This window comes from Watersipora subatra, chromosome 1 (assembly GCF_963576615.1).
Source record: "Watersipora subatra chromosome 1, tzWatSuba1.1, whole genome shotgun sequence".
Taxonomy (NCBI): Eukaryota; Metazoa; Bryozoa; class Gymnolaemata; order Cheilostomatida; family Watersiporidae; genus Watersipora; species Watersipora subatra.
In genome coordinates this window covers 23,534,245-23,602,738 of record NC_088708.1, presented here as the reverse complement: position 1 = coordinate 23,602,738, position 68,494 = coordinate 23,534,245, and the positions used below count along the sequence as shown (strand labels likewise).

At 36.8% G+C, this 68,494-nt stretch overlaps 3 protein-coding genes across 3 annotated transcripts; 1 reads left to right on the top strand and 2 right to left on the bottom strand.

Moving 5' to 3' along the window:
* Positions 1-7,906: 7,906 nt before the first annotated feature.
* On the top strand, positions 7,907-13,989 carry LOC137396586 (homeobox protein dve-1-like). Its single transcript, XM_068082901.1, has 6 exons — positions 7,907-8,046; positions 9,528-9,583; positions 9,820-10,008; positions 11,220-11,346; positions 11,608-11,704; positions 12,082-13,989. Exons 2-6 carry the CDS (start codon positions 9,559-9,561, stop codon positions 13,381-13,383), a joined length of 1,740 nt encoding a protein of 579 aa, XP_067939002.1. The 5' UTR covers positions 7,907-8,046; positions 9,528-9,558; the 3' UTR covers positions 13,384-13,989.
* Positions 13,990-14,345: 356 nt separating this feature from the next.
* LOC137404488 (activator of basal transcription 1-like) lies at positions 14,346-23,413 on the bottom strand. The gene is made up of 4 exons (XM_068090713.1): positions 23,317-23,413; positions 21,751-21,975; positions 17,882-17,995; positions 14,346-15,178 (listed from the first exon to the last, which is right to left on the bottom strand). The coding sequence occupies exons 1-4, from the start codon at positions 23,342-23,344 to the stop codon at positions 14,802-14,804; spliced, it is 744 nt and encodes a 247-aa protein (XP_067946814.1). The 5' UTR covers positions 23,345-23,413; the 3' UTR covers positions 14,346-14,801.
* Positions 23,414-23,625: 212 nt separating this feature from the next.
* LOC137397988 (DNA repair endonuclease XPF-like) lies at positions 23,626-40,321 on the bottom strand. The gene is made up of 17 exons (XM_068084090.1): positions 40,244-40,321; positions 39,965-40,144; positions 39,363-39,485; positions 38,678-38,735; positions 38,420-38,572; positions 37,070-37,183; positions 35,677-35,825; positions 35,387-35,440; positions 34,143-34,212; positions 33,991-34,057; positions 33,273-33,505; positions 31,954-32,100; positions 31,648-31,857; positions 29,838-29,975; positions 29,609-29,737; positions 28,735-28,995; positions 23,626-24,270 (listed from the first exon to the last, which is right to left on the bottom strand). The coding sequence occupies exons 1-17, from the start codon at positions 40,312-40,314 to the stop codon at positions 23,794-23,796; spliced, it is 2,634 nt and encodes an 877-aa protein (XP_067940191.1). The 5' UTR covers positions 40,315-40,321; the 3' UTR covers positions 23,626-23,793.
* Positions 40,322-68,494: the final 28,173 nt, after the last annotated feature.

Here is a 68,494-nt window from a genome sequence, read left to right as displayed (position 1 = left end):
CTGATATCTTATAACTTACCATAAAAATTCATTTAATTTTTTAACCTTACCTTGAAGGAGTACATATCATTGTCTGATAATCACGACAAGCCTGTTGGTCACCTGCGATAATCGAAAAGTGCTGCAAAAATTGTTTGCGAAGTATTGGGTCACATGATCAGATTACGACTTGACGATTAGATCAAGCCGAAACAAAACTGTAAAGTAGTGAGCATCTATATTTGATACGGGGTCTTCGGTAAAACCCGAAGTGTTTGTCATAAACTAGTGCTACGATAAGTTTTATATTGAGCTTTTTATTGGCCTTTCAATTCATGTGAGAACATCACGTGACAAGACAATAACCTAACTGTAATGACTATGTCACAGAAATAAACGGATTCCAATCTACGGCGGCTTTTCGTTTTTGAGCTTTTAAGAGCTTGTAATCACATTTTCACATATTTGGCACCTACAACACAACAGTGTAAGACATGGTGAATCTTTTGATACCAAATGACTGTAATGTGAATTTTGTTGCAAGTCAACCTTTAAAGCCAAAGGGCTTAAGTTTGATTTTCAACAAGTTGTTTCGACAAATTATTATTTAATGTGCCACTATAAATGTAAAGAAATTGGTAAAAGCCATTAGTATGCGCATGACCCAAATTGGCATTTTTCAGTTGTAGGGCCTATCTACTGTTTTCTCTCTATGAAAGATAACCAAACAGTTATGGAACTTCGAAAGATTCACAAGCTTGCTTCACATCTTGTCTTTAACATTTAGAGCTAGTCAAGACCTTGACACATATGTACCCTTTGGTTCCTATGCTAGTTTATTCCAAGTGCATGAAAATCAAGAGCTTGTTTTTTTTTGAAAAGCTATTCTACATGTATGTAATTTGTGTACAAACTAGAAGAATAATGTTTGCAATGTTTTGTATTAAAAGCACGGGTTAGTTTAGTATGCAATAAATTCCATGTACATGTATGACGAGTAGCAATACTAGTGTGACAGATTGATAGGAATTCTTCCTTGTTCTAACTTGTCAGGAGCTGCCAAAAAATCGGTATGTGAATTTCACAAAGTATGCCAATGGTTTTTATCAAGATTTCAGTTGTTGGCTCGTTTTCTTTGCCATACTAATTTTTATGGCAGTTTGATGTAATATTTTGTTTAACAGCCTAAATTTTATGTTGATTCGTCAAGCCTCGTGCACGGAATTATTCTCAAATGTCCAGTTATTAGCATTTATCTATAGATAGTCATCAAACTATATTATTATTGATACTCGCCATAGCCACTCTACACTTGCATAAACATTTCACTGTTATTAGTCTTCAACTACATGTTTTCAATCAGTCTCGGGCATTTGCTCATCTTAATGAATAGTTGTCTGACTGTATACTAGAGCTGATTCATGTGCTAGTTCTCTTTTTTCCATACAGTGCGCCCTCGGGTCACGGTGACCCTGTTATACGATTCTTTCGACCTGCAACGTAAAACACGCTGATTTTTTGCCCTCCATTCGAATTTAAATTTGGCAGTCGGTGTGCTGATAACGTCGGAATAACAAATATGCCGATATGCTATTTGCCGAAATACCTCTAACAACGAATGAAAAAGATACGATGCTCGATCCGGCTCAGTTCGGCGTTATTCATTATTAGTTATTGTGGAAATGAAACCGGAAACAGATCAGTGATTAAATTTTAGTGATGTAAAAGTTGAAATTGAGTAAAATAGTTCAAAATACATAATAAAACTTAGCTTTAAGTATATGTATAAGTATAAGTATATAAAATCTTAGTTACAAGTTTGAAGTTTACTAAAATAAATATTAAAACTTGCTTTAAGTATGTGTTTAGTAAGCTAAATTCATTTAAGTTAGATTCAACGTTTATGTTATACATCTGTCTCGAAGGTGAGAACTCTCTATGGTACGTACTGCACCTATTACATTGTAATGTTACATTTTATTTCAGATCATAACCTTTAAATACACTAAAGTTATTGTAGATAATTATAGATACTAAGGTTAACATATTATTTTGTTACTAATTTTAAATATGTACAGTGCATAGGTATAACAAATTTTGGTGATTTTTACTAGGGGGTATTTGCATTAGATATTTACTATAGGTTTTTATACCACTCTACAAAATTTTTGCCTTACGATGCCAATGTAATGCTGTACTTAACATTTAGATTGAGCGTCAGTCTCATTGATAGCATGGAGTCCCGAAATCCCTTTCAAGGCTTTTTCTCATGAAATCATGAAATCACCCAATTAACTTAGGTTTCGTGCTCTAGCATAACAAGATAATGATTCATCGTTATTATTATTGTTTTTATTTGTGCTGCTATTAATACAAACATAATTTTTTACTAATAAATATATTTTATTAACAATAAGTTTACAAAATTTGTCAAGATGTTTATCAAGCATCTATTGGCCATTAGAGATTGGACAAAATGTAGTTGTGTATACTATTCGTTCTTGTATCAAAGATGTACTTTATACAAAGTGGTTGAGAATGTGAATTACAAGCTCAATGTCATTTGCAAAAACAATTTATGATTGCTCATTTGATTAGCAGAGGTATATTGTATAATAATTATTTTTCCTTTTTTGTTGCACTTGGTCTCATTTGTCCTTGCAGGCATTGATCAGTGAAAGTAAAGTTAATTTCTATCTATATTAGAGTACGCCTAAATAATGTTTATGCATAATAAGAGACAGCTTTAAGATACCCTATTGCATTTTTAAAACCAATTAATAATTTGGCTCCATGCATTATAGTGGAATTACGAGGCATATGATTTTTGCGCTTTTGATCTCTTAATTAAAATATCCGATCATCAAACTGTCGAAGTAATTCGGAAATGCAATTTTTCCCGTTTTAGGCTTTTACAAGCTTCGCTATGTGAGAACTATAATGAACAAGAAATGGAAATTAAATGTTAGACAGACAATAGACTTCTAGCTTCAGTATCGTATTCATTTTGCCATGAGCTAGACTGATGATTCTAAAATTGTTTATATATTTCCATAGTGAGACTAAATCTATTGTCTTGGACAGCACTTGATAAGTTATTAAGCGTCAATATATCTCATTTAAATATTGCTCATCAACAAGCTCGTTGGTCCTACAATTATACTCGAGTGTTTGAGTTGACTTGTTTTTATATCTGATGCTTTATCAAATCACTAGCCTTAAATCAGGTAAATATTTTATTTTATATTCGATATCTTGTAGGATGTATAGCCCAGACAGGTTGACATCAAAGCTTATTGGATGGGAAAGTTTCATTTTTGTAAATACTATATTATCAAATATTATTATTTGATAATAATATTAATAATATAATATTTTATAGAAAACGTATTTTTAATGTATTTTCTTATTGTGAATATCTATTATTGTTGGCAGTCAGATGTCAAAAGTGTGAGAGTATTGATACATAGTGTTGCTATCGCAAGTCAAGGGAAGTTAGGAAAGATGAGATTCTTGGTATTATGAATGTAGAAGTCAAGTGAAAAATTACTTCATGTTGAAGTGCTAGTTTTGAGAAGTACTGTACCTGCTTCAATATAGAGTGTCGACTTTAATTTTTCTTTTTACCAGTTTTTAGGAAATTGAGCTATGAGAGGATCAGAGCTGTTTCTGCATGACCAAGCAAAAGTATTCAATCCATCGTTTTTTTTTGACGTCATCACCCTGTTTGCACATGCGCTCGCCCACAAAAAAGCCGCCACCTTTGTAGAAAAAGATCGTCATTCTTTTGATTAATAGTATTTTTCGGTGTTGTTTTGATACTAAAATAAAACATTTGCAAACGAAAGCATTGTTTGCAATAATTAATTGCAGAAGCTTCGTGCTTTTAACGATAAAAGTTGTCCATAGAGATGACAGACAACGATAGAATGATGTCACAAAAAACGAAGGGTGAACTCTGCATGGGATCTAAAATACTAATACGGTTCAGGGTGAATAAATACGTTATTAGCGTAACGACGCAATCGCTATTTCTCTGATTGTGTACACAAACTATAAACATGCAGAATACCTTTTTAAAATAAAACAACCCCTTGATTTTCTTGTACCTGGCATAAACCATCATAAAAACCTAAGGGTAGGCCTACATATGTGTCAAGGTCTTGACTAGCCCTTACTGTTAAAAACAAGATGTGAAGCTAGCTTGTGAATGTTTTGGAGTTACATAACCTTTTGATAATCTTTCATAGAGAAAAATTTGATGGACAACTGAAAAAAAGCCAATTTGGTCTATGTGCATACAAAGGTTTTTACTGTTATGGCTCTTATGCATATTTTACTATAGTATCCAATGTCTTTAGGGCCAGTAGGGATGTGCTGGAAGTGTCACTTAACTTTAGCTTCCTAAAGGATAGTTAAACACCCGTGGGGTCATTGGGATTATCTGTTTATGTCACATCCTAGTGAATTATTGGAATTTTATTTACGCATATTTAGGTGTACAGTAGATCTATAAGCGGACCTGGAAGGAGGTGCAACCAATAGTTGGTGACTAATTATTTATACATTGCTACACAAACTTAGCATATATTATCAGCAAAAACAATAATGTGATAAATTGAGGCTATAACTGAGCTCTCTCTTGAGCATCATGTCTCTAGTTTGACTAGATCCTTCTGTACAGTCAACATTCAAATCATCACAAGACACATTAGACTAATACCATGTGTTCCATCCATAGCTTGTCTTCTCAAACATAACACGATCTATCTTAAGTCTTGTACTCAAATTATTTGTATAGCTTTCAGTCAATGCCGCAATGTAAGTGTCTAGTGAAACTGTATTATTGAGTATTAACTTTGATCCACCATATGTCCTATAAGGGAGTAAATATTGTTAAAGTATTATGCCACGACTGTGGTTGATGGTTACATCCTTCTGTCATGAGAGATTTTCTCTTGTCACTGACCCCTTCTCACAGCCGCTGCCACAGTCATAAAGAGCCAACGGATCAACTAATCAATCATCCCAGGCAGACTCTAACCTGAGCTAATAATAGTCCCATAATCCTGTACATGAGTCAAGATATGTGATGAGATTGTTCATTCGTATCCTCGCAGGATGCAATTACTGTTTAGGGTCAGCTCCTTTTTCCTGCCATCCAGTCAGCAGCCAAATTGGTGCAGTTCAGTGCTTTACTGCCGTATCACTGGATGCTGCAGTTGCCAAAGCAAATACTCCAGTGAGGATTTAAAACACTCATTCCCCATTATTACAGTTTATTGCTTCAATCAAGTCACATTAAATCTATATGTCTGGTCTGCCATTAAATCTTGCCCTGTCTATAGAAGTAGTATGGTTGCTCAGGAGAAGCGTGCCACATACCATCAGCTTGTAGGAAAACTGCTCAACTTAGCTGTAATTGAGTTAATCCCAGATTAATGAAGCTTTTCAATCCATTAATGCCTCGAGATGCTATTTTTATAGTGTGGTTCTTGAGGAATTTTTATGTGTTTCCTACAGCTATGCACTTATAGATAGTAGAAACACATGGAGCGGAGCGTGAGCCATAACTACAGTTGTCATTAACATTTTCCAATATTCATCAAAGACTGCTCTGTGTCCAGCGATAGATAATAACATAGGTACGCACATGGTAACATTCTTCTGAAGTATAAAACTGAAGGAGATTCTTTTGGTGAACTAGTTATTCATACTTCATCTCTCTTAGCTACCTTTAATTTGCAATGTAACATTCCTGTTTCCCTCAAAGAGCCCCTTGTGACCTTCTCATATCAGCCATGGTAATGCCTGCCATCCTTATCGTGACAGTATAACACCTTGGGCCAGATGCCAACCTTGTGACAGTTGTCTGCTTGTCATAAGTGGTTGTGCTCATCTGTCTTTTTTGTGCCAGTCTGAGTGCGTATTTGCGAAAAAAAAACTTTGGAAACCTATTGTACATCGGCTCATCTTCAGCTGATTGGTGTTTGAGTAAAAAGTACTTTTATTTTATGGTGCAAAACAAATGGTACACAAAAAAATTATGGTAGTTGATTCTGTCGTCATGTCTTACGATGATGCTCTGTTGTTCTCTAGCCAGTTAGTGGTAGTCATGCCAATGCTGCTAGGTGCTGGTATAAAAACAGAGAGGTCACGTCTACGCGTATCTAAATTAGGCTTTTGCTATATTGCCATTTATTTTATTCCCTGCGGATTAACATTGGCGAAACCGCTTAGATTCTGGAAGCTGCAGCCATGCTAACATTTAGCCGGACAAAAGGCGTTGACTCGCAAATGAGTGACTCCAATTTAGAATAGATGTAGAATGGAAGCCTTTATCTCTGCAATATACCTCAAATAATAATCAATAGTGATTAAGGTTTTATACCCAGCTGGATTATTAGTGAAGAGGTCTTACAAGTGAATGCAAAATGATTAGATTTTGTGTAATACCCTACATGTATATATGCCAAGAAAAAAAACTGCAAAAAATGGCTATGAGCTGTTATGCAAATATAAAGCTAGTGCCATGACTTGGGTTTTTTATACTGTATGATGTACAACCATAGAATGTACACATTAGCTGCGTACGTATATGCATGGTCACGCTCATTGTTTTTAAATGCATAGCAAATGTTGATTAATCTGTAGGAAACAATCTATTGGGTGTATGTGATTATCAGACAGGCATGCCTTGCCTTCGACACATAAGTGATATGCGGAAAATCTTTCTGTGATTTATGGCTTTTCACTGCCGATATGCCAACACCTTTTGACTCCAAGCGTAACCTTAGTGACAAATTGCAACGGTTTGATAGATGCCATACCCCAGTGGATTATGTCTCAAAAACGATATCGGATAGAGTGTGTAGCCACTCTCTACTAAGGCATATTTACACTTGATAGTGGCGCATCTCATGCTGGTTGCAAAAATTGGCTGGAGCTATCCATTTGTCATTATGTTGTTGCCACTCGCCTTCTATAGCTCTCCACGTCAATAATTTGGATTATCCTGTTTTTAACAGAAAGCTGTCAAGCAGGCTGTGATTAATCTGTTGGTTTCAATTTGACACTCTATCATTGTCTGACCGAATCATGGAGATAAGCCTGCTGGACTTGGAACAGTTGATATAACCTGATTATACGGAAGGAGCCGGCCAGGCTGCTTTCATTTAGTCAGCAGAATGGCTGTGGTGAAAGTGGCTAGTGATTCTACTATACTCTTACCACCATTAGGCCATTTTCATTAGTCCTACAGCTCCCTCCGTTGTTGGCTTGACTCGGACTAGCTAGTTATTAGTGGAAGATTATCATCATTACAAACTGATGCTGCGAAAACAATTACTATAATCAATATAGCACTGATTAGTTATAAACCTGTGTTAGGTATTAGCATGCCAGCTTGCAACACTAGTAGCAGCGAATGACTTGAGGCTTTTTTATTGTGTTTAGCCAATTCGCTAGCCAAATTGCTGCCCAAATGTTTTATGTATGCCTTCATTACTCATGAAGAAAAAGCCTGTATAGAATAGGGGTCACGGACATCATCAGGTTTGAAGGCACTGGCCTAGCTAGCCAGTCCCGCAGACAATTGGCTTGAATCTAACAGAACTTGGATTCTGTTGTTTTAAGAGCTGCATTTCAATGAATGGTTGCCAATAGTTGCCAAGGTGCATCCAAAATTAGCAAAGCAAACTCTTGGCCTTTGCCAACGTTTTATCACCTTGGCTACATTATCACATTCATCATTCAGCCCTGTAATCCAATAGGACAAATGTTTGTTGCTACAGCATTGTAAAAAGTGGTAAAAGGCCTGCATTAACAACTATCATTTTAATATAAGAGTAATATTTAAGATATTATTTATTTTCCTGCATGCTGTCCAACTACAAGTGTTTTGCAAGACATGTAGGCACGAATTCAACTACATGCAGATGACATTTGGAAGAACCCAAAGGTCTAGTGGGCAGAAGATTTCTCAACGCGCAGATTGATCTCGTACCAGAATGAAGTACTCCTCTACCTTCACTTCTGTCTGACACTGTTTATTTACTGTCACTCGAGGTAACTACTTACATTTCAAACCAATCAGTACTTTACTTTGAACGCTATCGCCACAGATGATATATGTTCACGCACCAATGCCGTAATGGATTACACGTGTATTTATAGATTTAAATGCTTAAATATCAAGAAAACATTTATTTTTTCTTGCGAGGGACGCTAATTACAACCAGAAATGTTAATCCTTCATACGTAAAACTGGCAGCGCGTCGGTTGGCAACTTCTCGCAGAAATGCAAGCGCTTGATCGAAGCATGTGCCCTGGAGCTTTAAACTTTTCTCTTGTAATAAACGTTTTGTATAATAGATTAGTTTAACTTCCTTCGTACGATCTTATTCCCAAAGGATTACTAAATGAATAGCCCGCGCTATCATATCTGCTTCATTTGCCTTTCTATCCATTTTATCTCCTTATAAACTGACTATTCATTATATATGACTGCCGCTGTGTATCAGCCCATGCGCTGCTATTCAAATGCCTTGAAGCTTGTCAGACTCGGTCACAAGCAGCAGACAAATTGTTTAAGCGATTATAATCTAAATCTATTGCCGGTCTTCCCCGTCATATTCCTTCTGGAAACTCTATAGAGATCTATATGGTAATCTCCAGATTAATCATCCCATAAACAGAGACTGATTAACTGAGTGTTGCACTGTTTCCAATTCACACGCAGGATTATGCTTAGCCTCAATACTTGCGCGATTCTCTTAAAACAAGTGTATTGCTTTACTCTCCTATTGCATCTTTATTTGAATGATTAGTCATGGATAACAAAAAATCATATTTTAAAATGTGACATGCGGAATGCAGTATTGTTTGCCTGTGTTTGCATTCATTACCAAACCGACTAACTGGTTTTTATTGCTGGTAGAAAGGAGTGCCTTACATTAACTGCGTGCAGTCGTGTCAAACCTTGTTCGGGCTAATCTAGCATGTATTATCTTTCAATACATGTAGATCATAGCCGTATTTTAAAGTATTGTTTGAATAGTGATAAGGCTGCCTATCAAGCCCGTCTGTGAAGGGCCTTAAAAGCTGTTGTACGAGCGCACCTTAAGATTATACTCGCTGCCTTGACGCGCTCTCGATTATTTTCTTTAAAAGAGAAGATAAAGGGATTAGATGTTGGCTAATCTATTCATATTTTATTCAAAGGCAAACAAGCTTGTGTGGGTTTCAAATGTCTTATCCTTTGTTTAACGAAAGGCTCAATTGGAGCGAGCTCAATGCTAAGTAATAATAAGAGGCGGAATTATCCCTTAGCCACAATGGCTGCGTATGCTATTAATGTATGGGATTAGCATTATGCCTCTCAAGCTTGCTATTATTAAACACGCATTGCTCGCATTTCATTGGTCAGTATGTTTATGGCGATTGAACTGGCAAGTTGTGTTTGTGAGCTAAGCTGACAAAGCGCATAGATTAGTGTTAGTAGGTGGTGAGGCACTCGGCTGGATCATCTGTATCTGCTTTATGCCTAGGTTAATGTACTGATCAATCCACGGCAGTAGGATGACCGCTTCCTTGAACGGTGATGGTGAGTTACGTTGTCATTACTCATACCTGTAGGGTTTAGGGCTGCTTCATTTGATGCTCTCATAGCGAAGTATATCATTGTCTTTTTGTGTATTTTATGTTCGACATTTCTTATATCAGTGATGAAGGAAGCATCTTTCTGCAGTGAGCGCTTCATGAAATTTTGTTGTTGTTTCTACACATATTTTAGTGAATTCAGGTGGATATAATACGTTATGATTGTTTGGCTTCTTACAGTGAAGTCAATACCGATTCGATGCATGATAGAGGTGAGAAGTGGTGGTACATCGTGCGCTGACGGCGGGTTAGACCAACCCGATACAGAGACATTTGCTATCGTTCCAACAAATAGCCTTTTTAAAGATGTTGTCAAGACAGTTTTACAGAAGCTTGGATATTCTCCTCATGAAGCCGCGGCTGCCAAAGGTGACATTAAATGGGATTTGTTGACCTTGAGAAGGAAATAGTGTTAGTGATTGCAGAATTATCCTCTTGGCACATGCATCTGCTAAATACAGCTATTAGTCATAGCCAATGGGGGGGGGGTTTGCAGTACCGCCCGATCCTCATCTTTTGAATTATATAGAAATAGGTTTATGGATGTAGTAGTGGTGAGGAGCAGATGCATGGAGTACGTACATAGATTAGACTTCCTTTGTTAAATCTTTTCTCAAGATTGCTTTTGGTACGCAGTCGGCTGCAATGGAAGCCATGCGTAAGAGGATAATCATGGTTTTGTATTGTAAAGGCAGTACAATAAGCGCAAAGCATTGCGTTCACCAATATAGCCTATAGAACAATGTAAACAAGAGATAAGAACAAGTTAATCTGTAAGGCCCTCTGGCATTCATTGATGCAGAATTTAAGCTTTCATGTAAGCTTCTTACAAGAGTTTCAGAGAGCATTTGTGCACTCGTGGATTTATTCATTGTTTAGTGGAAGAGGAGTGAAAGGGGTAGACTACTGCGTGCTAGAGAGCTGGACAAGATTATCCATTGTTAGCCACTGCGGTTGTATTTGGATTGTTGATCTCAAATTAATACCAGAGTTCAGCATCGGTGGCGTGGTTTTAGGTTAACCTTTCCTTTGACCTTGCTATTGAAAACCTTTAGATATTTATCACGCCTGAAACCGGTGTGCATCTTGGAGATACACCCAATGGACAGTGTGTGCACTGTGGAACTGGAAGTGCGGAGGGCAGGCGATAGGCAACTAGCTAGTGCATTACTATCATTGATATTTGATAATATAACGAGCTCACAGCTAGCTGAGATTACTAAGAAAATTGAATTTCATCAAATGAGCTTGGTTACAGCTGATTATCTTGCGATGATGCGATTGCCTGGCTTAATAAAGAACAAAAATCTATAGCCTTAGCTTAGCTAATCAATTGCAGACTGACCCGCCAACCTTATCCTCCTCTCATGGTCTCTCACCTATTCTCCATTATCACAAATATTTGTCTGGGAAAATCTCGTTTGATGAATATTGGGAAAGTAGCATTATGAAAACCTATTCATCATTTCATAATCTCCGCTCGGATTAACGATGTGGCATTATGATACGTGGGACGACTCGTGCTCTGTGACAAACCTTTTCATTTATATTACATCTAAGACCTTGTCTCATTGATTTAGGTGCAGTTCAAATAAAGAATTGGAGAGCTCTAGACTTGGAACAGATCACTGATGATGAACTTGTCAGCGTTGAGGACATGCTCGGTGACTTGGCTAATGTTGCAACTCTCCGTATTCGGATCACAAAGTAATTTTACTCTTCTTATTAACCTTATGCATCGAGAGCATTGACTTCGGCTTTTGATCCCGCATTTTTTGTTTAACTGTTATGTCATATAGCAAGACAGCTGTTACAGCGAGTTCTACCCTGGTAATGGCCTGTGACATTGATGTCTTGTGCATATGCAACATGACCTGTTTCAAATGTTCGGTGGCCGAACCCTGCCAGCCGCGTCTGTATAAATCCATTGTGTGATGAGCCTACTAATTACCGAGTGTCTATTTATAGGAGGTCTAGGTCAGACGATGTGAAAGACAAGCTGCTCTTGTTGCTCGTACAACAATCATATGAGTTTCTGCAAAGCAAAGGCTGTCCTATCCTAAAGGTATTTCATCTCGGCTTGCTGTAAAAATGCATCTCTCTTGGGCGTGCGTTTAATATGAAGGATTTGCCTGAATCTATAAACTGGCCGAGGCTGAAGTAGGATGTATTTGGAACTGGAGTGTCAATCCGATTTGCGGATGACCTTTGTTTGATTAGGCTAGCATTAGTGGTTGTCTTTGTTGCCTTGTTGACTACTGCCTGCTTTTTGTTTTAATCTCTTGTCATTAAACCGTGTGGAGCGACTAAATGGATTTGCTGTAATTACATACTGTTGCTGATCAATAGATGCTCCTTGCCAGAATCACTAGTGTTGGTATAACTTTTTGCAAACAATAGATTTGCTGCTGACCGAATTAAATGTTGTTTTCTGTATTTTAGGATGATTTAGAGAAAGTTGCTGAAGGACGAGGTGAATTTTCCATCACCAACCAGTCGGAATTTGATGTATGGTATAATAGACTTTCTACCAAATCACTCGAGGACAAGATTTTCCATTCACCTGACCGCCATACAGTTAGCAGTGCTCTTCCACAGCCACCTTCACTAGCTAATAAAACAAAACTTCGCATCTCATTCTCACCACAGGAAGTTGCAAGATTACAGCAGTGGTTCGAAATAGACCCTCACCCACCGAAACTCGCGATGTCTAGGTACCTTGCTGAGCTAAATGAGCTGCAGACAAGAAATGGTGTGAAGCCGCTTGACCTTACAAACATTATGTATTGGTTTAAAAATGCAAGGGCCGCCGCTCGAAAGAGTGGTCGTTCCGTAACAGCGGATGACCTTTCGGAAGATGAGGGACATAATGAGAAAGAAGGCAGCTACATTTCGGTACCATCTTTACCAAACAGCAATGCCGTTTATTCTATAAAAGACCCAATTCTTTCCGCAAAGTGTGAAGTGAAGAGCAACAACGGTGAAACTGAGCAAGATATGGAGCATGCGGCGGAAGAGAGTGACTTGGATGAAGACTTGAGTATAACAGATAATGAAAGTGATAGCAATGATGTGGACATGACCCATTCTCTCGACAAAAATGTTTTTAGTGATACTATGAAAGAGGATAGTGAATGCACAAAACCAGATAGGCAAATTGGACTCACTACCACCTGTTCCAGCCCAAAAGCGAACACCAATGTTGCCAACAATATAACGCATCGTCTTCCAGGATACCCTTTTCCATATGGAGCTTTTCCAATGGCCTATTTGCAGTCACAAATTAATCCATTTTACAAGGAGTGGAGTGAGAAAGTACACTCAGCGGTGGTACAAGCGAACACAACAAATACTGCGCAACAGAATATGGCTCTCTTGAAGACTGAATCAATAAAATCGGAGTGTGAACTCAGCAAAGCTGAACGACAGAAACGACATCGGGCATTCATTGATCCTGTGAGTGAAATTCCCAAGTTGGAGCAGTGGTTCACAAAGGACACGCATCCATCGCACTATATCATTGAACAAATATGTGATGATCTGAACAGGGGTGAGTTCAGATCAAGATATCCTAAACTCAGCCCTAAAAATATACAATTGTGGTTCAAAAATCATAGAGCAAAGGTAAAACGAATGCGAGTTGGTGGTGGGAGCCTCAACTTCAACGGTGTGGAGTCGCCGCAGATGAAGTCATCTTCTAGTCCACGTAGTGGCCTCTCAATGGCCATGCTTGAAGGGGTGTGATAGATGGTGGTCGTCGGGTTAAATAGCACAATCATCTTTCTAGAAAGAGAAATTAGAATTTACAAATACTAATAAATTGTTAAATTTTGGACAAAATCGCTGAAATAGACAGGTAATCATCAGTCAAATTTGGAACCTGGACATTTCTGCTTCCTTCTCTAGTTTAAGCCCGAAACTCTGAAGAGGTCGAAGGCTGTTATTAGCATCAAATGTCTTTAATGTAAGTTATAGTGATTCATTTGTCACTCCGCTAGATCAGGTTACATATTTCATCTAAAATTTCCTGGTTGTGATTACTTTCAGGATAGCCATTATTGGTTGAGCGACTTCTTTTACAACGCTATGAACTGTAGTTTCAAAAGCTGTTTCTGTCCAAACTTTTTCAATCTATGTTAAACTAAGTATTGTTCAATCAGTCCATTCCCTGTTCAATCAGAATAGTTGTAGATTATATTTTTCTAGCCATGAGACAATTAGTTTTATCTATGATAGTCCGCTACAGATGTTATTTTTGGAGTTCCTATACTACCTGTTGATGTTCACCTTGTAATGATACTATCTGTACATATGTATACGATGCAATAACACTTTGTTGGGTCGTTTGTATTCACTTCTTATTCTGTTTAACACATTCTCACATTTTTTATCCATGTTGTCTTTCAACGGGGAAGCACTAGCCAAAAAGAAGCCATTAGCAAGATATCCCAAAAGTTATTTGTAGAGTTTAACACTTTGAAGCTGAACGGTAGCCGAGTAGTCTTAGTTTAGGAAGTGTTCCATCAATCAAAAGCTGTTGCCATGTCATCCTTGTCTCAATACTTCAACACAATTTTTTTGATAAGCAATGATGGTTTAATTGTTCAGAACCTATTGTGACTCGTTTAACGATATGTATTTTGAGAGAGTGGCTGTGCAGGCACATGCGGTAACGACCAATGTGAAGTAGTTTTCGGATGTGAGACAATTCTGATTGATTAGTAGACATACTCTTCGCATCTGAGCAAATATTTTCAGTGTCAGCAGTTTTATCTCACTTTTGTTCTTAGGCAACACTTTTAATACAGAGGCCTTAGAATGCTGTCCACATTTGCAACTTTAGAAGTCAAAGGTAATCATGATTAATAGCCACCTTTTAACCGGACATGACACAAACATCAGCACAGTAAAAACTACTTAAAGACTACTGAAGCAATCTTTAGAACTTATAATTTCATATTCTAGGCGCACCTTGATGTAAAGATACAGATACAGCGTAACTTAATGGTAAATGAGTAAGCAACACTGAAGAAAATAACATGAATATGAGTTGTCTGTCCAAGTGAAGCAAGACAGCACAACTCTTGTAAATTTTTGTACAATTTCTATTTAGCATTCTGGTGGCAGTTAGTGTCTTCAAGTGCAACTGCATATAGTAAATGCTACTTGTCTGCTGAGGTAGACTGTCCAAACAGATTGCTGAGAATATTAGACCGAGCTTTTGCTTGCTTCTTGCCTCTTTCGGTACCAGCTTTACGCTTATGTATTTCTTCATCTGTTGACTGTTGTATATAGTCATAAGGACGTTTGTTAGACTTCCAGTCGCCATGTTTGCTCGCCATTTTCACCTCCTTTTGTTTCCATTCAATTTGCTCAGCAAAATGGTTAGCCTCTTGTCGTGCCTGACCAATTTCTGTTTTTAGTCTTTGCTTGGCTGAGGCTTGTTCATAAGCTAGCCTCTCCGTTAAGTGACTCCACTGAAACTTAGGCAGGTACCTCATGTGCCAAATATTGTCATACCACTTGCTTTTCTTTTTGCCTGTAATAGAAACAATATTCCTTGAAAGACAAAAAATGAAGGTAGGGAATTTACCACAGACAAAATATTAGCTAAGCAAAATTATAAATGACATATATGATAGGAATGCCTTCAATGAGGTACCTTCATCACGAACAGACTGTTTCAGTCATGCATGAAATAGTCATGGGCAAGTTAATGATCTACATGAATAACACGTATAGCAAAACCACAGTGATTTTATATCATTCTAATATATCTAATACTCTAGCTTCAAATGTTAATAAAATTTCATGAAATATTTCTTTTTTTGCATTATGAATGGCTAACATATTGGAAATGTGACTCACTGCTAATGCGAGATTTTATCTTTATAAAATCCAACACAAACTATATGACTAGAATAGGTGTGTGGGGTGTGTGTGTTCTATGAAACAGTGGAGGTAGCCGCATAAAAATAAAACATTAGTAATAAAGCATTTTTGTTAGAAATTAAGACCCTCATTTCTTGGCAGCGCGTCTGAGAGATATCAAGTTTAAACTGTTGGTCTATATCATCCTTTAAAAAGAGGTGAACGTCAAAAATCACTATTAAATCTATATATAAATCTCAATGTTTGTTGGTCTGTCGTCTCTGTGTCCAGTTGAGGCGATTAAAATCTAGCAATAAAAGATCTGCTTCACACAGTATTAGCTAGTAACTAGCAGAGACTAGCAGCTAGTCTATATATTTATATCTAAATGTTTGTTGGTTTGTTGTTTTGTCATATGTCAAGCTCTGAAGATAAAATATGCATGAAAAAACCATTTCGCACTATAATGTAACTGGGAAACACTGGTTTTGCAGAAAGGCGTGCTAACCGCAATGCCACGCGACCGCCTTGACTTACTATTGTCTGGCTACTACTAGCATGCTAGAATATCATGATCTCGGCATCTCCAGGTCGGAAGACCAGCGATCTAAAACACTGCACTACCATGTCCAACTGGTAACTGTGGGAATATATGATTATGATGACAATAATTAAATCAGTTAAAATATCCATGCTTAAAGCACTTAGGCTTATTAATTAGTACGGTGAGGATTATTAAGCTGGCTTCAAACACAGCTTTTGTTTCAATAAATAGTATAATAGTCTGCAATATAATAGTCTGCTAGCTTATGTGGTAAATTACTCAGTTATTAGGTAATCATTTTGCTACCCGAGCAACGCCAGGTATTCAACGCCAGGTATTCGGTTTGTAGAAAATAAAAAAAGGTATTTCTTGTCAGCTTTTGTTATTAAATAATTAATAATGATAAATAGATGATCAATGCAGACTTGGATGCAAGTAAAGTAAAATCTTGGCATATAAAGTTGATGCATTTTAATGTTTGTTTCATGTCTGAACTGTCTCACGTTGCAGCAAATATTCTCATATGAATACATTGCGCTTTGTTGAATTCGTTTCAGGGAGCAAAAATAATGAAAAAGAACTCATAGCAATGGCACAAACCATTAAAGCAAATGCATGATATAAATTGTGAAAGAAACTTTACGTATAAACAAATTATTTGTACAAACCATTACTGTGCATGCCAAGATACATTTGCTCAAATTTTATATTATACCCTATATCTTAAAAATCTATGCAATCATAAGTTGAGGTTTGACTATAAATATATTAAAAATCCACTTTGGAATTTCCTCACAATTGACAAATTACTAATCAATTGATATAATAAAACAATTTACAGAATCAATAACTTTTTAATATTTTACACAAAATTTTATTAAATATTTGTCGCAACATGAAATTTTTCAACATATGACCTCGGAGTTTCTCAAAATGTTGTAGTTTATAAATCAGCTCAAATGTCTGCAGTTCTACTCCTCATTGAAGTCAAAAGACAACACCATTGCATTGTCACAAATATTTACTGCTGAAACCTGGCTGCCGGACTGCATCAACTACTACCCATATACTTCTGCAACGTTCCTACTTGAGCAGATTTTTTATCAGTCGGTGTTTCACTCTGTATTACAAGTTTGAAAAATAGCATAACAGTTTTAGAGAAAGGCCTACTTAAAATATTTAGAGAAACGATTGCTGTTGTCTGACCATATTTACTTCAATCACTAATTGTAAATGGAGTTATCTGCTCAGATCATAAAGTGTAATAGATGACAAACATACATGCATCTATTTTATGAGAAAAAGTGGTATACAGGTCTAAAGGACGCTAAGGATCCTTTTGCTTATTCTCTAATTTAGAAACTGCAATCTTATATGAGTCTCTTAATGAGGGTAAGAGGAATGATTAGCAGAAAACATAAATACTCCCATGTAACGACCGTATGCCAACCATATCGATATTATTATCACAAACTACTTTACAAGATTGCTCATAGACAACATATGGCCCAATGAGAATATATGAAGGTAAAAGATTCTGTAAGACAAAAATTTCCAGATCACTTATGAGACAAAGACACAGGTTCTTACAAGTAACACGTATTACCACTACAAGCTCAAAGCATTTGGTGTACAAAGGCAATAATGAACCCTAAAATGGATTCACCTTACAATACCTTGTTTGGATAGCTATAAACATAATCCAGTTAAGAATAGATCAGGTTCATACTTAGACAGTTTTCATAGCCGAATTGGACACGAGTTTGCAGATTCTTCTGACTCAAAGTTAGGATTGTATTTTTAAGTCAAGGAATCTAATAGCTTTACCTCCAACGATTTGATTGTTAAGCAGGAGAACACAGCGTTTGGCCTTCCTTTTGTCTAGAAACTCAACCCAGCCTTCACTGTACCTCTTTAGTTTAGGATGATGTGGCTGAGGACCTGCGCAGCGCAACAGTATTGCATGAGAGACTGTTACAGTAGCAACAATTCTTATTGGCCTATGTAAATATTAATAGCGATTGCATGTATGTTGACTATACGTAGGTATTCGTAGTGACTATATGTAAGTATTCAAAGTGACTATATGTAAGCATTCATAGTGACTATATGTAGGTATTTATAGTGACTATATGTAGCTATTCATAGTGACTATATGTAGATAATCCTAGTGACTTTATGTAAGTATTCATAGTGACTATATGTAGGTAGTCATAGTGATTATATGTAGGTATTCATAGTGACTGTATGTAGATATTCGTAGTGACTATATGTAGATATTCATAGTGACTATATATAGGTAGTCATAGTGATTATATGTAGGTGTTCATAGTGATTATGTGTAGGTATTTGTAGTGACTATATGTAGGTATTCATTGTGACTATATGTAAGTATTCATAATGACTATATGTAGGTATTCGTAGTGACTATATGTAGGTATTCGTAGTGACTATATGTAGGTATTCGTAGTGACTATATGTAGGTATTCGTAGTGACTATATGTAGGTATTCGTAGTGACTATATGTAGGTATTCATAGTGACTACAGGTAGGCATTCATAGTGAATCCCATGTAGGTATTCAGAGTGAACATATGTAGTATAAAAACTGTGACTGTATATCTATGAAAACTTAACAATACCTCAAATAATTACATATAGCATTAAAATAAATGTATCATGTTAAACTAAATACAAAACTAAAATGAGAAAACCTAAATTAAACAAACGCACTAAATTAATAAAACAATGATCAATAAAGAGTATTTCATGGTCACATTGTTTTTACATTTAAGTTAAAAGCATGTAAAAATAGGCAACAGAAAGTCTGTACATGTACACAGAGATCACAACATAGATATAGAACCAATCTAGCTTCGGCTATGCCAGCTTTAAAATAACAATTTATCTACCGTAACACCTCTATTTGAACGCCATGACTCTCTATTTTTCAACTCTTCCCTTGTAGTGGCGCTTTGTTAGAAATGATTTTCAAATAGAGGGTGGCATTTTATTTTTTAAATAGTTCATCAAAATTTCGAGAAGCTAAATTTAACCCTTTTACAGGCAAAGCGAATGTCGCCTATATTTTGCACTCTCCTTCGCCCCGAGCCACATTAACTCTTTGGGGTGCGAAAAATCTGTTTCAAATTAGCTCCAACTCGTTGTAGATATCTAAATAAATATGCATTGGGAAGCTGAGAAATATCTTTATGAGTGGATATCTATTGCTTGCAATTAACTTATGATGATTTGCTGGAGCATTCAATTTTTTATTTCATTCTATAGTCGAAGGCATATTTTTATTTTATAACTATATTTAATGTTTTGAATTAAAGCTCATTGCACTCATTGATATTTTTGTTACAGTTTGCAGCCAAAACTGGCTTTTTATGTGCAATAGAAGAGAAGTTATGGGAGCCGATATACTGTAAGCTGAGTTTAGATAACAGCTATGATGCTATCAAATACATGTAATATTCTATAAGCCTGCAAAATTATAAGTTACTAGCTGGATGCCTGGCGTCGCATAGATTATAAAAAAATTTTTTGTACAAAAAATGAACTTTTAATTAACATATTCAACACTAACACTTACCACTCTAACTTTTAAATCAAGGTGTTTGTTTATTTCTGTGATCTGTGCTATCTATGTTTACTGTGTTTATTTCTGTGTAATTTATACTGTACCAGTTGCAGTGCCTGCTACAGTTTTATACTGATTGCAATAGTCTTGCTGGCTATAGGAGTTAAAGCATTTTTCTTCACTTATGGGCATGCATTTTTGTTCTGGTAAAGCTTCATGAATTTTTCTTCTGGAATAGCTTCACACATAAAGCTAACTGATGTGTTCAACGTGAAGCCATGAAAGATAGTTATACTTTCCAAGTATGTGCCCCATTTATTCTATGGTGTACCAAGTTGGACGATGTAGTGTATTGAATAAAGAGATGTCCGCAAACTTGAAGCTGTGAGCTCAAATCCAGCGTTCAAAGTTCACAGCGGATTTTCCATTCTTAAAACTCTATCACTATAGATGAACGGACAGACAAACATTGATATTTCTATGTAATAATAATCTATCAAATGCTACAAACATATATTCAACAAGTGACAGAATTAAAAAATATGTGCATCATTTGCTCGGCAAGTTGCATTCTAATTGTCGCCTTCATTTGGAACCATTTCATCTTCTTCTGGCTGTATCTTCTAGTTTCTTCTGACCTCAACTCTTCTTCTGCACTGCTGAACTGGTTGATATTAGTGTCCAAACATTTTTAGCAAAGGAAAACTTTTACGCGTTGCTAATTGAAATTTTTTTGCGAAAATAGTGATGAACTTTTCGATGCATGCGGGCTTAGCACAAATTATAGTCTGAAAATAGTAATAGAGATTCCATCATAATTGCAAACAATTTTTCACATACTTCGAAGTATCAAGACCGTGTTAAACAAAGCATTACTATTAGCCTGATAAAGTTAATGCTTTGCTTCAAGTGGTAAAGAAAAAAACGTACGCTTTAGAGTTACGAACCGGACTTCGATACGAACAGCCAACAAAAAAGTTTGAATTGGTCTTGATGTAACCAAGTCATTATTGGTATTATTTATGGGTTCATAAAAATAAAAGAATGTCAGAGGCTCAAAACAGCGGTCAGATAGAGTTGACAATATTTAGATCTTATCTGTTATGAGTTCAAACCCCGTATGATGTAATATTTTCTCCAACCGTGGCTTTGAACAGATGGACACGGCCTTTGTTATAATAAGGACTATCACAGCAAGTCTATCCTCATTCACTCATTTCAGGTTTTTGTTTCACTTCACTTTTTTGTCTCCTGATGACTGCTAGATGGCTTCAAAGATTATTCTTCAAGTTTTCATCCAGAGACTTGCTCAAATTTTTATATTATTTGTGGCTTGGATTTTACAAAAAGACACCATCATCTTTTTTTTTACCACCGTTTCCATTGATATATTAGCTTTCAAGGGATCCATTATTTAAAAAAAACTAAAATTAAAGTAAGGAGCATTGTTTAACATTATTCATGCCATGAACAATCAAGCTACGCGAAGGAGAACTGCAGACATGTTGACTGATTTACAAAACTACAAATTTTTGAAAAACTACGAAGGTCATATGATGGAATTGCTTGGCATGTCGAGATAAATATTTGCTCAAATTCTAGGACAAAAGCTAAAAGATTTGCATGTAGAGGTGACCTCATATCAAGGTTTGATTGAATTCACAATAGAAACTTGATAAAATACATATAAAAGGTGTACGGGTAAAAAGTGAGCAATAGGAATTGTCTACTTATTTTCGACAAACTTGCCTAAAGGGCCAGTTTGCCTAAAATACTTTACAGCCATTAACAATGATAATGAAATTACTTCTAAATAGAAAGTATACTGTTGAATTTGTGTTTAATAATACTAACACGCTTAAAACACACCCATGTACACAAGTATGCACCGAACAAAAGGTACAGCTACCCTCTTGCCTAATACATAGGCCTATGTTATACAAATCTATAAATACAATGTTGTAGTTAGAAATATACAAAATGAAGAGAAAAAAACAGCACCTGGATGCTCCAACATTACATTCAACTTGCATCGACTAGAAATTATGCATCAGAATTCATATATACTTACCAGCTCATGCATTCAAATGTAGCAACTACCAAAAACTTACCTCCTACTTGCAAAGATATCCGGCCTATATCTCCGAGTTCACAGAAAACCTTAGACACATCATTGTACTGCATTCCTTCAGGTATGCTACTTAGATATATCACACCAGGCGTTGGCTGCTTCTTACTGGCCTGTGTTGATGGTGTGGGTGAGTCAACATCATTTGACTTCTCCTGAGCTTCTGTTGTTTTGGTTTTAACCTCTGTATCTGAACTCATGTCAAACCCTACAAAAGCGTAATAAAACGCCTTGTATTGAATGTTTACTGCAAACATCATTTGCTTAGCTCTAGCCTTGCTTTATTATGTTGGATAAAACAGGTAACCCTTATAGTCTGAGTTAAAAAGACATCTATTAAAAGATTTGAGAACAAGTAAAATGAACTTGTTCTTTTCCTGACATTACATAATATTGTAATCAGAAAATTGTATTTAGACCAGCATGAAAACCAATGATATACAGCCCCCCATTGGGGGCTGTATATCATTGATGAAAACTAAGCCTGCTACTGATATTTATGTTGCTTTTCAACTTCTACTAATTAATATACATGTATATATAAATTTTGAAAAAGAAATTACATTAAGAGATACTTTCCATGATGGACTTAATAATTATAGCCACAAGGACATTCGATGTCACAGTCTTTTGCGCCTATAAACAGCATATATATATATATATATATATATATATATTCGAATCTGTCCAATACGCCCGAGGGCATTATATGAACATAAAATTTGAGATAAAATGATTGATAAGAACGCTAAAACCTAATTTGTTGCAACACTAAGATCGTATTAAAAACTGAGGGAGTCATCAACGCCCTGACCCACAACATTCGGTGCCATTCTATTATAAAAAGAGTGCCTATATTGGTCTATCCTAAAATGTGGGTGGACTACTCCATGACGGGTTTGGTGGGATGGGTTAAAAGAGATATAGTTATTGAGGTCTAGTTCATATAGACCAAACTCAATTCTTTTTAAAAATTTCAAATCCAAATCTTCTCTTCTATCTTTTAGTTCTTGGATGTTATTTACACGCATGCACTCTGTGACACTATCCATATAAGCATACCGTATATCGAAATTGATATGAGTTTGAAATTAAATGTCAGCCATAATGGGAGCTAGGCTTTTGGTTAAAATACGTTTTGAACAGCAATCTAAGGCAATTTGGCTTAAACAGAGATAGAATATAAAAAAAGTGCTGCGATATCACATTCTAATATGGCCATTGTTTTCTATTTGGACACGTATGACAATCCACTTGTGAATTTTTTAATGTTACTAAAAATAACATTTCTTTTCATAACATCCCATTTAAAATGTCATGAAGAAAAACCATGACTACGTGCCATAAAAGTAACACCAACCAAAATATTATTTGTTAAATACAGAAGATCAGTATAACATCGAGTGTCTTATAACTTATAAATGTACAATGAAGAGCTCAGAGCATGAAAGGCGATTTATAGTCGATTACAATTTAATTATGATGCTACTGATTGAGAGACACGCAATTATATAAGTATTTAGTTTGCTTAAAACACAAATTTGCTTACTTGAAATTTCCCTGGAGAATGTAACCATAGAGAAAAACCTATCCGTTTAAGCAACCAAGTGTGAGAAAGAATTGGGATTGTCGGATATTCATTCTTATGAAGGCATATCCGCTCATAAGCTAATCGAACCTTCGGCAGTTCGTGTAAGCGGCAAGGACACAAAAAAGAAGACAACTTCTTATGAGTACATTTCTCGCAGTTGAAATATTGTACAAGATAGCAGTCTACCTTGCAGCCAGATTTGAATTGAATTTGGCATGCCAGAATTGTCAAGCTTTTGATGAGTAGGCTTTAGACTTTGACATTAAGTTGTATTTTTTAAATGACTTGTGACTGAGCAGAATGGTTAAATATAATTGGATACAAGAAATAAACATATAAAACATACATCATTCATAAAAATATGTTACAAAAAGACACTTTTTTACATATAATAGACACTGCATGCATTCAATTTGAAAATGAGTAAAAATATGATCACCGCATAACTCGTCTTGCTGGTCTCCTAATGGATGGATTGGCAGATTTGGTAGCTTCTTTGTCTTCAGGAATGTATTCAGTATTGAGGAAAGAGCTGACAGCCTCAGCAGCTCTAACATTAGACAAAACCGTTCCTAGAGCCTCCTTATCCATTGCTGCTAAATTCTTTATATCTCTGACTTTGTCAGCCAATAAAGAAACATTCTTCACAGATATTGATGGCAATTTCAAAAGTGAATCATGAGCCACTACATTGTATTTCAGGTCCTTGTTCATTGCATCTTTAGACGTGATCGTAAGGGCCTTGTCGACATCTGGCTGAGTGGCGCCTCTCTTGAGCTCTCTAAACAGTTTCGCTGTAGAATTAGAACTCTGACACCAAAGAAGCCTCAGCTTAGGAAAGTGCAGAGTGAGAAGCGCTAATCTTGACTGGATGTCGTTGATTGAAATTTCCTGCTGAATGCTAAAGTTTTTCTACAATAAACAGCAAGACGTTAAAGTAATTGAACGAAAGTGCCTAGAATATCGAAGATGCGAAGCTCAGAGTAAGGTTTATTAACTGTCAGATTAGCTTTTCCAAGACGCAGGCAATTAGAATATGTTACATATATGTAAAACTTGAGTTTCAAACGACACAATAAGTAATATTAGCTGAATTTCTTGCCTCAAAGAAAGATAAACGCGAGAGAAAGTCAGACAAAGATTTTAGCAGCTGAAGAATAACTTAATTAAGATTCAAGGTCGATGCATTCTTGATGCATTTTTTTAAAAGGTTACATACACATGTAAAAATTTAACAAATGAAAAAGTCTGCAGTTCTCATCTACGTTGGAGTCAGAAGGCAGTGCCTTTGTATTGTCATAAATATTTAACGCTGAAATCTGGCTGTCAGACTGAATCAACCACTATGCAGATATTTCGGAAACATTCCTATTTGAACAGTTTTTTATCAGTTGCTGTTTCAAAAGCCAGCTTAAAAATACAGTTATCCATTTCTATTTGTCCATTTCATCAAGCGACCTTCATTCTCTGATTGGCACAATTATTGTGAGGCTTCGTAAAGTTGCCAATCGGCTCAGTTAGTTGCGACGGTCAGCCTAATAAGCTGAATGCTTACAGGTTTGAGCCCCATATTGGTCAACATTTTAGTCGTCTCATTAATTGCGTGTAGAAAGTTTTTTGATTGTGTGGAACTCGGTGTACATGCACTCAAAACATTTTTTATACACTATCATTCGGCTTGTTAATCTGTGAATATTGATTAGTGTATCTAGCAGTACATTTATATGACAGATACAAGTCGCACCGTATTGTAAAACCTGATGAAAAGTCGGATGTGAACTGCAGACAGACTTGAGAAGAGTACACAAATAGGAACGGTAATTTGAGTCCCAGCAGATGAGCTGATCTTTCAACCTCTCCTCATTTGCCTACCTAAACCTCTTCACCGGTAATGGCTTCACCTGTAACGGCTTCACCGGTAACAGCTTCATCATGCGCATTGTAATGTAAAAGTCATAACACTAGATACTGCACATCAATTTATAAATTACAACAATCATGTGCCACATTTGACACCTTTTACAGGTACTCTAGATAATTGATTGTCACAATTTTACCAAAAGACAATATTAAAGGTTGACTTGCAACAAAATTCACATTACAGTTATTTGGTATCAAAAGATTCACCATGTCTTACTCTGCTGTGTTGTAGGTGTAAAGTATGTGGAAATGTGATTAAAAGCTCAAAAATGAACAGTTAATCGCAGCCATCACAAAAACGCCGTAGATTGGAACGGCATAAATGGGACGTAGCTGAACACGATGGCTTCTGTTTACACTTTCATGCAACCTCATTCGTCAAAATATTTTCACAAATACAGTGAAACATGGATAACTCGCCCTCGGATATATCGAACACATGGTTAACTCGAATGGATTTACTTGGTCTGTTCCCACGCAATGATAAATGGCTTTATATAACTCGACCTCGGCACCGTTAACTCGAAGTTTTTTGCAGAATTCACAAAAGTGGTTTCCGTTCAATTTATTTCGAAGGAGTTTCCACTAGTCGCGGAGCTGAGACTACTCTGCTTTCTTAACGAAAGCGCTTTTTATACGCGTATAGTGTACATATAATTTCCCCCGTACCGTATAATGGAACCGAAAAAGAAATCGTATAAAAATGATTAATAGGGTCGCTAAGACGTTCGCTTAGTTACGGCCAAGCTATAAACGTTAGGAGGTATTAGCGATAAAAATTTAATTAAGATAGACACAGCATGCAAAATACATATTGTAACAGTGATTATATGCGGATACATAAAGATAAAATGTCACAAATAGGCTCGTGGCTTGGCGTCCGCTACAACAGACATCCGCTTTACGATGGCATCACGCAAGCAAAGAAAAGCGTGGAAACCTTCTGACAAACTTAAAGTACTCGAGGAAATCGAAGCAAGACAAAAGCTATCAGCATTATCAAAAAGAGAAAATCTTCCAAAAAGTACAGTGTCAACATGGATTAAACAAAAAGAAAGAATAAGATCGTTATGTGGCCAAAATTCATCAAGGCTAAGAGATCGTTCAATGTCGCACGATGATTTGGATGGTGTATTATTGACTTGGTTTAGACAAGTGCGTAGTGAAGGCGTACCTATCGATGGGCCAATTTTGTTAGAAAAGGCTAACAAGTTTTTAAGGACTATAATAACTGTTTAAAATCTATTTCTACAATAAGTCACACTGTTGATCTTTGTCAAAAAAATACCTTGTCACAGACTACACTCGATAAGTTTTTTTAAATGAAACAACTGATCAGATGTAAAGCATGCTTTTTTGCATTGGTCATAAATGTTTACTTATGTCCAGTTTTAAAAATTATCAGTAAGAATAGATATTTTTCTATTGGGCTGAGATTTGTTTGCAGTTTTAGGTGATGTGACTGACAAGACGTTTTAAGATTAAAATTGGCAAAATTGATCTCAAGCGTTTTAACCGCGATTAGGTTTTGCCAATTTTAATCTGAAAAAGTTCTGGCAGTCACATCACCTAAAACAGCACACAAATCTCAAGTGTATAAAATATCTATACTTTCTGATAAATACTTTAAAACTCTACATCAGATGCCCTTTAACTTACAACAAACAACCTATACTTTAGTTTTATATATACATGTAGTTTGTATATGTATCTACTGATAAATACATTCACTTGTGACTGTGCTCTGATAACTCGAACGCTCTGATAACTCAAACACTTTCGCTCGGTCCCGTGAAGTTTGAGTTATCCATGTTTCACTGTACACTTCATGCATTCAATAAAACCATGTCTATTGTCCTTTGGCGTCTATTTCATTATCATTGTAATGCTGTCACTTTGAGCACTAATATCTCAAAACCTACCATATAATTCGTTTAATAGACTTCTTAATAGACTTTAATAGACTTGCAGCAGACTTCTCATCCTTAAAACTCTATCCCTGTCTATATTCTTTTCAAAGAGGTGGCTTGCTTATTTCAATTATTTAGTATTCGGTAAGAATACTAGTAAGAAACTAGTACGTAGGCAATAGGTAATAGGCGACATAATGTGGGCGGGGCTTATGGGAGGCTGTATATCGTTTATATGGGTAGCTGCAGAACTGTGCTGATACAAAGACCGCGTTCTACATAAAGTGACTTGACAGAATTACCGTAGACCGGTAGAATTGGTAGTCGGTACCCAAATGTTTACACAACATTTGGAGAAAGTGAGTAAAACAAATTTTCAATTTTCGTTATTTGAGGCCTTTTAAACATTCCTAATAATGCATCTGTAGCAGGATTTAAAATTTTATTCTAGCCAACATGAGCAAATACAAAATAAGATATATGCCAATAGAGCCGCGTAAGACTAGACTTTTATCGCAAATAGCCGATGTGAATACGAGAGATAGAGACAGGTTGCCAAACGTATGACATCATTTTTGGCGAGGCTGGGCACGTTTTTGTGGCCTGAGCGTTTTTAAGGCGATCAGATTTTTTCGGTTTTAATCTTCAAATATCTTGGCAATGCGATCGCGTAACACAACAAACAACATATCAACTGATAGGGAAAACAAAATGCTTTCTTTTAAGATCAACTTAAATTTTGACGCAACTACATCTTTAACCTTAGCTCGAAGGAATGCATATCATCATCTGATAAACATGAGGCACTTGTTGGACACCTTTGATAGTCGAAAAATGCTGCAGCAATTAATCACGAAGTATGGGTCACATGAAAAGATTACGACTAGATGATTAGACCAGGCTGAAACGAAACTGTAAAGTAGCGAGCATCTATATTTGATACAGACTTTCCGGTAGAACCCGAAGTGTTTGTCATAAACTAGTGCTACGAGATGTTTTATATTGAGCCTTTTATTGGTCTTTAATTTCAGGTGATAACATCACTTGTCAAAACCATAACCAAACTGTTGGAGTACGTCAACCAAATAAAGAGATTCCAAACTACGGCGTTTTTGTGATGGCTGCGATTAACTGTTCGTTTTTGAGCTTTTAAGAGCTTGTAATCACATTTCCAGATATTTTGCACCTACAAGACATAAGAGTAAAGCATGGTGAATCTTATCATATCAAATAACTGTAATACGAATTTGTTGCAAGTAAACCTTTAAAAGTTTCTCTTTTTTAAGAATCAGCAATAAAATAACACAAGCTTTCCATATAAACATATTTCCATTTCCATATAAACATATTTCTATCTCCATATAAACATATTTCTATCTCCATATATACATATAAAATGATCACAACAAACAGACGAACACTTTTATTCATAATACTTTGAGCGAGTACTTCAGCATAAGGAACCATATGCAATACATTAGATATCGCAACGAGAATACATCTGCAGCAGGTTTACAAACACCTTATAATCTTCACATTCTCTCACCTGTAAAGTAAAAGGTCGTGTTGGGTCAAACTCTATGAGCAGGACAGGACGTTTATAATAACGACTCATGGATACACACTGTGAATAAAGCCTGCCATTGTTAAGGGAGCCAATCAAATCAGGCACTGACTTCCTCTCCACACAGATGTCTTCAGTGAGTATGTAATCACCGACTTCTAATGTTGCTGGCTCCAGGATAACACCGAGCTTGTGTATGAGGTAAGGAAGATCACTGCGGAATTCTCGCATGTCCACAATCACCTAGAACATAGCAGCACAACCTACATCATTCCATATATAAAGAAACCATCTGCTATTGCATAATATTTACATGCAATACACAGGCCTCGAGCCTCAAGGAGCTTCTTAATTTTTTCACTGCTCAGGAGACACATAGTGACAAATGTAATTACCTGATCTACTTTTCATACGCTTCACCTATAACGGTTACTGGGATCGATAAAAATGTTAGCAATAAGTGATAGCCAGTTGTACAGCTACACATCTATCCAAAACACTTACAAAGTTATTCAACTATAAAAACGGAATTATCCAAAACAATTGAAAAGTTATTCAACTATATAAATGGAATGCAAAAAACCAGTATCACAGTATCATCCATAGCTCAAGTGGCCATACTGCAGCAATAATCCATTGGTATAGATTTTAGACCAGCTACTGGTTTGATTTTGTAAGCGCACATCTTTCCTGTAAAGTCGGCCCTTACCGCCACTATTATGTTTCAAATTCACAAGATCTGTATTGTTTGTCAAGATGGCATGCAGCGACAACTAATAATAACAACAGCAATGTACCATACCAACCCATAACTTCAAATTTAAAAGGGGGTCCATATTTAAAATAAGACTGATACCTTGGACTCCTGAGGAGTTGGAAGGTGATGACCGCCCTTTCTGGTGCTCACAGTTTGATTCGCCGGCAAATCTCTTTCTGGTTTTGTATCCGCTAGCTTACCATCTCTATTCTCTGGTATAACCATTGTCTAAATGTAGCATCACATAATTTATGACAAACTAAGAACAAGTAAAATAAGATAACACAAAAGCTGAGACAGACCTGTGAGCTAATAGGAAGGTACATACAGCTTTCTGTTTGATAAGCTCTTCAAAGGCTGACTTCTCTTTTCTGATGGCTGTGAGATACTTTTGTTCTTCTGATGAGCCGCTAAACATCATTATATACACTCGAAACTGGGTGCCAGGTCGACAAGCCTTGTATATCTACGATAGAGAAAATACCCATGCAGGCCTCATATACTTATAATACAATGTAGCATTCTAGGTTTATAGAATGCATGATCTACTTTATCCAAATACTTTCTTTTGACTTCAAGTCTACAAGCACTGATGGAATCATCTACAGATTACGCTTTCAATGATGAGCTCCAACTATGTCAGTAGCCTTGGGCTTTTGGAAGTGACGAAAAGTGATTTTGATTCAATGGCAGCTCAGGTTGATGTTTAGACTGATGCCAAAAAGCCAACATAAATTGTATTTACAAACAAAAGAATAAAATTCAAAACATTCAGCAATCTCAAGCCACCATTGTATTGGCTGAATTACAACAAAAACCAAAAGGAAATGGAGACTGACTAAGCTAGCTAACGCATAACAGCATTAAACTATAATGAAACCAGCCCAAGCAATAATTGATCAATAGACACAGTCAGATACACTTGCTTGATGAAACCATAAAGGCTGGGTAACGCTGCATCACCGTATGTTGGAGTTGTCCTCTCAGCAATTATGTCGACTACGAGAACCATAAACCAATGACATCGCCGAGGCAACATGGTTATGTCTGGAAACATTGCAGCTGTCAAACTTTTGCCGAGCATCCACGACAGTCTGTGCAATGTGCACGACTTCAAAAAATGGTGATTGGCTGTCAGAGATTGCTTTATCTATATTTCCCTTCACGGTAGTTACTGCGGGTCTAGTGTTTTATCCTTGTGAACTATTTGCAAGGATTAACGCCTACATACTGTGATATAATGTGAACCAGCTTATAGGTTCATTGACTTGCTCAGAGAATTATACGCTGACAATTTGATATAGATATTGGTTATTGCCTATTACAAGTTGAAAAGAATGAGCTGGCTTTGCAAGGTCTAAATTTACAGCCTGTTCACACGATGAAAACATGATAATCAGCGGTATGGTTTACCATCACGTTACATCTGAGTATTTTATACGCAATCTGAATAATTAAGCAAAACAACTTTTTTCCAAGAAACAAGAGAAACCAGAGAAAGAGCAGATTATTGCCTTAAAATGAATTGTGGAAAAAGAAAATACAGAATTGACGAGAGAAGGCAAACTCAAATCCTACATATATACTTAGTAACTTCCAACACACCTTTAAGTTATTAGATGTAGAAAAATTAATAAAGCCATCAACTTATCTAAAAACTATAAAACAAATAAAACATATTTTTTGTCTCTAACAGATTCGGAAACATGATCTAAAGTTATTGAGCGACAATTTTGTATGTTAGTTTTATAAATTTTTAGCCTTTAAGTTAAGAATGCAAAAAAAACACAAAAATGCAGAATTTGTGACGTAAACATATCATTTGGCACCAATAATTAACATTGAGACAAAAACAATCAAAGTCATTTCAAGTAGTGTAAACACTCCTTTGCCTCTGTATCATTAGACAGAGCCATAGAGATGATAGCACAAATATCTGTACCCGAGTTCACATTCCAAGGGGCCTTAAAACCGACCACCTTAAAAATGTTATCTTCACATTGAGATCTCGCTCTAAATGCTTTCAATATTTTTTGAATGACTTTGGTACAAATATATATTGAGAAAAAGAACTCTTGGATCAGCTTTCATTACATAGACTGACTGTTTAGACATATAAGTCTAAACAATATAATAACCTCAAGTTGTCTGATGTAGGGGATGTCCAAGTCGAACATGATCACATATTTGGGATGGAGGACGTCAAGAGTCCTAATGAGACAGTTAGGGTCGGGAGTTGTCCTTAGCGCCACCAGCGCAGTCTTACAGTTGCTTGGCAACGAGTTAATAATCTTTGCATCAATCTCTACGAGTTCTACTTGACCTTCCTTGGAATTATCCTCAGCTTTCTAAACACCAATAAGTTTGTTATAGCTACATCCAAGCATAAAGTTATAAACCTCAAGCTATAAACAGAAGCGTCTACAATGGTTCTCAATACATACAGCCGAAGCCTTAGCACCAGCAGCAGGGTCTCCCCGAGCGAGTTGTGTGAGTGTAACTTGGTCTGTATCCACTGAAACCTTCTGTTTCTTGGCAGTTGATGGTTTGATTGGATCTTTTGATGCGGATTTCTTATCAGAAACAGCTTGCTAAAATAGAAGCTCATTTCAGAGTGATAATCGAACCCTACTCGTAGCAAACTATGACAAAGAATGAGGTCACCAGCCAATCACATTCCACAAGGCTTTGTTCAGGATTCATAAACACAACCAAAGTCATTAGATATTTCGACCCAACTAATTGGATTATTTAAAATGTCATAATGTTAGGCTTTAGTTATATTAAGAGTGTCATTAGCTAAAAAAAACAAATAGTTAAAAGGTAAAAACAAGTGCAGACAGGGACAAATGACAGAGAATAAATGCTGAATTAATTTGAATGGAGTGCCAATACTTCCTGATATGAACATTGTCATGGCTGCAACATGGACCTACTAACTTGCCAATTCAACATCTATCCTTGGCCGTTTTCAATGACATGAAAACACAACTTGAAAACTGTAGACGTGTGCTTCAGCATTCACTAAGTTATTCAATAGTGACAACCTAGTACCAAGAATAGAGTTGTTCATCTTTTAAGAGTTACCTTCTCTTTAACAAAATGATTATACATTTCTATTATGATACATAACGCATGGATTTTGTCATGGCAACTTGGGCAGAGCCTAGTGCAGAAAAAAGTTGTAAAAAATGTGAAACTGTCTCCAAAAGCAACAAGCTGGTACTACTGGCATTTGATAGAGAACAAAAACACGTTTTTCAACAAGTGAATGTTATATTTATCCATGCAATTTAAGATGACGTAGGATGTTTACGAGATTTGTAATCTTTTCACAGCTGTTTTTATGGTAAGATGCCATGCCATGTAATGACAACCTGTGAGAGTTGTCTCCTATTGCTGATAAAAATGTTACAAATACAAAAAGTGTTGTAATATGATTGATTTTAGACAACGATTGCCTATGCAGAAAAGATATTTGGGCCAATGAGCCACTTGTTCCAAATACTTTACAATATACAATGTACATAGAATAGACAGGGTGCAATAGAGGATAACTCTCAGGAAATGAATACCTTCACTCATGGTACTGCTTCCAATAGCGCACAAGCAAAGAACAGTGTGATAGGTTACAGATTTTATATCGCATCCGTTCACTTCTTTGAACATTACGCATTCATTTCCGTTCTTCATTTATTCTCATCGCAATCCATTCCAATACTCAACTCATTCAAACAGAGAGCTCAACAGAGTTTTAACTCACTACTTTCGCAGGCGGTTCTTCCAACTTCATTAATAGCTGTTTTAAAACACTTTCAGCACCATTCAGCAGATAGTCTTTAATCTGGCTACAAGTTTGTGGAGAGTCTACGGCTATTAGAACAGGAGACGGAGCGGGTTCCAAGTCACCCGTCGTAAGAGCTTCTTCCGCAACACAAATTTCATCCATGATTTCTGATAAAGCAGACCACTTGGGATTCTTCTCTGCTAGCAACACTAACCAAATAATAAAATTAGACCATGAATTTAAAAGCCAAAATTATTTAAAGATAAGGATGGAAACATATTACATTTTATCACAAATAAGAGTTATCCTCTCTATGAACTGCTGCCCACAACTCCAAAGTTCGTGGGCAGCAGCAAAAACAACTAAACTAAGCTCACTGAGTGACAACATGGAATCACCAAGTAAAGTCTTTAGATGATTTTGCATAGCTATTGAAGAAATGTGAGCTAACTTTACATCTAATAATAAATGGCATGTAATATAAACAACACACAAAAATAAATGCTATTTTGCATTCTGCATGTGAAAATGAGTCAATTTTTATGACCAATAATGTCAATAGGACCAAATTAGTTAACAACAACTGAGAGGTTTACTTTAAGAAATAAATGGCAGCAGTCCAGATTTATTCATAAAATTTAGTTCATAGCGGGACATGCAAAGCAAGGCTTATATATAAAAAATGAGTAAATACCTTTCTCCGAAGATCCAGAGTTCTTGGCCTGCTCCTCGATACTCCCATAGAGACGCTGCCTAGCAAACTACAAGCCAGTGTATACAGATTGACCTTGACATCTATGTGAGCAAAACGCAGTGACAGACAAAACTAGTTAAAGACCAACCAACCATATACAGTTTGTCAGCTGATTCCGTATACAGCCATCCGGCATTGTCCTTGAACTGCTTTTCCGATGCCCTACAAAGCAGAATGTAATCCAATACAGCCAACTGCCAGAGCATGTACTCGCAACTCCTAATTGACTCACAAAGGGAAGATAACTTAAAAACCAGACTATATGTTGCTGCTATAATCAGAAGGCAGGTGCTAAATAGCTATATGTTTTGATATAAAAGATATGACAAGAAAAGACTAGAAGATGTTATGAAAATTACATGGTTGTTTGACAGAAGAATTTGGAATGGTTGACAGAGACTTGAAAAAAACCACTTTCACTCTGAGTTATTTTATGCTTGTGTTGATTATATTAATATCAAAATATTAGAATAATTTGGAAAAAAGTAACAACAAAGAAATAGATTAGATGCCACTTTGTGAGCTGAGAATGAAGAGATTGTAATTGCTAAAGACAATAGAAATAACTGATATGCTGACATAGTGATCGTAACTCAACCAAGTGTTTTTAACGTTTGAGCATTCAGCTGATGAACAGCTTAGGAAATGGATGTTTTTAGATTTAATTTTTTCTTTTGCCATATTTTCAAAATATTAAATTTTCAGTAAAATAACTACATCTAATTTTTGGTAACTGTAGAAAATCGTAGACAAAAAATGAAACTATTTTGATGAGGCCGTGACAACTCAATTTGATCAGTTATTACATAAAATTGTGCGTCACTGAAAGGATGATGATTAACGTTTTAGACACAAAAAGAATGAGCAAACTAGTAGGTTTAGTTTTATCATTATGAAGAGTGTGAGTTGATAATTCTTATGGCCAGAATCAACCTCAATAAATCATCAAAAAGGATTTGTTGGCAATCAAAAACTTTTAAAAACTTCCATGAAATCTCGAATAACTACTATTAAAAGCAATATTGAAAGTCTTAAAAGCCTCAGTAGACTAAAAATAACAAAGCATTATTCTATTTTATTGAGAGCCTTCTACTAATCAAGATAGCTTTGTGATTGGTCAAATCTTTAGCAAATTACTAGCAAGCTTGGCTACGATTGTTCGAAAGCCCATGAGTTGAAAGTAGTGATGTTCGAGTTAACTAATAGAAAAGCATATATGCGGTACAATTTTGTTGTAACAGAAGCATATAATGAAATACTTCAGTACAATTATCACAGCACTTGAGACAACAGAAGTTATCTACCCCTATGAAGCAAAAGACTGCATGACACTTACTTGATTGAGCGAACCATGCTGTAAAATGTGACACAGTCAAAGTGGGTGAGGGACCTACAGCATAAAGAGACCCCATGAGACTATCCTAAACACGACCATACGCGTGAGTTCCTCAGGCAATAAATCAGTATTATCATACGAGTAGTTCCCAGTTATTCAGTTACAATACGGTCCCTACTACAGTATGAATAGCTTAATCTTATACTAGACTTTAACGTAACTGTTGAGGGATATCTTATGCTAGCAATAGCTAAAATCTACAATATCAAACATCCAGTATTGGGACTCACCTAAGGAGCTCTCGTAACAGCTTCAAGTCTGAAACAAGTTGTTTGGTTTTGGACGTAAGTTGGTGCCATATCGGTTCGAGCTGGACACGAATGACTGCATCAAATGCAGTGCTGATCAGATTCTCGTAATTAATACCTTCCAAGTCGAGCTAGAGAATTACAGCTAAAGAATTACAACTCTAAAACAAGATTGACTCCCACAATGCTAAATAAAATTATTAAATATTTGTCTCACAATTCCTAATAACAATAGACTCTTGATATGCTGACTCTTGATATGCTGACTCTTGATATGCTGACACAGTGATTGTAATTCAACCAAGTGTCTTTTACGTTTGAGCAATTATTAGTAAATCAATTATCAGTAAATCAATTATCAGTAAATTAATTATCAGAAAATCAATTATCAGTAAATCGATTATCAGTAAATCGATTATCAGTAAATCGATTATCAGTAAATCAATTATCATTAAATCAATTACCAGTAAATCAATTATCAGTAAATCAATTATCAGTGAATCAATTATCAGTAAATCAATTATCAGAAAATCAATTATCAGAAAATCAATTATCAGTAAATCAATTATCAGTAAATCAATTATCAGTAAATCAATTAGCAGTAAATCAGCTGATGAACGGCTTAGGAAATGGACGTCTTTTAAGTTTTATTTTTTCTTTTGTTATAGTTTCAAAATATTAAAATTTCAGTAAAACAACTACATCTAATCTTAGGTAGCTGTAGGAAATCGTAGACAGAAGCATTACCAACAAAGCATTTATCAATAGCAATGAAATGTTCCCATATACAGTGACCCCCAATACCCAATCATGAAGAAACCTGAAGTTAATTGTAAACACAGGCTACTAATCAAAATGCGTGATCCAAATGTATTGCAAGCACAAATATCTAACCTTCATAATGAAGCATTGAAATATAACGAAAAAAAAAACGCTAGCCACCAATCAAAATGAAGCACTAAGGAATCTTTCAGTTGACATGTTTCTGACAGTATCTGATAAACAGATAAGGTCAACAGAGATAGGACAAAATATACAGACTCCCTATCAGTGACTGTTGTGTCCAACACTGCTCAGAAAGTCATACCCTTTTTCGTTTCTGCCAGGATTCTTATAAACTAGACAGCAAATATTATAACTGTCAATCAGTGGATGTCTCGGAAAATCTTCTCGACAAAAACTCGCAGATACTGAATTCACTTTACTTGCATGCCATGAGAAAAAAATGTACAGTTGCGTCATGCCTACGTTAATTGAGCAGGGGTATTGAGGGAGACGGGTGGAGAATACAAAGATACAATAAGGACAATGACTACAAATAAGCACTCACTAATATTCACAGAGCTTACATGTATATGCAACAACAAAGACTCACGGATGAGTTGCACATCCTAAGTTCCTTAATGCAAAGATTGATAAGTTCGAGGAGGGCCATTTGACAGCCTTTCATGGCAGCAGATGTAGGTACACCCAGCTCTATCACCTCAGGCTGTAAAATCAAGAAACAAAAAACATCATGTGATACAATCAAGTGATTGAGATAATGAAACTAAGGGGAACCATGCAAAAAAACTATTAGACCTACCTTCTGAGACATGACCTTGGAATATTTATGCGTATAGATATCTATATCTTTCTATGTATAAATCTCCAAGTTTACCGTCGTTTGGTTTGTCCAGCTATAGCTATTAAAATCTAGGAATGAAAGATCTGCTACGTGCTGGATTTGATCTCGGAACCTCCTGTTCACCAAAAGGTAATCTAACCAATTAAGCTACACTGGAACCGACGGAAACTTCAGGCGATATGAGTCGTTATATTGGTTAAAATACGCATAGCTTGCTCTTACGGCTCTTATTATCAAATTTAGCAATATGGATAGTAGTAGCTTACTCAAATTAGTCATCGGAAATGTGCCAGGCTAACGGCAAGTTACAGGCAACTACATTACCTGCCACTGTTTATAAGCTGTTTTTCAATACATGTGCAATGTCAAGCATTCAGCAAATATCTATATAGGTATGTGTTTAGGCATTTGTACATGTATATATATATTTAGGCACATGTGTAGATCTTCTGTACACAGGAGATCTACAGCTTGATATAGCGTAAGCAAGAAACCGACAGTAGCTGACCAAGATAAGTACACTATCTCATTCTCTACTAATTTATACTGCTCCATGCTATGTTGAGCACTGTGATTTTTAGTTCTACTAATGATAAATTTCTATAAATATATATAAATGTATAAATAAATGTAAAATATAAAAATGTGAAAATATAAAAAACATACATGTAGATACATTTGTATAACTAAGAAGAAAGGTGAGTAACTAAAACCAAACTCCTTTTTAAAACAAAATGAAGTTGTGGAGCTTTAGTCAGGGGCTAACATGATCTTTGCTTCATCAACAGACACAAATATTTGGCTAGAATATGGACAAGCTGACACTACCGGCAGCATGAAAATAACTCTAGATGGCCAATAGTTGAAATTTTGAAACTTGAAGCATTCCCATGCTATGTATTATAGCATGGGAATAGCAAGATATAAATATATAGATATAAACAAATTAGTTTATAATCATAAACAAGGACATCAGCAGATAGGAGAGGAAGGCTACTGTGTAAAACAATCATGGTATACTTTAGTGCATCTCGAGGGGTGTTAACAAATAGACAGCACTTGTAACCTACTCCTTTTAAAATAGGCTGTTGAACTGACCTCACTCTTTTCTAGTGAGTCCTTGACAGACACATGAAACCTGGGATAAAGGAAGAGTTTTCTTAGGTAGAGATTCCTCATAATGGTTTCTATTTTACAAAATCCATCAGTGAATGCGACTGGATTGTCGGAGAATGCTTTGATGAATCCTTCCTGATTGAAAATAAAAGTAAATACCAAGTGTGACATCATGAAACCATAGCATCCATTGGTTTTGAATTCTTGAGACGAAGTCAAGCAAAAGTGTGAAGGAAGTACCTTGTTCTTCTGTCGGTATAGTCTCATGATAAAGGCTTCCAGGCCCGTCTCCTTCACTCTGAAAAAGCATTAGTGTTAATGCTTTTTAAAAAACATGTCAATGTCTCAAAAACTACAAGCCGTTTGTTAAGGGCTGAGTCTAAGACGAGTGGTACAGGCACAAAACTGAAACAGAGCATTTAGAAATACCATGCTGCATTGGTTACTCTCTAAGTGTATATGCAGTATACATAAGTTGTCATTATTTACCCAAATGAATAGACTATGTGTAGCTAACTATAGCAACATGACACCATAAACATCTATATTTAGTTGCTATGGAAACAGCCTATTTGGTTGCTATGGACACACAGCAACCAAATATGCTAGGTGTCTATAGCACCCAATTATCAGCATAAACTTAATGTTCAGATATTATAATTAGACAAGAAAAAATTACAGATAAGCATGACATCAAGATATATCCGGCAGACAGTCACGATGACAGACAAACAGAACAGGCTGATATGACAGGAAAACTAAAACAAATGGCTACTAACAAGAAATGAAAATGACAGAATTAAAAAAGAGATTTTAATAAGACGGTACTCACAAAACTGTTCGAGCAGCAACGCTGCATTATATATTATTGCAGTGGGTTAAAAAAAGCTAATCTTCACCTTTTTGGCAACAATAACAAACCTACCTGTGCGCATTATAAACGAGAATCCCAGATATGAGGTGTGCTGGCAATTTGTCTGTCAGTAAATCCATGACAAGTATTCTGCTAGAAACAAAAGCCACACCCCCTCCCATATACACCTTCAGCCTAAAATAATATTATTTATACAAAATAATACCATCTGCAGTCATTAATGTTTGATAAAAATTTAAATAGCAAACAATAATCTGACTGGTAAGACAAGAGTAACAATAAAAAGATAAGAAATTGTACACACTAGGAGATGTGTCTAGAGATCATGATAGAAAAGTTAACATAGTACTTTAAAAATAATAAAATGCTCGCCATTCACTAAGGATTGCGGCAATTCGAGAGGTTAACCGAACCAAAAGATGCTAAATTGCAAAAATGACAAAATTGGATTAAACGGCCTACACCATTTAGAAATGAAAGCAAGTAGATTTAATTAATAAGTGAATGTGAAGCATTTGGCCAATGAGTTAGCACTTGGCTTTTAGAGTAGCCAGCGAAAAAGTTTTAGTTTTGTCATTGCAAAGTGCAGTTACAGGTAAATGAGTAAACCGACATAACATCAAGATAAAATCAACTACCCTTAGCATACAAACCTCTCTTCACGAGTAATATCAGAAGTGATTATCTTAGGTATTTGTTCAACTCCGGCATTAGCGAGTCTTTCTATGAGGAAGTCTTCCTCATAAGTGGAAGCATTGATGACAAGCAATAGGCTAGCTGGATGACAGAAGGCTTTCATAAAAGCTTCAATGATCCTATAGATACCCAGTCCTCTAAAATATTATGATGATATCAATCTAAACGGTCAAAAAATTTGAAAAGGCTATGATCAAAATGCAGCATTAAACATTGCTATTTAATCAAAAACTTACCGTGCCATTACCAGTAGACCATCATTTTCCAAAAGATCAGCAAATATTTGTTTTTCATATTCCAGTAACATCGCTCTGGCAACTATAAATTTTGAGTAAATTTTAGTGAACATATAAAATACGCCTAAAATGTGCAATATTTAAATTACTGTACACTTTGTTTGCAACAACTACTGCAGTCGTCCAGGAGAGCTAATTACTAAGTCAGGATAAGTCAACTTGGATTCAGAACCCACTAGCAAGTGACTAGTCAGATCAGATTTCGTTTTAATACAAAACTACATTAAAACACGATTCGAGAATTTACATTCAATAAAAAAACTGAAGCAATGCACGGCAATACGTAAAACAATGTAAAGTTGCTGAAAAATTGTGGTAAATTATTGACCAGTTTAATATTTTTTTAGCGCAGTTTAGGATTAATTTATTGAATGAGACACTGAAATAAAATTTTTTATCTAAATGATTTATACTCAAAAACTTGAATCGTTTGTATAGTTCATTTTGTACATCAGCGAAACAGTACTGGAGAAAATGAAGAAAAACAAAAACAACACACGGAAATACTCAAAGTGTATAATTTTTCCGGGCGTAAAAGATTACGAGATAGCGCTTTGCGTTTATGGTAGACACATCGAGAAGCTACACGGGTATAGCATTTCCGCTGTCCTCTACCACCCGCAAGTGGCGATGAAAAGTAAACAGTAACACTCCAATTTTCAAAGGCCGTAAAATGGGTGATATAAGGATATAAATTTAACAGTTGTTTCATAATCTGATTGTCTTTGTTCTGTCGAAATTCCAAAACACTTTGAATATTTGCAAAGCATACTGTGATGTTATGCAACAATTAACCTAGGTTTATATTTTGGTTATAAGCAAACTCAACAATATATTTCGGTCTTGTTAGTTTCCATGCTTTTTCAGAACAACCCAAAACGAGACTCATAGCGAGTCAACCAAAACTATAATAAACAACATCCAGTTTATACAAATACATAACATCTCCCTTTCTGGAAGGATTGTCAAAACAAAGAGTATCTATTTAGTTAGAGTTCAGATAGTTGATATTAGCTTTGTCTTTTATCGCTAGTATCATAGTCCTCCAAGTATAAAGGCTTCCTCTTCGACCTCTGCGGTCTACCATACCCATGGTCCAAATCAGTATGCCTGGCTACAGGGCCCTCTGCAACATCTGAATTGGAAGCCCGGCACACACTAGGACTGGCGTGTAGACTGTACCAAGTTGTCCTGCCCTCTGCGTCACCAGTGGTGTCAGGAGAGCGAGGAACTCGACTAGCCTTTGGAGTGGTCTGACATTGACCATGGCTTTCTGCGAAGAGTTCCTCACCCCAGTTCTGTTGTGGAGTCTTGGCTTCTGGTATTGAGAAAGCTACACCAAGACGATATAAGCCTACGAGATATTATGTATTTGTATGTAGGCCAGCCCTCCTGGCAACATCGAACAACCTCTCTACATATCTCATATTTCTCCTGAGCTAACCTCAGCACCTCTACTGCCTGGTTGGTTGGTCAGCTGTCCCTTGTGGCAATCTCCATTTCCTCAACCAATAGAATGTCCACTTTTGTAAGTGACTACAGGTGCTCTTGAAAGAGCATCCGCTAGACAATGGCTTGTCCCTGGTACATATGCAACTTTGAGAGCATAACGCATCAGCCGAAGCCTCATAAGGAGAATTCTAGGTGGTACCTGATCGAGGTCTTTAGTTGTCATGATAGAAACCAGTAGTTTATGATCAGTTTCCAAGGTGAGTGTCATCCCTCGAACAAAATGGTCAAACTTGTTGCATGCCCATACTGCTCCTAATGCCTCTTTCTCAATGGTAGTGTACCATTACTCTGTGTCTGATAGTGAGCGAGAAGCATAAATAACTGGGTGTCTTGTACCATCAGCCTGAATCTGATACAACGTAGCTTCCAGTCCCACATTGCTAGCGTCTGAACTTATAATACCTAGTAGGCCGCTTAGGACTGTAATGAGCCATCATCTTAAACGAAGCGAGTGTTTCCTTAACCTCGGTGAAAGCCCTCTCCTGGTCAGGACCCCATAACCATTCTCGATTCTCCTTTAACAACTCTTTCATAAGTGCATTGAGAGTTGCTAGTTGAGGTACAAACTAAGCCATTTGGTTCAACATGCCATTCAATCAGCGCAACTCTGTCTTGTTGGTTGGTGCAGGATAATCTGTAATAGCAGTAACTTTAGTTGGGTCTATATTAACGCCATGGCTGTCAATACTGTGTCCCAGAAAATTCAACGAATCTTTTCTGAATTCACATTTCTTGATATTCAGTGTAAGTCCTGATGCAAGTAGTCTTTCTAGAACTTCATATAGCACCTTGTCATGAGTTTTAAGGTCAACCCCGTGTATCAGGACGTCATCCATCTGGCAAATCACTCCTGGTATTCCCTCTAAGACTCTTGACATCGCTCTCTGTAATATCTCAGGAGCACTGGCCACTCCAAATGGTAGTCTATTAAATCTGTATCTACCAAAGGGTGACAAGAATGTTGTGAGTTTCCGTGATTCCTCATCTAACTTAACTTGCCAAAACCCGCTATTGGCATCTAGTTTGCTAAATATCTTGCTGTCCCCAAGCTAACTCAAGCTCTCATCTACGGTAGCCATTGGATGGATCTCTCTTCGTACTGCTTCGTTTAACCCAGTAAGATCTACAGAAATTTTCACCCCTCCAGACAGTTTAACGACAGTGACCAACCCACTACACCATTCCGTAGCCTCAGTTACTGGTGATATCACACTTTGGTTGACCATCGCCTGTAACTGTGTTTTAGCTTTCTCTCGCAAAGGATGTGGAATATTTCTAGGTATGTATATACAAGTGGGTTTGCTACCATCTTTAAGAGAAATTTTATATGTATAACCTTTCAGTAAACCCAGTCCAGAAAACAATTTAGGAAACTCGTTAACAATTGGGCTAGCCTCTCTCAAATTTGAAAGCTTGGCAGCTTCATTCACGTGACAAGTCCTAGTTTTGAGCATGCATTTCTACTGAGTAGTGAGGCTGCCCGATTCTTCAGTACATAAGCAGTCTCCACATGTATCTTACTCTGGTAAGACATCTTTGCTTTAAAGATTCCTAATATTTCTAACCGGTTACCTCCAGGTCCATGTAGAACAACATCAGTTTCACATAGCTCGATATGCTTGATCCATGGCTCTGTGTCACTTACTATAGTGCCATCAGCACCTGTGTCTAACTTGAACAATGTTTCATGTCCATTTATCCCAACCCGTGCATTCCAACAACCCACTTCTCCTATAGTTAGTTCACCAGTAAACAGGAAGTCGTCCTCACTCTCGGCGACCTCTCTCTCTGATATCACTTCCTGTACTTGCCTAGACCTGCATTGTCTAGCATAGTGACCAGTCTTTTTGCAATTTCTGCACTCTACAGCTCTAGCTGGACATTGTGACAGTGAGTGCAGTTCTCTGCCACATCTACTGCATACTCTATCAATTGGAGAGCTCTATGTAGCCTTTTTAAAGGTGGTGGAAGCAGTCTTATTAGGCTCATATCGGCTGGCTTACTCAATACTAGCTCGGCAGGTGGATCTACCCTGGAGATAGGTCTAGCATTATTTACAGTATTTTGTACTACAACTAGTTGCTGAGGCCCTTCTGCTGGCTCTACTGGATCAACCATTGTTACATTTATCTGTAAACCACTGCTGCCACCATGTGATGTTATGCAACAATTAACATCGGTTTATATTTTGTTTAAAAGCAAACTCAACAATATTTCGGTCTTGTTAGTTTCCATGCTTTTTCAGAACAACCCAAAACGAGACTCATAGCGAGTCAACCAAAAAATTTAATAAACAACATCCGGTGTATACAAATACATAACACATATACCCTACATCAAGTTTTTTTGAAATTGTTGTTTCTTTTATGTACAACACTGTGGATGTTAATTGTTATTTGTTAGATCCACTAGTATTCACTCAATAAATTATATTGTTTTAGGTTTTGCATTTTATTACTAACAGGAAGAGCATTCTACACAGGTATTATGAGCACATGGGTGTATCACTAAACAGGAAACAAAGCATAGAATGTAAACACAACATCTCTCCAGGACCAGTTCTAAAAAAACATTAACAAACACCACAGTATGAAGAATAAAGTGTGAAGCTGAATAAAATTATAGTAAGCAATACAAACACAGAGTATGCAAAACTTGAGTACTAAGTGAGCCTTCTATACAAGCCTGCCAGCTCTGGAGTGGCGAAAAGAGTGAGAGGCTATTTTGGGGGCAATGAAAACGCGAGGACTTGATAAGTGGAGTAAATTTTCATAGCGTATAAAAAACCACAGCGAAAGATAATATAACACTATATGGAAACCACATGCCGTTGAGGGGGGGTTATTGATAGGTGAGAATGCTACAAATATGTTTACACATAGTTGTTTATTAGTAGTAAGTATATGATTACTCGTAACTCACTGAACCTGTATACATTTATAATGAGATGAAATAGTATTATAGAGTATGAGTATAGTAGTATAGTATGATAGATTATTTCAACAAACTAAGGCGAGTAGCTGCTTTTGCCTTTCTGAGTAATGTTTCCGATGGACTGAAATCCACTGAAAGGTTGGCACACTTAACAATCATAATGTTGTTGAACGTGGTGTCTTTTTTCATGGATTTCCTTTGGTCTGTAAGTGCTTGCCTTATTAAACTAAAGACCCTTTCTGCAACCTCATTAGAATGAGGTCTAAGGCACATTGACAAGGCAAGCGGGCTGAGAAGCTGGAACTTACCTTGTTCAATGTGCCTACCTTTTTCTAATAAGCAACAGGATCACATTGATCAGCAATAATGTTTTTTTTTGATGGGATATAGGGATATTTTTTGAGCAGCACATAGGGATAACGGAGGCACTTTGGGCCGTTTTTGACAGGTATTGCTGCCGAGTCAGCCGTAGATCTCGGATAGCAACCATATTTTACACTGGGAAATTAATGTGTTTGCTACATTCTATCAATGTTTGGTTGGTTTAGTTGCTCAATTTTTAGCAAAAAAGTATATCAAAAAGCTGTATGTAAGCGGCCCGAAGTGCTCCGGGGCTGGGACAGTTTGGACCGCGGGTCGGGGCACTTTGGCCACATTGTAACCTTTGATGCTTTTCACATGATTTCATTTAGACTGAAATGAAAACCAAAACTTGAAATTCAGCACAAATAGATTTTATGTTATGTAAGATGCAATGCATATTAATTAGGGCTATTAGATGCTATTGACCCCTATATAGTATACAAAAATAATGTTTAAAAATACTCCGATAGATCAATCGGAAAACTCGGTTTTTCAGCAGTTCTTTTCGTTTCACCAGTGATGGCAAGAGAAGGCAATAGTAATAGAATGTTTTGGATGTCTACAATAGATTGATCTTTAGTGTCAGGCTTTATAAACTGACTGCCCCACACATGAACAAAAAAATCTACTTCTACATCATTTGTCGATTTAGCTGTGACCATTGCAACATAGTTTTTCTTTGATCTGGCTCCGTGCACAGCCACCAGTACATAATCAAAGATATTTATGGCGCTACTGGCACTGGAATCTGGCATTACTTCATCAAAAATATCCGGCTTTTCAGTGTCACTTTCTAATTGCTTAGCCTGTTCAGCTTCTGCATGGTCATCTTCACTTGAGCTGTCCTCTTCAGGGATTGCCCTCTTCGCAATCTGAAGCGAAACATTGTGCAGCTATATAATAATAGAAAATAGTAACAGTAGAGCTATTATGTATGTTATTTTATTTTTAACCACTTATTTGAATTAAAATTCTCACCTTTCTGCCTTTCGTTTTCTTTTCAGCTCGTTCTTCAGCTTCAAGAGTTAGGCGCTGCTTCACTGGAGTATTGGTTAGAATAGATGTTGACTTTCTTTTGCATCGTCCAGGATTTTTTCGCGGAGCAGCTTTAGGATGGGTCGGATATCCTCTGGAGTGATGATTTCAGGCACCACTTTCTTCAAATTATTAGGTGTAGATGGAATTGCAGATGAACCTTTTGATGCAGAAGTTGAGGGAACATGTTGATATGTTGACGGCGGCACGAGAGCAGGGGCAGGTCGGTCCGTCACATAAGAGCCAAGGAATTCATCATCAAAAAAGGCATTTCTGTCAAAGGAAGAGATTCCTGGTCTTCTGAATCCAGACGTAATACTCCCTGTTATGAATGCTTTGGGAAATGCCACACTCAACAGCTGAGCCATATAGTAAATGTTCAAAGTATTTCCAGGATGTTCTAGATGCCAACCATTGCATGTATCATTATAGTATCGCTTCAGCGGCCCATAAACGGTAATATCTAAAGGTTGTAGCTTATGCGAGCAGTGAGGTAGAAAAGTGAGTAATACTACACCATTTTTTTGCCAGATCCAAAGCAGGTATGGACATATGACTCTCATAGTTGTCCATGAGTAGGGCGGGTTTTTCGATTATGGCACACAAATTTTCAATAAAGTGCTTCAGCCACAGAACAAATAATTCAGCACTTGTCCAACCGGAAAGATTTGTTGTACCGAGTGTACCAGGAGGTGCGCCAGCCATCATATATGGTTTGTATTTAACCCTAGGGAAAATCATCATTGGTGGGATAAAGCCGCCTCCTGCATTGACTGTTGCAATCATCGTTGTCAACATGCCACGCTCTGCAGACGTAATTTGCCCTACTTGTCTGGATTTTTTTTCAGCGATTACTTTAGGTGGTTTATGAACTGTTGTCAGCGCCGTTTCGTCCATGTTCCAGATGTCTTTTGCTTGAAATCCATATCTTCTTTGAACTTCTCCCAAATTGTCAAAGAAATTGTTGACATTCTTTTTGTTGAAACTTGTGCTACGACTTAGGCTAGTCGCTTCCGGCTTACGAATTGTAAGTTCAGAATGTCGTTTCATAAATCCGATTATCCAGTTTTCTCCTGCACATTGGTTTTCATTCCAAACAGCCGGATATTTGCAGCCCAGTTCTTTGGCATACTGCCATGCCAATTCTCGGCATTGTTTTTTGGTCAAACCATTGTGGTGTTTACCAGCTGTAATAAGGTAGTGTGTTCTTGAGTGTCATTGAATACCTTCCATGCTGAAGTTGTTTTGTGATAGTTCACTACCTCTGTTTCACCACAGAACTGGCTTTCTTTCACATATCTGGCTAAAGAGGTGCATGTTATGGAGAGAGCTATAGCCACTTGTCGAACAGACTGTCTTTCATCTATTACCATTTGTACAGCTGTATGCATTACATCAGTGTATCAGGCAATTTTTTTTGGTAATTTCAAACCATCTTTGTAATATACTAAAACAACATTATCAACATTAGGTCCATTATCAACAGATAGTGATGATACACAGTGAAATAAACTAAAACAAAAGTACATTTCCTAATATAATTGACCTGGGGCACTTTGGGCCATGGCTCAAAATGCCCCAAATCATGCAGCCCAAAGTACCCCATAAAAGTTATACATTAGATAAAGCAAAGAAACAAGCAAAAGATACATCAAAATAATAACATAGGTCAACTCTATTGGTATCCACATTAGATGGGGGTATTTGATTCAAATAGTTCAGATGCAATATTTTAGTTTTTCATACAAAAATCAGTTAAAACTACCCTGTGTTAGCCCACCTTGCTTTAGCTAATAGAAACCAATATGGCTGATCTATGACATCACTTTCTCTCATATTATCAAAATATGATAACTCCAACAATTACACAAATGCTCAAAATATGGGTGGCCCAAAGTGTCCCTATGACCAAAATGCCCCCGTTACCCCTAATCTTAGAAAGCATCAAATTGCTCATCAGTATAATTAAAGATCTTTCTATACCTAAAATTTACAAGAAACTCGCTATCAGGATTTGAACGATGACCAATTTACTGAAGTGATTATAGGTGGTGACATCAATCAAATCAATTGCAATATAAATTACCTTATTGCGCATTCCATTACAGCATCCACTGAGTGTATTTCCTACAGGTCTACCCATTTGAGGCATCTTAAAGTCATCATCGAGTGGCAGGTGTGTGAGCAGGTAATTAATGACGACGTCTATCTAAACTCTGATGCTTCCATAAAACTTAGCTGCAGCCCTCTCGCTGACCTCACCAGAGGATATGAGTTGCCTCAAGAGTTGCTTGGTGGCCATTCCAATACCAAGAGTAGAATCTAAGTATAAAAGTGAAGTCATGACATGCTTGGAGAAGGCTATTTGAATGCAGAGCTCCAATAAATTTGTGCCGTAATGCAAGACAAACACTTTACTTCAAAGGAAAATGTATACTACATATTTAAACATATACTATATGTATATACTACATATACTACAATTTAAAGTCAAGCTATCTATCTGACATAAGTTACCTGGTAGGGGAGTTAGATTGTCCAAATCCAAACCAACTAGCTCTGATGCTTCTAAATTCGTGATATCATAAGCCCTTCCTAAACAAGTAAGCACCAAATCTCCACAGTCTCTAAGTAGGCGGTGGATCCTGAGTTTGTTGGCTTGAAGTTCTCTGTTGGTTTTGCATAATATAGATGTCAGAGAGTGTAAGACCATTAACCTAACTTCCGTCATAGGGTCTTGAAAGGCTTTAATTCTCTTAGTAGTAGCATCTTGCAGATCTGTAAACCAGATTAGAAAAAATAACTTTGATAAATTGCATGAATTAGGTGGATAGAAGGTATTCATGGTTATTGTGTAAATCCATGTCAACATGTATCATACTGACAAACTTCACAATTTTTTAATCTTTAAAGCCGGAGAATCCTTGTGTCTAAATTATACATAATACAATTAATGTGGATTAAAAGGCCTGCTGTATTGATCGCTTAGTTATAACATCGTTGAGTTTGGTTCTTGTAATGTTGCTTTTTGCATACCAGTTGAGGCAAAGTAGCCAAGTGCCTTGTATTGTCTCAGCGTCCTCTCTATGACTGTGTTTAGTGATAGCCATCTGGTCTTTACATGTAGAATCAGGGCATGATACTCGAACAAACTCACAGAAATTAGCTAAAGCCTGCTTTCTTATTGTGGAGTTATTAAAGTGTGAATAGATGTCGGACAGCAAAGACTCTACATCGAAATTCATCCCCTGTATAAAACAGATCATTTGCATAGCTTTACCAAGTCAAGGAAAGCATTTATTTCTATTTTTTGAAAACAGCTAAAGCTGCAATAATACTAAATAAATAACTTCTCTGCAACCATAATAATAATCAGCTCCAGCTTGTGGTCCAAATGCTCAAAAATCTTGATATATGGGCAGCAAAAGGGCAGTTGCTGTTGATGGTGAATTGTAGGAACAGTTATATAAAAACAACAACCTGTAATTTTATGGCTCCCTTAGAGGCAGAGTTGTGTATCATGTGGCACACACATCTGCTTGTATAGATCAAAGGATTATCAGCAGTTAGCTTTGACTTGAGGCTGTTCTTGTCTCCAACATTAGCATTGGTGTTGTCAACCGCAATAGCTACACAGTTCTTTAGCAGAATCTCGTAGCTATCAAGAACTTCATTGATACTGTCATACATGCCTGTGAGGAAAAAAAGGAATGTCATGCAAGCAATCTGATATGTGCATGAAAAACATCTCACCCAGATATTTATCAATCAAAAGAAGGTGTTGTAAGTCTATTGACTCCTTTGACAGCTAGTAATAAAAGTAAGCTAGAATTTAGATACCTTGTGCAGTAGAGCTTTCCGTCATGCATATGTCTAAGAATTGGTTAGAAACCTGGTAGGAATCATCAAACACAGATATAGTCAGAGGTAGCATCTTTCTCTGGTTGGAATCCTCAAACACAGATATAGTCAGAGGTAGCATCTTTCTCTGGTTGGAATCATCAAACACAGATATAGTCAGAGGTAGCATCTTTCTCTGGTTGGAATCATCAAACACAGATATAGTCAGAGGTAGCATTTTTCTGAGGCTGTTATCATTGGACCCATCAGTGAAAATGGCAAACGCATTCGTTCTCATCCTCTCAATCAGCTTATCCCTGAGCAATAAAAGAGTAAGTAATAAAGTTATAGACATCAATGTAATACCGTTTTGTGATCAAATGAAGTATGGGATGTAGCAACTTATTAACACAAAATGATCGAAGTGGGTATTTTCTATACCTATGGTGGTTAGTCTCTATTGCATGCCATGGGAGCTGGAGCGTTGGATAATTACCTGCAGTCAGTTGCCAATACACCAATCAAAGCTCTCACCTTCGTTCTATCACAAGTAAAGTTCTTATCAAATGCAACCCTCACATAGTCACTGAGTTTGTCAGAAAAAGCCAAGGAGCTATTGCTTTGGACATTTGGATTTGCCGCCTGTAGCTCAGCAACAATAGACTGTAAAAATAAGAATGATTATATCAGATGTATAAAATTATGTTGGTCAATGATTAATGCTGGAAACTGAACAAAAAAGACTACTTTATGCTTGTAATTACCTTCTGGCTTCTCTCTGTGGTCAGTTTGGTCTGGGTGTGTTGCTTCTTTGTGGACATAATAGCCTTTTGATGGGTCGCAGATTTAATGTGCCACTCTACATCTTTGACTCCCATGTGAGAGCAGCTTAGAGTCCTTTGACATACAATACACCTGAACATGTGGGGATCATGAGGCACACCACCTGTAGAATATTAAAACAATGTTCCTTAGGAAACAATGCAGACTTAGGATTACTTTATCACAGAAGGGAAAATACCAGTTTGGTCACACCTAACTTGAAGAATCAATTATAACTAATACGAGTAGTCATTTTAATAGTGACAAGATAATCATTACTGGCACTGGGGTTTGAGTTCTCTAATTTAAAATGTCATTTTCTTAATGATTAGTGCAAAGCAAAGGCACCATTTAGTTATATATATATATATACTATACATACATATGGATTAACCAGAAGCTGGACATGGCTAACTAATGTAATGCTTACTGATATGTTCAAATCTGTTAATCCATTCTGGTTGAAACTTGGATAGGTAAATAGCGGCTCCTTCAGTTTTAGGAGTGGTCAATTTGACTTTCTTCTTTGGGGGTGTATGTAGTAAATCTGCAGATGTGTCTTCATCTGAGCCTGAGTCACTCAAGGTTATGAGACTATCCTCATTACCACCAGTAATGACAGCACCCATTACATCAGTTTCTGATTGACTGAATGAGACTGAGTCGACTTCCTTATCATTTAATTCTACTGCATCTGTAACCGTCTCTGGCACACTAATACTAGTTGCAGATGTTGAAGTAGTAGCAGCAGCAGGTAAAGAATCAGTGAAAGATGTAGATGATGTAGCGGTTGTTTTTGACTTTGTTGTTATTATTCTTGAAGTTGTATCTGCATCTGTTGTAGTAGCTGTAGCAGTAGCATCTGCACTTCTTGAAGTCGCAGTATAAGATGTTATTTTTTTATTATTAGAAGCCTTAAATTTGATATATTTCCTCACCATTTTTTTGCATTGATTTAAATAAAATTGTCAATAAAACTTGCCAGCATAGAAGGAACTTGTGAATTGTGATGTGAGGAGATTCAATTCACTGTCACTCTCACTCGCGAGGAGGGAAAAATTAATGTGCACTTCCACTTCCCTTCAAGACTCAAGTGGCGAATCAGAGATATTTTACTCAGTGGCCAATGCAAACACTTGATACAAACATATTTAAGTGAGAAATGTTAAATCGTTGACTAGCTACGAAGACTCAAGCAAAAACAAAACAACAACAAAGAAGTTATTAAACCCTTCACAAAAGCCACACTACTTAAAGATTGGGGCAAAAAAACAGGCTTGCTTGGGTAAAAGGGGCAATTGCATGACACGGGCATGAGATGCGTGAGGCTTGGGGCAATTGCGTGTTTCTCACAACCAATGCGTGAGAGTTGGCAGGCCTGCTTCTATATTATGCAATAAATGGAGCTGAGTAAAAGCAAATATGCACAATAAGTCAACTAGACTACTGTACAAATACCAAAACCGAAATACCCAGAATGAATGTATTAAATTCTTCAATTCATCACAAAGTTTTTAAATCGAACTGGTAATTTACGTGGACTAGGACTACCACTAGCACTACAACTAGGGCTAGAACTGCAATCAGACTGAAACTCTTCAGACTTCTCAAAACCAGAGTTCAACTTTTTAGCTACTGACACATGACGTCTCAACACCTTACCAGAAGGACTAGCACATACATGTAATTTGTCTGATCCTTGAACATCGACTACCTGGAATGGCTCTGGACTATAAGCAGTGTCCAGCTTGCCTCTATTCTCCTGCCTCACAAGTACCGTATGACCCTGGGAAATGGAGTGATGTCTCTCACCTCTATCTGCAGACTCTTTCATGTTGTACTTGTACAGAGTATCGGAGTCAGATACCTCTTCATCAGTGCTCTTTACGCAATCGGACACCATAGGAAGTTTGGTCTTCATTTCTTGGCCAAATATCAGAGATTAGGTGGTTCTACCTGTCGCCACATGTGGTGTAGCCTTATAAGCCATAGAAAACTCCATCGTAGCTCTTTCCAAGTCTTTTCCTTCTGACTTTGCAATCCTAAGAACCTTCAGAATAGTGCGGTTCACCCTCTCCACCTCACCATTTGCTTGAGGCCATGTGGGTATAGTAGAAATCCACTTAATACCGCACTGATCAAGGAAAAAGTCAATTTCTTGAGAAATAAATCGTGGTCCATTATCAGACCTTAACAACTCTGGGTAGCCTTATATAGCAAACATTCTCTCAAGAAAGGATATACGTGTAACTTCTTTTGACTTGGTACTTTTCAGAAAACAAACTTCAAATAGCCTACTATAATAATCAATGATCACCAGTACAGATCTACCATCAGGCAAAGGACTCAAAATATCTATGCTGCGGAACTTCCAAAAACCTTGGGGCAATTTGGTTAGGGTAATAGGAGTAGGAGGAGCGCTATTACTAACTATCTGACATGAAAAACACTTGTGACACAAAACCTCAGCCTCCTTCAGACGTAATCTCTTTTTGGTTTTGACTATGCCCTGATGTCCCTCATGGGCTAAACCCAAAAACCCCTCTCTAAGGTTAGCAGGAACAAAAATACGATCTCCTTGTAGTACGACACCATCACAGCTACTAAGCTCATTCCTCAGAGACTTAACCACAGCAGAGTACAGGCTCCAATTTCCAGACTTTAGAGCCTGATGTATCATCTGCATCTCCTGGCAACAGTTTGCCGCTTCTTGAATGTCAGACCAATTCCTAGCATATGGAATAGCAGTCTCAGCCACAAAGCAGATATATGAATCATCACACAGAGACTCAACTATGTCATCCTTAGACACTTAGAAAGGGAATCCGCAGTAGTATTGCAGCTTGGTCTATGTTCAAGTACAAAGTAAAAAGCTTGCAATCCCAAACTCCAATGCTCTAATCTGGGAGTTGGTTTTGAGTTAGGATTACCAAAAATACTAACTAGAGATTTGTGATCTGTGACTAAATGAAACTTAATACCAAGCAGATACATCTTAAAGTGCTCACAAGCCCGCATGAGGCCCAGAGCCTCACGCTCTATTTGAGAGTATCTCGACTCTACGTCTAATAGGCGTCTGTGTTCATAGGCAGCAACTCTAGACACTCAATTTTGAATCTGATACAGCACACAACCTAGCCCAACAGGACTAGCATCTGCTACAACTACCGTTGGGGCATCTTTTTTATAATATGCAAGAGTGTGAGAAGCACCCATAAGCTTTCTGATTTTATCAAATGCGTCCTGGTTACTTTCAACCACCTAAACATGACAGATTTCTTAGTCAGCTCTCAGATAAGAGCGACAACTGTGGCAAGGTCACAAACGTATCGACCTACAAATTGAACCAAACCTAAGAAACCTCTCAGCTCGGTCACCGTTTCTGGCCTTCTAGCAGCCTGAATCGACTCTATCTTAGACGGGTCCGGGAAACACCGTCCTTAGACAAGATGTGACCTATAAAAGTTATAGAACTCCAACAGCTACATTTAGGACCATTCAATGTTAGACCACATTTCGATAAACGTGTCATGACTTGCAACAAACGCTCTCTATGCTGATCATAGTCCTTACCCAAAACAACTATATCGTCTGCCATGTTCAAAACACCACTAAACCTAATGAGAATGTTTTGAATTGTGTATTGAAAGACCTTTGGTGCAGCTGAGACACCCATCCCGTCTTTTCATGCGGAACAAACCTGTATGACTTACAAATGTTGTGAAGTTCCGTGATCCTGGCTGAAGCTCACACTGAAAGAAAACTTGCCTCAAGTCAAGTTTGGAGAACACCTGAGCACCATTCAGTTCAGCCAACATCTCTTGTATTGTTGGGACAGGATAACGCTCCCTTACTATAGCTGTATTAGCCCTACGCATGTCAATGCTTAGGCAAACTTCACCATCCTCTTTGGGAACAACCACCAACAGACTAACTCAAGTCGATGCTACACCTTGAACTGGCTCTATGATATTCTCATCAATTAACTTAGACAAAGCCTTCTCTACTTTCTCCCTGTAACTAAAGGGCAAATGACGGACTGGTTGGGCTACATGCTCAAAATTAGGATCTATATGAAGCTTTACCTGAACGTTTTTCAACTTACCAATACCAATAAAGCATTCTAGGTACGTAGCCTTTACAAAAGTCTCTAAATTAGCATTGTCAGTCTTCATCAAGCTACAAACATTATGACCTACATTCGAAACATGAAGTTTGCAAGTCGTATCAGCGCTTTGTAAGTTGCAAGCTTTACCATCAAAAACAAAAAACGTAGTAGTAGTGTTACCATTAACAGTAATCAAGGTATCGAATTGACCTAATAAAGCTAATAGAATAGATTGACCAAATGCATATAATCTCTTAGTAGCAGGTTTCAATTGAGTGTCCCTGTCTAGCTCATGGTAAGTACCTATATCAATGACATTGTCCATTGCTCCTGAATCAATTAGAAACAATACGGTCTTACCTTTGTCAATACCATTATACTTAGGAGTCTTAGTATTACACAGTTTGTTATTAACTGTGAATTGATGTCCCAAATAGTTGGCAACAACAGAAGTAGAATCTTGAGTAATAGCATCAATGTCAACAGGTTCCTCATTTATAGCATTAGTCTTTGATGCTGGCTTCTTCTTCCGACAATACTTGGCTCCAGCAAAATGCCCTTCCTGCTGGCACGTCCTGCATGTTTTTTCACGTGCAGGGCAGCTTTCATCATTGGCCTTGTGCCCAGTCCTAAAACATCTAAAGCACACCATCCTTCTATCTCTACTGTTACCATGATCGGCATTCAGTGATGAATAGGTAGGTTTAGGGTGACTCACTTTAGCAATCCCACCAGTAGCTACAGCAGCAGTAGCACCAGGCATAGTGTACAAAGCTCCTCCATCAAGTAGCTCAACAGTACCAGCCACTTTTACACCTGCAGCCAATGTCTGGATGATCACTCAATGTTCACTGGATGAATTATATTGTTCTAGATTTCACATTTTATTACTAACAGAAAGAGCACTCCACACAGGTAACATGAGCGCATGTGCGCATCACTAGACATGAGACGAAGCATAGAATGTAAACCCAACAGTTTCCCTACACCCTCAAAAATGCTGTTGCTCATCTTTGTCTCATCTGCCATTACAATGCGGTCTCATTTACCTCTGGAGCTGGGGAAAAATAAGACGTCCAGCGAAGTCGTGGTTAGCAATTAGTATATTCAACACAGTGAACATTGCCATATTAATTCATAACCAAGTGCAACTATTGTGAATTCTTCAAAATTTATTCCAAGTGCAGGTTTTGTTTAACATATTACTGTTTAAGGTGGCGGTCCTCCAAAATGAAAGAATGTCAAAATCAAACATAGCCGTTCTTCTGGCCAAACCACCTCTAATCAGAGGGTCGGAGGACACTTTTAGCATTTGCCCAATGTTTGTTGTACCCTCATCAGCCTGTTCTGACTTATGGAGAAGTTCCTTTTTGAACTATTTTATAGAAAGAAATAACGATGTCATTTTTCTCTTTTTAGGTTGCGATTAAGTTTGCTATGAAGTTGCGAGGTTGTGTTGTCTCAGTTTTTAACTGAGCAACAACAAACCTACCAACGCTAATGTTTAGTCTAAGATCACTAGTTTCAGTTGCATTCGTAGCTCCACTGTTGATACTGCCATTTTCAGAATTATCATGCACTGAGAAATCAAATTCGGTGTAGGAGCTGAAGCTGTTTTTTTCCATCTGACTTCTCGTGAAAATAGTAGACCATTGCTGCTGCTTTCTCCGTGTAGTTAGCTGGCTCCTTTTTGCCCCAGGAAGTCATGGAAGCGCTGCTGCTTAGGGAAAATTTTCAGGTTATGTGCTATTTGATGGTCCTAGCTCTTTCACTTCACTTTGAAACAATGCCAGAAAAGAACAAGGTGTCTGGGAAATGTCTTTGTTAAAAGGAGTTAAAACATCTCTGAGTACCATGGAGATTGTATTTTACAATCTCTGTGGTACTGCTGGTGTTTGCTGGTGTCATAACCAGCATGTAAGCAGTGCTGCTCAATTCAGCCACTTCATAAATGGTAACTGGGCAGCCTAGTATTTTTTAAATGGGCCGTAAACGCTCATGTCCAAGGCTGTATTTTGTGGCTGCAGGGCCGGGGGAGAGAAGTGTAACAATGCAGACCAGTGATGGACACAAGTACTTTTTGGCCAACGAGTTTAGACCCCTCCTAGTTGAGTTTTTTGAGTATTGGGTAGCTGGTGGCGCTGAGCACGAGTATTTCTTGGCCAACCAGTTTTTTGAGTGCCAAGTAGATGGTTTGTTGATATGGGGCTTCATGTCTTTTGCCTATCCATGTAAGGGACAGCTTCATGTAAATAACACATCATTTCAAGTATAAATACAAACCAGGAGCAGAAACTTGTGGAACATTCACTTAACTAGACTGCTGTTTTATGGTTTATGATATGCTGTGCATTTTAATCTTTGACTAGTCTTATTCTTTATAGTCAATTTTTAAAGTGAAAAGTCAATTTTCCGACTTCATAAGTACAAAAGTACTCATGGTATACGCTAGAAGCTTTAAACAGAAGAACGGTGACAAAAAATGTAATGAATAATACACTGCTCTATACCATATTCAGTTAAACAATTGACATTGACTAAACTAATACTTGCATATGCACGATCGCAATGTATTTCAGTTAAATAAACTCTAACTACACTGTATGTATGTAAAATTAATGAACAATCACTTTATATACAATTAAAGCACGCGTTTTAATTTTACTAACATTTTAAAAAACACTAACCCCGTAAAAACCTCAGTTATGAGATTTGTTTTACAGACAGGACAGGTTTGTAGATAAAAAAACATAGTTCATTAACTTTATCAGGTTTTATTTTAGGCTATTTCACCTTGCTGTACAGCTGGTTGTGGCAGACTCTAGTGTGATGATTTCTCGTATATCTGGGGCCACCTGTTTGCGCTCAAGTATAATTTTTGCTACGCTCTCATTGTGGATAGATTCGAATCTGAAACTTCCGAAAGAAACCTTAGCAAGATGTTAAAATATAACGCTGTATTTTTTACTAGTTGTTTTGTTTTGATTTATATTCATCAACAATAGTAATTAAATATAAAAAACTGGAAGAGTGATGAAGCCCATAATACGCATCAGCAAAGCTAGTCGTGGCGTCGGGCTTGTCGTCATCGTGTAATCAAGATCAATTTTTATGAGTAATTAGGTTTTATTTACTTGTTAAAAGATGTAATTTCAGTTTTTTCTTGAAACTGGCCACCTCCTCTATGCTTTTATAGTATTAGGGAGTTGGTGCCAAAAATGGCCTGTTGGTAATCCATCCTGCGATGGCCTGCACGGGAAGAAGACTGGGAGATTTAGACAGAATTTAAATGATGATTAGTAATGATTAAAATATTAGTGGAAAAATCTTGTTTTTATTCTATAGGGTATTATACTGCACTGTTTTAAAAGCTTCATACCTGCAGTTTAGTCTATGCTATGTATCTTGTAGCTATGCCACATTAATATGCCAGTACAATTTGTTCACCTCGAATCTAAAAAGCTACATTTTGAGATCAGTTGCCAATAATCAGCATTGTGCTGATGGTGCTTATTCATATATTCCAAGATGGAGAACTTGATCTGTCAGGTCAAGGCAACTCCACTCTCTTCCGGCACCAGAAGTTTGTTAAATAGCTGGTTAATAGCTGGTTGAATGAGTGATATGAATGACTGCGTTTTCAACAATAAGTATGGCACTTAGCAGATGACTATCACAGTATGGCATTAATATTGCTAACCTAAAGGACTAACTGCTAATATATACCCAAAAGTAACCATAGCAATCATAGAAAATCAAGACTAATTGCAAACAACATGGCTTTCACTGGGGCGAGCTAGTAATGATGAACGTAAGACCAAAATACATTTTTTGATTTCTATATTGATCCTAAAACTACGTAACTGCAAAGTTACATTGGCAGAAAAAAACAATAAGAAAAATTCGATTTGTTTTTCATACCAAAAGTTACATTATTGCTGCAAATATTTACATATCTAGTAGTATTTATATTATTATAATATGCTACATTTCATGTAAATGATCACACACCAAAACAGTTTTATCAATCTATGAATATCACATGTATAGTTACCAAACACTGATATTCACAGAATTGGCATGTGCTGGAATTGCATGGAGACCTAACATATTTTTCTTTACTTTCATACCTTCTATCAAACTCAGCAATCATTGATTTAAAACCTTTTTCAACAGCATTTTTTAATGTTCTCAACGCTTTTCAATGCTTTTTCAATGCTATTTGAATGAAATTGTTCAACATAAATTTTGTATGCTATCTTGAATGTCGTAGTCGTTGTCATATCAACAATATATTGACCTATCTCCAGCTTTGGTATAGTGTATATTTAACAATAATAATACAAAGCTTTACTTCTACATGACATGAATAAAGAAAAATTGTTCAAACAATTCGTAGTATATAATATATCTTGTCAAAATGATAGCAATCAAAGTTGTTCTCAAAAATGTACTAGTGTAGTAGTAGTACTCAACCAAATGGCCTATCTGGCCTACTCTCGCTTTCTCTGATTTAATCACGTTCGGAAGCTCCTTTTATACAAGCTGTTTTGGGATAATAGGTTTTACTTGGCTTCTTGTCAGCATTTTTCAAGCTTTTTGAAAATGCTGACTACGCATGGCGCAATACATCTGCTCTGGTTGAGCACATTACCTCACTTTTTGGGGGAGCCCATGTCTGAAAAACTTAGTCATTTTACTGAGTGTAGAATTTATGAAAGTTCTTTCTCTTTTGTTGTTAGCTTTCAAAATCTAGAAAAATTCTGGAGTACATATTTAGGTCCATTCTTTCTTTTTTTTTCTAAATGTCATATTTAAAGAAAAATTTTTTTTGGTGAGAAAATGTTTTTTAAACTGACATTCTTTTAATGACTGGCAGATATGAAACACAGCTTCTTGATGGCATACTCATTTCAATCTAATGGAATCATTGAATGAGCAATCCAAGCACTACAGAGATGTTTGGAAGCATGTGGTGTAGCATTGTAACACTACAATACTACACAACGAATGCTCAGAACACATGAGATTTTTATGCATCGTTTGCAGTTTTAGTTTCGAACACCACTCACTGCAGAGTAAACAACGGGATTAATGACACACCATGTTTCTTGACATTTGGCCCGAGCGCTGCATTCCACTTATCAATCGCCTAGGCGAAGCATCACTTATGGATGTAAACATGCCAGCAACAACTATGGACAACTCAAAGGAAGAGTTAATCGTGAGAATTGATGAAGTGCTCGCCAGAGCCTATACACGCATAACAAGATGAATACACAGTGTAAGCAATATTATGATAGACAAGTCACAGACGTATTTTTCAGAATTGTATCCCACGTCACTTTTTTGTTTAGACCGAAACTTGCGAAGGACAGTAGCAGAGCTCTGACAAGCTAATACATAAGTTCTTATAGAATTTTAACGTTGAACAACATAATGGCAGCCATAGTTTCGTGTACAGACCCTTACGCGAAGCCAAAACGAGTATCCATTTACAGATTAAAGCTAGTCTGAGAGGACTTTACACCTTCATATAAGGATAATCCTTGCAACAAGTTCAACTGTCTGAAATGATCTCTACAAACAATGGTTCTGATTTTGACGAAGAAAAACAATGAAAGACTTGGAATGAACAATGCTCACCACCACCAAATAATTATCCGATGTACCACAATAATCCATGGCTATATCCCAAAGGTTCAACTGGCGTTATGGGAACAAATGCTAGATGTGACATTGAACAGGAAAGTTATGCCTCATCCCAGATATCAGAACCAAATCTATCAAACAAGGGAATGATACAGGCAGCCATGGAAGACAAAAATGCAGTTACAAAAAGAGAAAAATAATCATGATATCATGAATCATAATTTCATGATATTTTTTTAAGGATTATTATAGTGGTTTTGTTTTGCTGCTAGGCGCTGGATTTATGGTGAGCTTGTATTGTATGTTGAAATCTCCATTGCTCATGGAGAGAGAGCCTGCTGTGTATGTCCTGTATATTTCATTGCTTTACATGCTCAAAATGATTGTTTCATTGATAGTAGCCGACAGAACTTGGCATTGAAAGATATCAGTGAAGTAATCTATGATTACTATGCAGTTCTAGCTTTTTGTGTAGCAAATCTTTCCCCATTTCGCTCAACATTTGATTAGCAAACTGTGATTTTGTAACGATTCCTCCTGCTGGCCAAGGGCATATAAACAACAAACAAGTTACATGGCGCTTTACCTAAATTGTAATATTCTCAAATAATTGTAGCCTGTCAACAAACCTGGTTAATTTTATGGTATTATTTGCATAATCTTAGCTTGCGTGCAATTCCTTCAAATGTTCAGACCGGTATAATTTTAGTACTGCTATTCTGTATTACGCCATCTTGGACGGCTAATTCATGGTCAACGCTATGTTAAATCACTAATTAAAATCTTTAGCTTATGTTGTTTTTCAAGTCTGCCTTTTTTGCGAGTCTACGAATATTTAGTATTTTTGGTTCATCGTTTCTTTCACAAAGTTGTATGCATCAAACAACACTATTTTTTTCGTTCCATCTGCTACGTCAAGCCTACACTGAAATGTTTGCAGCTGGCTGGTGAGATAAAATTTCAGGAGTGTTGTGCAGCGAGCCTGGTCTGACTCTATTGTCATAGGTATCTTTGTAGAGCCAATCTCAATAGCCCTAAGTGCTTCTCACCCAATTAGTGGTTTGTTAAAAGGTGTTTGCAGTAGTTTTTGGTCGTAAGGATACATTTTACTGATTCATCTAATAAGCCTAGTTCAATAAAAGACTCCTAAAAGCGTAGCATACTACCACTAAAACGGGATTACCTGCATCTGGTTGAGCAATGATAGTCTTATTTATGTTGAAATGTACTGTCAACTTCTGGAAACAGTCTGTATGATTTTCGGCCAACACCAAGTCATTTATAGAAATATTTATCAGTCTTTGGATCCAAAAACATGTACAGATTGTAGATAGTTTTACTATTTTGGTGGCACTCAATTCTTATTTTATCAAGTTCACTTTTCTAATTGCTGGTTGTCTATCTGATATAAGATACTAGGTATCAACATTTTGTGTTTTTAGGTTTTGGATTTGATAGTTGTGCTTTTATAAGTAGTCGTGTGAGAGTAAAATTATTAAAATATTTTTTTCTTTGTTTTACCTTTTCAAAAAAGGGCCATTCACTCTTTCTTCAACGGCAATCTGACTGCAGATTTTCTGCAAAAAATCTTGTTTTATTTTTTGTTTAGAAAGTGCCTCTTTGTCTGAGACTTGTACAGGTGTCATATCAGCAATGCTAGAAAAAAACTTGGAAAAACTACGGATTAATACAGCCGATATTCCAGGAGGCTGCACTAAGTTCATCCAGGCCCCTGACGTCTACTGGAACACCCCGTTTAAAAGTAACATCAGACAGTTTTACGAGAATTGGATGGTGCACAGCAAAAAGACTTACACAGCCTCAAAAAAAAAGCGGGCCCCAACAATATAAGTCTATTTGAAATGGATTGTTGATGCTTGGCGTCAATTACCAGATGATCTAATCGTCAAGTCATTTAAGGGTTATAGGTTAACCAATGCTCTCGATGGCTCTGAAGATAAAAAGATCCGTTGCTATAGATCAGACGGCTCTTTTAGCACCGGACCGGTTCTTCTCCAACAAGCGCGGCTAATGCTGGCAGTAGCAATGCACATGGCATTATTCAACAACTTGACGCTGATACAGAAGCTCTTGAGAATGAGGAAGATGATTGTAATAGTGATGTGTCACTTGATTTTAAATAGTGAATCTTTGATTATGTATCAGTAATCTTTATGCTATTTTGTATTGTATTTTTAGTAATGCAATTATATGCTAGATGCTATCATTAATTAAGTTTAATTTACGGTATACATTAATGATTGCGGTTGATTCAATTAAAAACATAATTAACCAACTGCAGATAGACCATAAAGGTGAACATCGATGATACTCACACAGACAGATGATACAGACCGTATTATACTCCATCCAATAATTAATTAACCATCGATCTTGCCACATTCAAAACTCATAGAGAATCTCGTTTTTAGACAAACATTTGTATATAGTATCAATCAATTTATGTTGGTCTAAGTTATCCTGCATAAGTTATTTGAAGTCATCCTCTCTTATGTAAATTTTCTTTCAACTCGTTACACAAATGATCTTAAACTAAATATGTCTATCATTGTAACACTACTATCTTGTAATCAGGATGTTTTTACAGTTTCAATTTTATTTGATAGTATGCCTGCAAATAGAGGCTTTATGTTATTTTTTTGTCAACAAAATATATATTTCAAAACAAACAAACAAAATATTTTCCCGAATTCTGACGCGTTTGTTGAAAAATTGACCGCCACTCTCCAATTGAATGCACCTCCATTTGACCGCCACTATAGAGAGCGGGTTGAAAAATAGAGCACCATGGCATTCAATTAGGGGTTTTATGTCTTGTGGAATTGGGAAAAGGCTATATACAGTATATAGTAAAGCTATGAATTGTAAGAGCCTTCGTAGACTTGTTGTTAGACCATTGGATTACAAACCTGTGGTTGCGATATTGTTGAGTTCAAATCCAGCAGAGTGCGAGCTTTTAATTCCTAAATTTTAATAGCGGTAGCTGGACATACCGAAGTGCATACTGAGGTACACACATACAGACCAACTTTAAGATTTATTTACAGTCAAACATGGATAACTCGAACTTCACGGGACCGAGCAAAAGTGTTCGAATTATCAGAGCGTTCAAGTTATCAGAGCACTGTCACAAGTCCATGTACTTACTTATTTATTAGTAGATACATGTACATATGCAAACTATAATATAAATCAAAAGCACAAATGGCTTGTTTCAAATTAAATGCTTCTAATGTAAAGTTTAAAACGTTTTTATCAAAAAGTATAGAGATTTTTCTATCACTTGAGATTGGTTTGTTGTTTGAGGTGATGTTATTGCCAGGACGTTTTTTTTAGATTGACATTGGCAAAACTTGATCGTTGTTGAAATGCTCAAAAGAAAAGACATCTTTTTCTTTTGAGCGTTTTACCCACGGTCAATTTTGCCGATTTTTCTTGAAGTTTATGCAACTTCAAGAAAAAGTTACCAAAGAAAAATCCCTTACTTTACCTGGGATTCGTTAAGAGCAACACTCCGAGGCAGTTCAATTAAAAGTTTTACGAGGTTAAACGGTACATTGTATATCACTCACGCTTTTTGAATGGATACTTATTGAATGTACACACGTATTCTGTGTTTAGGTCAAACGATGAATAGTTTTTTTAGCTAAGACAACGTATACGTTTAATAAAAACAATTTTAAGACGTTTTAAACATTCAACATTCCGGCGTTGATTCAACACGGAATCAACGTCGGAAAACTATTCGTCACAGGCTAGCCGGGTCACGCACTCAAGGATTTTCGCCACGCACATACAAAACAACATGCTGTTTTTGTTTTGTATGTGCGTGGCGAAAATCCTTGCGCGCGTGACCCGGCAAGCCCGTGCTATTAATCGTATAGCAGTATAAATCAAATTTGACCAAACCTTTAGAAAAGTCGTTGACAAAATTATTTTGCCGATGGTGGTAATAACACCGCTTATGAATTACAAAAAGATGAGGTTTACCTTTGATCAGCCTATTCTTTTTAATAACACTTTTATTAAAGCAATTGATGAAGTCAAATTTCTTGGAGTGTCAATTGATAAAAATTTGAACTGGTCTTCCCACGCTCGTAAGCTTTTATTAGATTTACGGCCTATATCAGGCATCTTTTACCGCATAAGTGCTTTCATTCCAAAAAAATTGCTGATTATGCTTTATTACACACTTATTCACTCCAAATTATGCTATTCAATAGAAACTTATGGCAATGCATCCAAAATTCATCTTAGCAAAATAATACAGTTTCAAAAGAAAATTGTCAGAATCATTAACCGTAAGCCATTTGGATTTCCAACAAACGATTTATTTAAAACCTCTGATATTTTAACTATTGATAAATTGCATAAATATAAGTTGCTTATTCAAGCCCATAAATTATTTTACTCAAAATGTGATCCAGCACTACCATTTTATAATACTCGTCATCAATTACTTTCTCTTCCCGTACCTAATCATCTAACTGTAGCCGGTCAACGATCCTCAAACTTTGCAACACCTGCGCTGTGGAATCGACTACCTAATTCAATAAGATCAATAAAATGTCTCGGTAAATATAAGGTGGAACTGAGGCACCATCTCCAGTCTGGAGAGTGAGTGTTACGGTCTGGTTTTTGTGCTGCTGACTCGGGCTCGCGTACCACTGGCTTTGCCATTTCGCAATGGGCCCCATCATCATTTCTTACTTATTGTTATTTTTTCACGCATTGGTTAATTATATTTTGTCTCGAGTATTAATTCAATTGTGTAATCTTTAAAGGTGAAATAAAACACACACACACACACACACCTCTATGGCTTTGAATAAAGTGATTTTCTAAAGCGATAACAACCGTTTCGGTAGCCGTTGGGCAAAAAAACAGTTCGAATTAACAGTGTTGAGTTCGAGTTATCTATAGCAATTTATCATTACCTGGGAACGGACCAAAGAAACCGTTCGAATTAACCATGTGTTCGAGCTATCCGTGGACAAGTTATCCATGTTTGACTGTATATAGATTTGATAGCATCATTGCGATAATCTGATCTTATAACTGATTGACACTCGTGACTCCTCTTTTATTGCCCCTGAAAAGCTAGTTTTGGCTGAAAACTGTAGCAAACTTATCAATGAGTGCAGTGAGCTTTTATGCTTGGTAATAGATTCAAAATAAAAATGTCTTCAAATTTAGAATGAAACAAGAATTGAAAGCTTTAACAAATTGCAAAGCAGGATACAGGCTATAATATCATCGCAGGTTAATTGCAAGCAAGAGGTATCAACTGGTAGAGGTATTTCACGGTTTCTCAATACAAATTTATTATTTAGAGATCTTTGACAAGTTGGAGGTGAGTTAGCAGATTTACTGCATCCAAAAGGTTTAATATCGCTCCACCTAAAAAAAACGCAATATATAGGCGACATTCGCTTCGCCCGTAAAAGGGCTAAATTTATTTTCTCAAATTTCTGACAAGCCATTTAAAAATATACATTGCCAGCCTCTATTTGAACACCACCTCCAATTGACCGCCACTATAGAGAAAGGGTTGAAAAATAGAGTGCCATGGTGTTCAATTAGAGGTTTTACACTATATGCAATGGTTGAAATCTGCAACAAACACATGTTAGATTTACATTCATACATAATAAATAGAAAAGATTTATATGGAAAAAAGGAAGAACAGAGAAGTAACAAATCAAAGCTTCAAAGGGTATATTTGTTTGTTGTCTGTGTTAGCCATTTGGACGAAGCTAAGCGAAAACCGCAGTGAATGGTAGGGCGGTGGTTAGTGTGGAGTTCACAAAAGTTTTGTAAATTAATGCAATAATGAGTTATACCTTTGTGTTAAATAGTAGCGTCTTCCTCACTCTCCAAGCTCCCAACATAGAATGATCTCGTTTCAATCTTCCCGCTTCCCTCTTCCTGTTGTCTCTGTGTCTCCTATCCTATTTTCATTTGTTCGAATTCCAACTAAAGGTTGTTATTTCCTGTGAACGTATCGTTCGCAATAATTTGTATTTTGTCACTTCCGTGGTTTATTTTATTACTTCACAATGTTTTTTTCTTTTTTCAGTTAGGTTGTGAAGCTCTTTATAATCAGCAGTTAGGTTGTAAGATCAATAACAGTTAATAACAAGAATGTTTTTCCAATTTTCTTTTTTTTGTTATCCTGTCCTCCCACTCTCCTTAGTTATTTATGTAACGGTAATCTCTACATCTGATCTGAGGAGATCTAGATCATTCCCTTCTTTTTTCAGGCGAGCCTGCATTATTGGGGTTACTAGCAACAAGCTTCCTATTTTCCATGGTTGGTGCTAGATTCAACAAGTTTCTACACATGTTATGTTCTGGTATTCTTGCAGGTAATCGAATCCCTGCATAATTTTTCTCTTTTCTTTCTCTTATTGCCTCTAATTCCATGTTTTCTTCCCTCTCTAACTCCAGCCTTCTAAATTCGTCTCTTACATGGACCTGTCGTCTGTCAAGTTCTTTTTCTATATCCATTCCTCTCCTGACGTTACCTTGTATGATAAGTCTAAGATCTGTTGGTGGAGGTCTTTTATCCCTACTACGGCCCAGTCTATTTCCTTTCTCCTGTTCTTGGTATGGTCTATTTGTCCGTTCTGTTCTGTTAATTAATACAGGTTGATCTGCAGCTTGGGGTCGAGGTTCATTCGCATTTCTTGACTTCTCATTTATATAAGAGGATAATACTTCTCCTGCCTTTCTAACTTCTTCATCATTTTAGTGGCACTCATCCCTCAGTCTGATGGTATTTAAGGTAAAGAAATTGGTGCCCTCCCTTCTGAAAAATATATCAGAAAGAATTCCAGGAGACTTTTCTCCATGAGTGCTCTTCATAATCTTATGAGGTTTTTACCGGTGTGTATGAAGGAGTAATCAGTTGGTGACAGAGTAGTCGGAGGATATATTAGACATATCACTATGTTTTCTATATCCCCTGCTGTGGATAATACTCTCTCAATCTCTCCTTCTAGCAGTAATATGTGTGTATTCTCTATTCCCGAAATCGGTAATTCCTGCTATAATTATTTCCAGAGCAGATTCCTCTTGTGATCTGGCAACATTCAAGAGGTCATTGAGTTATGTTCCTGGCCTGGAAATAGCGCTTGCCTCCTCTACGTTCAATCTTCCTCCTAGACTGTTTGAAATAATAACAGTTTCCATTTAAAAAACCAAAACTGGTTAGCTTATCCTACCTTTGGTAGTAAAATAGCACATAATTATTAGTAATCAATATAATTGGTGCATCCTACACTTGGTAATAAAAAGTTTGTATAACCTACTAATCCTAATTATAATAAATACAATCTTTGTGCAAATGTCCTTTCTTGACAGTTCTACCATCTTGTGTTCCTTTAGATCTTCTCGGACTATTATTTCCATGGCTCTCTAGGTCTGTATCCTCCTAAAATACTTTTTCCTGGGCTTCATGTTGCTGTTCCGGAAGCTCTTCTTCAGTTTCCATATTACTGTCGCCCTCAGCTTTGGAGTTGTTGTCATATTTTTGAGATTCCAGTCCCTCTTGATAACTGGTTTCAGGTGTTCGATAAAAAAAAATTCTCCCATCTACCAGAGTCATTGTCTGTGTCAATTTCCTTTTCTGTCTCTTTCGACTTTACGCGCTCTGGTCACTTCTTGAAATGTTTCCTGTTTCTTCTAATAATTCTGTCACCTCTTTGTACTAAGAGTCTGATTCATTTGTTTTTTTAATAACTACTGCACTTTGTGGCTCTTCTGTGTTAGATGTTCGAATCCATACTCTGTCACCTGGCTTTAATTCCGTTAGTAACTTGGTCTTTTTCCTAACATCAAACCATTCTTTTTGTACCTTTTTCAGCAGCTTGTAGTTTTGTTGAAATTCCTGCATGTTCCCT

What these genes read in the sequence shown, in the direction of transcription:
- LOC137396586 (XM_068082901.1), top strand. Translation starts at nt 9,559, where the DNA reads ATGACCGCTTCCTTGAACGGTGATG. An exon ending in CGCTTCCTTGAACGGTGATG is followed by an intron (nt 9,584 to 9,819) that starts GTGAGTTACGTT and finishes GGCTTCTTACAG; the next exon opens with TGAAGTCAATACCGATTCGA. An exon ending in AAGGCTGTCCTATCCTAAAG is followed by an intron (nt 11,705 to 12,081) that starts GTATTTCATCTC and finishes TCTGTATTTTAG; the next exon opens with GATGATTTAGAGAAAGTTGC.
- LOC137404488 (XM_068090713.1), bottom strand. Translation starts at nt 23,344, where the DNA reads ATGGTTACATTCTCCAGGGAAATTTCAA. An exon ending in ATTCTCCAGGGAAATTTCAA is followed by an intron (nt 21,976 to 23,316) that starts GTAAGCAAATTT and finishes ACGCTTTTGTAG; the next exon opens with GGTTTGACATGAGTTCAGAT. An exon ending in TAACAATCAAATCGTTGGAG is followed by an intron (nt 15,179 to 17,881) that starts GTAAAGCTATTA and finishes TTTCTATTACAG; the next exon opens with GCAAAAAGAAAAGCAAGTGG.
- LOC137397988 (XM_068084090.1), bottom strand. Translation starts at nt 40,314, where the DNA reads ATGTTACTGGAATATGAAAAACAAATATTTGCTGATCTTTTGGAAAAT. An exon ending in GGTCTACTGGTAATGGCACG is followed by an intron (nt 40,145 to 40,243) that starts GTAAGTTTTTGA and finishes ATAATATTTTAG; the next exon opens with AGGACTGGGTATCTATAGGA. An exon ending in AAGAACCGCCTGCGAAAGTA is followed by an intron (nt 32,101 to 33,272) that starts GTGAGTTAAAAC and finishes CTTCTATTTTAG; the next exon opens with CAAGCTGTTTCTGATAAGAA.